At 47.7% G+C, this 71,702-nt stretch overlaps 1 protein-coding gene across 2 annotated transcripts; it reads left to right on the forward strand.

The window, feature by feature from the left end:
• Window positions 1-5,137: 5,137 nt before the first annotated feature.
• Window positions 5,138-32,403, forward strand: NALF2 (NALCN channel auxiliary factor 2). Of its 2 annotated transcripts, XM_047764614.1 has the most exons (4): window positions 5,138-6,149; window positions 15,018-15,056; window positions 28,999-29,170; window positions 29,559-32,403. In XM_047764614.1, exons 1-4 carry the CDS (start codon window positions 5,289-5,291, stop codon window positions 29,942-29,944), a joined length of 1,458 nt encoding a protein of 485 aa, XP_047620570.1. In that variant the 5' UTR covers window positions 5,138-5,288; the 3' UTR covers window positions 29,945-32,403. The 2 variants fall into 2 exon arrangements, with proteins under 2 accessions (XP_047620570.1, XP_047620571.1); XM_047764615.1 differs by lacking the exon at window positions 15,018-15,056.
• Window positions 32,404-71,702: the final 39,299 nt, after the last annotated feature.

Consider the following 71,702-nt stretch of genomic DNA (forward strand, 5'->3'; position numbering starts at 1 on the left):
TTAGCCTTCTTGCCCTGTGGCTGTTTCCCCTTATTTCTGTCTATAATACAGACAGGAGGCCCAGAACTGCAGCAGCAGTCTTGTGGCCATGAGACAAAAAGTAAATAGATGAAAGTTGACCCTAAGGAGAGTGGAGATGAAAAGCCAAGGTATTGATGACATTGTTGAACTGTCCTTCCTGTCAGGGAGTTGTTATTGCATAAGACAAAGAAACTTCTATCTATCTAAGCCGCTGTCGTGGAGTTATTATTTACAGCCCAAAGCATACCTAACTGACATAGGGTTATAATATAGGAAAACTAGGGATCCAAACGGAGGGCAAACACGACTAGAGGCATTTAGACATTTAAAAATATAAGTAGGCAGCTAGGGGGATCAGAGGAGTCCATCAGTAGGGCTTAAGGACTTAGCCACTGGGTCAGGGCCTGTGGTCAGGACTCTCTCTAGATGGTGGACTAAAAGAGCCTGACCGGACATGGGCCTTGACTGGGGCTGGTGGTCAGGCTGGGTCTCTGACTGAGGGACTTAGACACAGGACATGAGACAGAAGGCCAGGGATCAGAGCTGAGCAATGAGCTAGGCTTGGTGGAAAACCTGAGATCACAGACTGGTAACAAAGGAACTACTTGATCCTGAGTTCCAGTGTACAGGGTGGGGTTACTTCAACCCTTTCTGCCTTAGCACAGACGTAGCCTGCAGGTGAGAGGAAAATTACCCCAACTATGGAAGGAGAGGGGGGGATAGAGGGTGTGATCCAGGCAAAGCCTAACAAGCTTCAGTTTAAGCTGTGCTTTAGCCATTCTGACGTTTTTCTTTCGGGTTCTCAGATTCACCTTAATTACAGGCTCTCATTACCATCTTTTACCCACGACCATTTAAGATCTGAGCTGAACAGAAATTTCCCCCTGTAACCATGTTGGTCTCTTTAAATGACTCCCACTTTTTCCTCTGCCTAACTGTCAGAATTTCACCATGGAAAAAAAACCTTTCCCTCCTCCCTCTACTCCAATCTGTCTTCCTCGCTGTCTGATTTGAGGGCACTCTATCACTGGGCAGTCTTGGTCCCCTTAGAAGTGAGCCAGCTGTAGCCTCCAGCTGTAGGCTCTGCTGACCCGGGAGCAGGTGAAGAGAAAGGGCTGGGAAGAAGACTGGCCAGGGTCCGCCAACTCTGGGAAGCACCAGCCCCCTCCCCACCTGGCTATTCTGTTCCAAGGGCTAGATTAGAAGCCAATGCCTTCCCTACCCCCATCCCAATTTCTTGTGTCATCTAGAGCGAGAGAAGAACTTCCTCCGACTGCTGGTGTGCTACCACTTCCCCTTTGTGTGCAGCGGTTACTGTGTGGGTAAGTTATTGTTATATTGTGCTCCTGTGATAAATGGACCTTTGTGAGACACTTTTCACCCTGTATGCGCTGGGGAGAAGGGAGGGAGTCTTGCCTGAGTGACTTCTCACAGAAAGCTCCAGAGGTGCTCAGAGCTGATAGCCTAGGCCTGGCAGGCTGCTCTTTCATTGGCACTCAAGGGTGTCAATCACCATGGCCCTGCCAATCAGCTCTGAACTAGGTATCTGTAAGCGATTAGCCTTCTTTGTTAAACAGAACACTGAACCCTCCAAGGACTAAACAAAGAATGGCTCTGGAAAGACAATTCCTAGGTGGGCAGAGGCAGTAGTGCCTGTGTCACTAACTGGAACCCTTTAGTTTTATCCTCCTTCTTCAGGCCCAGTCTCTACTTGATTCCTTACATCTAGGCCAGTCCTAGTTCTTTCAATTCTGTTATTTCCCTCCCAGGTGCATTTCTCCTCTCCACCCCTGCTGCTGCTGTCCTTGTTCAGCCCTCAACACCCCTTACCTGGACTACTAACCAGTCTCCTAACCAGTTTCCCTGCCTCAAGTCTCCCACCCAACCCAGTCTCCATCCTGCAGTTAAATCAATCTTCTAAAAATACAAATCTGATTGTGTCTCCTCCTGCTGAAAACCTTTCAACCTCTCCCATGGCTTTTAGTACCCTTGGGAGAAAGTCCAAACTACTTAGCATGACACCCAGGGCCCTTCATGATTTGGCTCCTGCCAAATCCTCAGCCTCATTTTTGGCAATGCTCCCATTTCACACCTAGTTACAATGAACTACTTTGCAGGTTTCTGAGCATGCCATTCTTGGCTTTGCTCCTGGGTATTTACACATGACATTCCCTCTGCCTGGGACATCCTTCACACACCACCTTCTCTTCTATTTGTCTAGCCAGTTCTTACTCATCCCTTAAGACTTCGACTAAATTCCCTCAGCCCAAGACACATATTTCACTCCTGTCTTTATCTCTGATGCTTAGTTCAGTGTCTGGAACATAACAGATCCTCAATAGATGTTTGCAGAATAAATGAATGAATGAATGCCCCCAACTCAATTGGCTGTGTGCAAAATCATCTCTGAGGGATGCTGGCAGAATTGATCAGTCTCTTCCTCTACAGGAGGGAGAACGCTTCTCCCTCTCACTCATAGCGCCCTTATTACTCTGGGTTGCAATACGTTCTCTAAAGTATCTGCCTCCCTAATTGACCTGTGAGCATCTGAAGGGCAGGGCCATGTCTGACCCACCTCAGTCTCCTACTTAGTCCCTAGCACAGTGCTTGGAATATAATAAATGAGCGTCCCAAATGCCTGACAGTTTTGTCCCTTGTCTCACATTCCTCTGCTCTCTTCCTCACAAGCTCTCACCACCAGTACAACCAAACTGTCATATTCGTGGCTTCACAACCATACACGGCTCCTCCTCCTCGCTGAAACTTTTCACCTGCATTCCTCTTACCTGAAATGCCCTCCTCACCACTCAGATTCTGAAATGCCACTTACCCACTCAGATTCTGCTACTTCTTTAGGAACCAGCTCAAATTCTCCCTCTTTCAAAAAACTTTCCTGTATCTACCTTAGCCCATCTCTGAGCAGTGCTAACAATGCCCACCCATCTCATTCAGCCCTAGGCAACTCCTTGTTTTTCTCAGGGGAAACCCCAGACTCCAGGAGAGAAAGGACTCTCTCATCGCATGTTCAGTGGTAGAACTATGACCTGAACGCTAGTCTCCAATCCATAAATCCTCCCTCCTCCCATGAGCCAACATGTATGCCTAATCTGTATATTCTTCATGCAGACTATGGCCATCTTCCACCTTTCCAGGGCTTTGACTGGAGTGTTTAAAGTTCTGGAGCCAGACTGCCTGGGTTTCTCTCTTAGCTTCACTGGTTACTGGCAGCATATCTCTAAGCAACCTAACTCTTCTAAACCTCAGCTTCCTCATATGTAAATCAAGATAACAGCCGTGCCTATCTCATTAGATTGTTGTGAAGATTAAATGAATAATGAATGTAAAGTGCCTAGAGCAGTACCTAGCACCTAGTATATGCTCTATAAAGGCTATTTTCTTTATTGTCAGTATTCTTAATAATGAACGAATCCTTACTGTTCATGGTTGATTAAAAATTAGAGGTGGGAGTTACTGGGGTAGGAGGGAATGAGAAAGGAAACAGACGACCAGAACAGTCTGAGATTTGGTGGAATCCAAACAAGGTTAGTGGCGCGGCAGGACGTTTATTCGTCTGAGTTAGTGCCATGTGATTCTGTGAGGGCCCCAAGCACATGGTTCAATCCTGGCGGCGCAGCTTCCCTAACTCTCGCTCAGCTATTCTCAGCGGCCTGTAGGGGGAGCCAGGAAGCTAGGACGGGGGAGAGGCTGCTGAAAATCTTACTAAGGGCAGAAACGACACCCCATCGCTACTACCCATCTTAGCCCACTGTCTTGCCCCCTCCAGGACGCTCTCCAAGCTCTGCCCTCTGCGGCGGCTAAACTGGGAGCTGTCCTTCAGCACCACGGGCCGTCTTGGCCTCGGGCAGGACAGTGAGGGCGACGGCGGAGTTAGGGACACGGGACTGGTCCGATCCGCAGCCGGCTCCAGCGTCGCCTAGTCACGGGGACGGGGGCGGCGACCCAGGGTGGCAGCGAGATGCTACGGAGGTGCCTCCTGCCTTCTGCCTCTAACAATCACCCTCAGAAGTCCCCGAGCCCTCGGGGGGAGTGAGCAGCCACCCCAAGGAAGGAGGCGGGCGCCTGGGTCGGCGGGGGAGGGGGAGCACCGGGGCCTGGGACTCAGCGTGCGGCGTGTGCACGCGGGGAGCGGGCGGATGAACGGAGGCGCTGAAGTGAATGGAGTTGGGGGTGGACTGGAAACATCCCCAAACAGCACAGGCTGCGGCCGGCTGGGGTGGGGGGTGGCGGGGGGAGTCCTGAGGCGCAGGCGCAGTCGGGGCCCTAGTCCCGCTCCCTCCGCCTCTTCGTGCCTCTTTCTCCGCCCTGCTCCCCCCCAAACACACTCGCACACGGGCTCTCAAGGTGTTCTCCGCACAGCGGAAGATGGCGACAGACTGAGGGGGCATGGCCAGCGGGAGCCACGGGGCCATGCCGCTCGGCGGCAGCCACAGCGGTGGAACGAGAGGCGGAAGCGAGAGGCGCACTAAGTAAAGCCCCGCGTCGGCGTCCGGCGCCTGTGGCGCCGCCCGGAGCCAGGTGGCCCGCCCGAGCTGGAACTCCGGGAGCAGCGGGAGCGGAACCGGAGCAGAGCTGACCCGGGACCGGCCCCGGCCCCGGCGAACGGCCAGAGCGCGAGCGAAGCCCGAAGGGCCGGGCAGCGGGCCGGCCGGAGGGCCTAGGAGGGCGCGAGCGAGGCAGGGAGCGGCGCGGAGCGGGCTGCCGGCGGGCAGACGGGCGGGCGGGAGCGGAGCAGCGCGGCGCCGGGCGAGCGAGTGGAGCGGAGCGCGGCGGCCGGGCCCGCACGGCGGCGCTGAGGGGCGCAGAGCTGCGCCGAGCCGAGACGGCCCGAGTGGAGTGCGAGCCGGGCGGCTGCCGGCGCGGAGTGGAGTGGCGCGGAGCCCAGGGCAGCTGAGGGGCCAACACTATGAGGAGTGCGGCGCCGCCGCCGCAGCCGCCACCGCCCCACTGCCCCGCACCGCCCCCCGCCGGGACATCGGGCAGCGCCTAGCGGGCCGGGCGGCCGCGCCCGGGCGGCGTGCGAGGGAGCGCGGGAGGGGCTGGGGGACGGCGCGAGCGCGCCCCGCCACTCCGGCCTGAGCGGGGCCCCGGGCCGGCCGGCCTGCCTCGCCATGCAGCCCCCGAGGTAGAGCCTGGACGGCGCCGAGGAGCGCGGAGCGGCGCGCAGCCCGCTCGCCCGCCCGCCCGCCCGAGACGGCCGTCCGGCCTCGCGCCTGCCTGCTCCCTCCAGCCCGGACCCCCCCTGAAATATGTTCAGGGGCGCTTGGATGTGGCCCGGGAAAGACGCCGCCGCGCTGACTATCTGCTGCTGCTGCTGCTGCTGGGCTCCCAGGCCGAGCGACAAACCTTGCGCCGACTCCGAGCGGGCGCAGCGATGGCGACTATCCCTGGCATCCCTGCTCTTCTTCACCGTGCTGCTCGCTGACCATCTGTGGCTGTGCGCGGGGGCCCGGCCCCGGGGCAGGGAGCTGAGCAGCGCCATGCGGCCGCCGTGGGGGGCCGGCCGGGAGCGGCAGCCGGTGCCTCCTCGTGCGGTGCTGCCACTGCCGCCGCCGCCGCCCGGCCAGCCCAGCGCGCCCCCGGGCACCTGCGGCCCGCGACACAGCAACCTGACCAAAGCAGCCCCCGCCGCCGGTCCCGGGCCGGACTGCGGCGACGTCCCAGAACCCACGGGGCTGGACGCAGCTTGCACCAAATTGCAATCTTTGCAGAGACTTTTCGAGCCGACCACCCCAGCGCCCCCTCTGCGGCCCCCGGACTCCCCCTCCCGTGCCCCGGCCGAGTTCCCCACCGCCAAAAAAAACTTGCTCAAAGGCCACTTTCGGAACTTCACTCTTTCCTTTTGCGACACCTACACGGTCTGGGACTTGCTGCTGGGCATGGACCGCCCCGACAGCCTGGACTGCAGCCTGGATACCCTGCTGGGGGACCTGCTGGCCGTGGTGGCTAGCCCGGGCTCCGGGGCCTGGGAGGTGTGTAGCAACTGTATCGAGGCGTACCAGCGGCTCGACCGACATGCTCAGGAAAAATATGACGAGTTCGACCTCGTGCTGCATAAATACTTACAGGCAGAAGAGTACTCAATCCGGTCCTGCACGAAAGGCTGTAAGGTAGGGACTGGCGTCTGCGGCCACAACGGCTGCTTCGGCGGCGGCGGGAGCGGCGGTGGCTGTGGGACCGGGATTTCCCCCTCATCTCCCCATCACCCCCACCGTTCTCAGGGCTTCACGAGGAGTGCTACCTTGGGACCCTCCCCGGAGAAGGGGCCTCAGGGATTCAGGTCAGGTAATCACCTGACCAGGTTCTATTAATTCTGGGTTTGGGCACCATCAGAACTGGGGCTTCCTGGCGCCCGGCCCCCGCATGAGGAGGGAGGGGTCCCTGGGTCCCAGGGGCTGGCAAAAGGATGGAAAGAGGGATATGGCTCCCCCAGCTCCCATCCTCAGCCGGCCGTGCCCCTTTCCTTTCCTGAACTGAAAAGTCTTGGGACTGGCTGGTGCAGGGGAAAGGCCAATGGGTGGGGGGGATATTTGGCGACCTAACCCTCACCCTTTGGCCCCTGCCAGTGGGCGAAAGGAGTGGGTGCTCCTGGTTATGGGGCACAGCACACTGTTGACCTTATATGACCTGAGGTGGCTGGTCAGAGCCTAGACAGGTGGACGCCTGTTTTCTCCCAAGGAGGGAACCTGCCAGCCCCTCTGCCCTGACAAAAGAAGGAGCTGGGAGCCAGGCACAGCAGCTTGTGGGAGGGCCACTGAAGGCTGGTGCATTACAAAAGTCCCAGTGCCTTCCCTGCGCCCTGGGGTGGCCGTGGAGAGAAAGCTGGCTTTCTGGCTGCTGGGGACATCCAGAGGAGAGGCGAGGCCGCTGCGGAATGGGCCTGCCTAGGGCAGAGCTGAGTGTTGAGAAACTTCTTGACCCTGAGCAGGGTTGTTGTGGACATTGGGTGTGTGGTGACGCGGTGCTACTGCCCTGTTCGAGCAGCTTGGCCAGGTGGCCTGCCTCTGAAAGGAAAGAGAACAGCAAGGTCAAAGGGTCAAGTGAAGAGGAGACCAGGTGGGGTGCTGGCCTCACCCATTCTTGAGCTGGGGGCTGAGAGCTGGAGAAAGAGACACTTGCCTCCCCCTGAGGCTTTGGGGAGGGGCAGAAAGTGCCCTTTTCCATCGAACGTGACCCCTGTGGACTTCTGCATGGTTCCACACTCTTGGTGGGCTCCTTAGGGATTTGGGCAGGGGGTTGGGAAGGCCAGGGGTAGCTCCTTGCTCCTGACTTCACTTTCTCGTTCTCCTTTTTCCTGTTCTCGTAACCTAGCAGTCTCCCTCCCGCCTCCCTCAGCCTCAGCTGACTCACTGCCTCACTCACACTACCAAATGAGATATTCCACTTCTTAAAGGTGTACAGACAGATAGACACACACACACTGCCAAACAGTACCACCACCACCCCAGGCAAAGTCACAAAGAGATAGAGAGAGGTCGTCACACCCAGAAACAGTGCCACAGAAGCTTACATGGTGTCGTACTCACACACATCTCTCCAGGATGCCAGAGACACACAGGCAGAAGTACTGTCACATTAAAAAAGGACACACTTTGTCATATAGACATAGAGACACACATCCTTGATGTCAGCCACAGATACTCAGTGCGAGCAGAGGGATGTGGGCCACTAGCAGATGGAATAAAGGATGTCTGTTTTTTGTGGCCTTCCCTCCAACCCCGTGGCCCCGCCTCCCCCCCCCCCCACACACACACACAATCTCCAGGATGAAAGACAGACTGTGCCACAACTTCCAGTGGGGTTCTCTCCAGGTCATAGTTGGCTTCAAGTTCTGTCTGATCCAGCACTATGTAACAGTTCCTCATGTTGATTATTTTTACCAAAATCAGTTTGGTGGAGGAGAAAGACAACTGATCTCTTGGATTCTGGAGGTCCAATTGACTCTACCACTTGTTCGTAGTGTGACCTTGGGCATGTCACTTCATGTCTCCAAGCTTTTGTTTCCTTGTTCGAAAAACAGGGATAATAATCCTTGCTCTGCCCACATCCTGAATCTTTTGTGAGATTGAAGAGGTAGCTAATAGCATTTTGTAAGAATAATGTAACTCCGGACAGTGATGTCGTGCTTAGGGTTTGCAGCCTTTCTCACTTATATGATGAGATCACTACTGCCTGGGGAGGCTGGTAATGTCAGCACCATTAGCCCCATTTTACAGATGAGGAAACTGAGGTACGGTGTTGGGGGGGGGGGCTCAAGCAGTTTACCCGAAGGCCACTCTGCTAACGAGCAGGAGTGCCAGACCTCCAACCCGCATGGCGTCGGTGCTAAGCCCACGCTTTTGCCATGATCTCTCTCTCATCAGGTTCGCATTGGCCGGGGCCCTCCCTATTCTCCTTTGTCTCCTTGTCGCTGTCATGCTCTCCCTCTCTCTCTCCCTCTCAAGTGAACTCCGCCTGCTCTCTTGCTGCCTGCTGTGCCGGGAGAAGGGCAGTGCCAGCTCCACAGCTTTCTTCCTGTCTTTCCCACCCTCTCCAACTCTGTCTCCCTCCACTGAGGCCTACACCCACAGGCCTCTCGATTCCTGCTATATTACAGGCCCTACAGGAAAAGACAGCCCTGCTCCCCTCCTTCCTGCAGCCCCTTTCTCTTTACCCCAGTGCCCCGCCTCTATCCTAGACCTTTTTTTGCAAATCCCAAGCCTGCCCCTCAGCTCCAAGCCCTCCTGTCCAGCCTTCCCCCGAAATGATCCCTCGGAGGTAAGGCTCCATCATCAAAGTTTCTCGTGGGTAGAGAGCCCACAGCCCCCTACCAGAGCGAGGAGGCTCCCCCTGCTGCTGGAAACCAAACCTGGAGCCTCTGCTCCGGGGCCAGGTGACCCCCATCCCCAGAGACCTGTCCCAGGCATCTCAGTTAGATCTTTCCTGGGCAGCCCCAGAAACCCTTTTCTCTCCCTTTGCAATATCTGCCCCTGTTTTGGGCCACACAGGGCCCCACGCATCATACCTGTCCTCACTGCTGCCTGTGACACCTCCCAATATAGTACCAGCTACCACATTTCCTTAATGTGCGACTGACTTCCTCTCGCACAGCAGAGCGATGATAACTTAGGCAGACCAATGCCCATCCCCATCCTGGCCTCTCCCAACCCTGGGGCCACGCTCCACCCCTCCCTTACCTCCCTGTGCACGCAGCCCCTGAAGTCCTTACCACCCCCTCTGCTTGGCCCTTCTGGCCCTGCGGACGGTTTATTAGACCCCACCTCACTCCCCCAACCCTCTCCATCTCCCAGCCCTGCTCAGCCCCACCTGGTTCTGATGACCTCTGCCCCTCCCCTACTCCAAATTCAGGATAGTTTTATGGGGGCAGTGGTGGAGATGGGGACAAACCCCAGCCTCTTCTCTAATGGCTCTGATCCTAGAGGGGCTACGACTCCCAAGAGAAGGCTAGTTCTCAGCTCTCTCACCAGCCGTAGGGCCACATCCATAAAGGTTTAGTGGCAAGGAAGGAAGTGATAGTTCTGTTCTCTTCTGGACTGGCCCACACCCACCTGTGTATTAGGTTCTGGGTCTCACACAGAGCAAAAACCCAAGTTCTCCCAGACAGAGTGGAAGGAGCTGTTTCATCTGGAGAAGAGGAGACTCAGGCAGCTGTGGTTTCCGACTTCAGACCTCAGAAGAGCTGTCAGGGTGCAAAAGGAGAGGCACGCCCTGCTTTGCCCCAGAGGGACTTTGTGGTTAGAACATCTTGTGTTCAAACCCAGGTCTGTTCTGTATTACTTGTGTGACCTTGAGCCAGGGACTTCAGCTCTCTCAGCCCCACTTTTCTCATCTATAAAATGGAGTTAATTCACCAGAACAGCCCTATGAGCTCATTATTAAGTCTGCCCAGTACCTAGGTGTGGCATATCAGAGCTATTAACAGTTTTTCCCTTCTCAAGAGGAAACTAACAGAGTGCCTTGAGAGGAAGTGAGTTCCTGCTCCCTGGGGAAAGGTCTGGCCTGATTCAGGCCATCCCCTGGAGGAAATGCTGTGGAAATGACTCTGACTCCAGATTATAGGGCAGGTTGGACCAGCTGACCTCTGAGATCTGTGTCAGCTCAGAGTTCAGGCCAGTGAGCAGGGCCTGCTCCCTGAATAGCAGTACTGGAGGGGAAGGGCCAGGGAAGGAGGCCTAACACTCCCACACAGGGGAGGGGGCTGCCAGAGCCAGCACCTCGCCTTCTACCCATACCCGTTGGGGCCCTGCTCTTCCTCCACTCCAGCTGGCAGCTGTTTCTGCCTCGCTGCCTTCCTCTCTCCTCCCACCTGCCACAGCTTTCCTGCCAAGCAGGACTCCCAGGCTAATGCTGGTGCTGAGAGCAGAAAGCTTGGGGCACCAGGCAAAGGGCAGGAGCCCCAAGTTGGCAAGTGGTCCCTGTTGTCACTCAAGCTTGCAGGCGAGGAGCAGCACCCCACAGCCAGCCTCCTTGTCCTAGGATTTTTGTGGGCAGAGAAGGTACCCTGGTCCATGTTTAGGAGTTGGAAGAAGGGGGAGGCAGTCAGGAAGCAGCCTCCCAGGAACCATAGTGAAGCCTCCACTGAGGAGGGGCGTCCAGGTCCACAGAAGCTCATTGCCCAGGATCAGGGTATTGGGCTTCTGGGAAGTGCCAGGGAGCAAGAAGAGGCTGTGTTTGTAGCTCAGACAAGGATAATGGGGATTAAACATGGGAGTGGGTATGTGGCCTCATGCTGCCTCCACCTCTCCAGAACCCCTTCGCCTCCATCCTGGCCCATCCACTCCCAATCCCCATATTCCTCCCAAGTTTTGACCCGCACCCAGCACCCCCCCACCCACATACCAATGACCCCACAACCTTCCTGGTCTTCTACTAGAAGGTCACCCTAGACCCTTGCCACACCACACCCGCCCCTCTCTCTCTAATCCTTACCCCCACACTTAGACTCTTCAACCCCCGCTTCTCTCCACAGTTACCTCCACCTACTCCCACCCCTGCCCTCCCCCCAGCGCCCCTCCTTGCTCCCTTGTAATGGCAAGCCCTTTCTCATCTCCAATCCTGCTCCACTCCCATCATCTTTCACCTCTATCTCACACTCACCCAACCTTTACCCCACATCCTATCCCTCTTCTTGCCTCATCCCCTAACCCTCGCCCCTGCTCCCGCCGCACTGCACCTCTTGCCCTGGTCACCTCTGTCCCCTGACCCTTCACATCCCTCATACCCCATTCACACTTCACCTCTCTGATCCCCATCCCTCCTCCTGCCCCCCGTTTCAGCTTCTGGTCCCCTCTTCTGTCCCGTTTCTCCCTCTCACTCTTTTTCTCCTTCCACCTTCTCTCCTCCCCACTCAGGGTGGACGTGTGCGCGTATGCATGCACACACACTTAGACACATAGACACACACACAGACATACGGTCTTCTTCATGGCGACTTCCCATCCTTCCCACAGGCTGGTGCCTGACTACTATAGTCACCATAGCAACGGGAACCTCCAGGAAGGATAAACTGGTATCTCCTGAAGGTGGGGGCAGGGGGAGTTAGGTGGAGGAAGGGAGCCCAGCAGCCTCCCACCCAGTCTCATGTTCTGGCTGGAAGAGTCTGCTGAACACAGTGGAGGTGATGGTGAGGAAAGGGAAGACGGTGGGTGGGGCTGAGATTAACAGGGTGTCAAGGATCTCTGAACATAGCACAAGTACAAGAGGGTGCCTCTAAGCCACTTGGGTGCATGTCGGTCTCCTCCCCAGGCATCAGCGCCTCAGGGAAATGGCACACCCACCCTTCAGTGTGTGGGTGCGTATGTAGGACGGCACCTCAGGCTCGAGGGTGGGAGTTCGCCCTAGAAAAACTTCTCTCTCAGGGCAGTTCTTTTGTGTTCCCACCCTCTGAGGCTGTTTACCCGCTGCGCGACCAAGCAGACTAGGCATCAGACCTGCCCCTTGCCCCCAGCCCACCTCTCAGCCACGTGTGGATTCCAGCTGCAGGTGTATTCTGGAAAGCCAAGGGCAGCTTCTGAGGGGTCTCTACAACTGTGGGCCTCCAGAAGCACCACCCTCCAATCCCGACCCAGGCGGCCCCTGGGGAATAGGGAGATTGTGTTCCTGTGGATACAGGTGTGCAGAACAGGGAGTGAACAGGGATGCTGGACCAGGCTCTTCTCCCCAGGCATGAGAGAGGGTTCAGAAAAGCCTGAATTTTTGACACCTCAAGCCAGGTAAGTGGTTAGAGGGGAGACCAAGGGCACCAGATGAGCTGCAGCTGGCCCTGGGGAAAGAAGGAGTTACCACAGAGTGACAGGGGCTGCCAGGGCCAAAGCTCCTTTTTGAATGGATTCTGGAGAAAGGAGCTGGAACCCAAGCCACACGTCTCTGGGCCAGAAGGAGAAGGCACGCTGGCGCCAAAGACGAAAGGGAAAGGGGAAAAGAAGACTGCCAGCTTTCAAGTGCCTGGGAGATGCCAGGGGCTTTATGTGCGTCCGTGAACTCATTTAATCCTGGCAGGCAGGTACTCTCATTATCCCCTTTTTACAAATGTGACAACTGAGGTTCAGTGAGGGCAAGTGACCCACCCAGGCCACATAGCTAAAAGGTGGGGGGACAATCATACAAATCCAGGCTACACCTGTATAAAGAAAATTTTAATAAGCTCCCCCAGCCGTCAGAGGCAATGCCCAGCTGGCTACTGAGAGGCTGGAGTGAGAAGCTGACCAGCCACGAGGGAAGGCCAGCAGCACCTACTGACAACCTGTAGGGCCCCCCTGGAGTGTAGGGTGTTCAGTACCCTAGGCTCTTGCCTCTGAGCCTTAGTGGCAACCACCAGTGTCCTCTTGGGACAGTGACAGAGGATGGGCATGTGGACAGGAAACATTTGCTCCCTCCTTTTTCCTTAGGCTCTGCCAAGGAGGTGGAGGGAGCTGGGCTCCTCTTGCCTGGAAGGGAAGGTGTCTGTTATATTCTCAGCCCCAATCTGCTGGAAGGACTAATCAGGGCAGGAAGGGAATAGGTCCCCTAGGCAGGCCTAGTGCAGGCCTGAGCCCCACCCAGCACCTGCTGGGAGAGCCAAAAGAGGAAATGGTGAGACCTTGTCACCCCAGAGCCTGCTGAGGCCTGGCCTGGGCTTTGGACACCCAGTTCCCACGCCACGGTTTTGGTGAGGCTTCTCTTGGGAATAAAAGGAAGTGCCAACTCACCAAGCCCTGCCTGGAGAAGGACAAGTGGTGGTGGAGAGTGTTACCATTGTTTCTTGTCTTTGTTTTTCGTTTGTTTGTTTGTTTTTGTTTTTTTGCTTTTTAGAGCCACACCCACGGCAAGTGGAGGTTCCCAGGCTAGTGGTCTAATCAGAGCTACAGCTACCAGCCTACACCACAGCTCACAGCAACACTGGATCCTTGACCCACTGAGCAAGGCCAGGGATGGAACCCACAACCTCATGGTTCCTAGTCGGATTCGTTTCCACTGTGCCACAATGGGAACTTTTTGCATTTGGCTTTGAGCAGATAACATGGCCACCTGACTGATCTGTGCAAGGTGAGCATATCTGCTCGTTGCTGAACTCAACTGAAACTTCCAACCACATTAATCCTTCAGAGCTATTATAGATACAGAATATTTTTAAAATACTTCTTTTTTCCAATTGCCAAAAAAAAAAAAAAAAAACCCAAAGGTGTAATTTTGAAAAATAGAAATGTATCAGGCAGAAATTCCCAGAGATGCCCTTAATGTTATATTGCATTTCCTCCTAATATGTATTTTTGTGGCATAGTTCTTTACTGTGGTAAAATATACATAACATCAAATTCACCATTTTAACCATTTTTAGGTGTGCAATTCAGTGGCATTAAGTATATTTGCAATGTTGTGCATCCATCTCCTCTGTTCATTTCTAAAACGTTTTTATCGCCTAAACATAAAGTCTTTACCCATTAAACAATAACTCTCCATTCCTTCCTCCCTCCAGTGCTTGGTAACCTCTATTCTACTTTCCATCTCTATGAATTTGACTATTCTAGGTAATTCATTTAAGTGGAATCATACACTCTTTATCCTGTGTCTGGCTTGTTTCATTTAACATAATGTTTCTGAGGTTCATCCATGTCGTTCATTCTTTTTACAGTTGAATAATATTCCATTTTCTGGATATACCACATTTTTTAAATTCATTCATCTCTATGGACACAGGTTTTTCCACCTTTGGGTGATTACAAATAAAGCTGCACCACCAATATGAACATTCTTGGACAAATTTTTATGTGGCCCTATGTTTTTGTTTTTTCTCCACCCTTTGGCTATTGTAAATGCTGTTGTAAACGTTGGTATACAAGTATCTGTTTGAATACCTGCTTTCAATTCTTTGGGGTATACATTCAGATGTGGACTTGCTGAATCGTGTAGTAATTCTGTATTTAACTTTTTGGGGAACCTCCATACTGTTTTCTATAGTGGCTGCACCAATTTATATTCTTAAGAGCAAGGAACAGGGTTCCAGTTTCTCCACATTCTTGTCAACACTTACTCTTTTCCATGTTTTTTTGATAATAGCCATCCTCATAGATGTGACCATATATTTTTATATAGTTGAAATCATACAGTTTTTTACTCTGCTCTTTTTAACTTATTGCTAAAGTTATACTGAGTATCTTTCCATTTAATTAAACATTCACAAACATCATTCTTGATGAGTATACAATATTCCATCGCATGAATATAGTGCAGTTTCTTTAACTAGTCCCTTATTGTTAGGTATCTACTTTCAACTTTTACTATTATAAATAATGCTGTGATGGATATCTTTGTTCATAAATCTTTGTCAGCTCCATGATTCCTTTTTTCTAATAAATGCTATCTCAATCATTTTTTCTTATTTCTCTACTTTGCTGACTCTCTTGAATCACAAAATAATGCACCCTTCTTGTACTGAATCTAACAATACAGAGGTTTATCAAGAAAACATTTAATAATCCTCTTGTTCTCTCCGCTCCCAGTCCAACTGCCCTGAGGTCATTGATGTCACCAACAATTTGGTGAGTATCCTTCTGTCCCTCTCTCTGAGCATAGATCAACATTTGCACACAAAATGACTTTTTCTTTCCCTTGTTTTGCATACAGTGGAAGCATATACAATAATTCTGCAGGATGAATGATGGGGACTATTCTGACAAAATCAAAGAGCATTAACCTAAGGCTTTTGACATATGAATTTCTTTCTTACCAGTTTTTTCCCTTGGTGGTTGTAGTTTATACCCTCACCAAAAGTGTGAGACTAATTTACCACCCTTGTCTAGTACTGCATATCATATTTTTAAAACTTATTTGGAGCTGAAAAATAGTATAGCATTGGCTTATAATTTGCATTACTTAGGACATACATTTGTTTTTCTTGTTTATGGGCCATTTGCATTGTCTGTTTTTATTATTGATTTATATGTACTCTTTTATATGTATTAATGATTTTTTCTGATTACATTTGTGGCAGGATTTTTTTTTTTCATTTATTATTTGAATCTTAGAGCCGAAGGGAGGGCATGGGAAAGAAAGGAACTATCTCAGGCACTTTTTATATAGTTTCTCTCACTTAATACTTACATCCGTCTTGTGAAGTACATGTATATTTATCCCCATTTTACATTAAGAGAAGGCAGGAGTTCCCGTTGTGGCGCAGTGGTTAACGAATCCGAATCCGACTAGGAACCATGAGGTTGCAGGTTCGGTCCCTGCCCTTGCTCAGTGGGTTAACTATCCGTCATTGCCGTGAGCTGTGGTGTAGGTTGCAGACGCGGCTCGGATCCCGCGTTGCTGTGGCTCTGGCGTAGGCCGGTGGCTACAGCTCCGATTTGACCCCTAGCCTGGGAACCTCCATATGCCACAAGAGCGGCCTGAGAAATGGCAAAAAGACAAAACAAATAAATAAATAAATAAATAAAAAAGAGAAGGCAAACTCAGAGAGGTTAGGTAACGAGCTCAAGGTCATCCAGCTAATAAGAGTCGGAGCTGGGATATGAATCCAGGTCAAATCCAGGGATTCATTTGCCAGAAGGCAATGGTACTACCCAATCTGTACCAGTCTGATTATTCTATAGGTAAAGCTTTGTGCACTAGTTACTTTGCAGACATCATTTACAGGTTTAGGATAGGTGCTTTTTTATCTTCATTTTTCAGATGAGGAAAGTATAGATCAGGGAATTTAAGTAAATTGTAAGGTCTCATAACTGGTGACTGTTTGAGGTTAAAGATGTTTGACCCTGTCTTCTCCCCATACGGCTGCCTCCCTAGGGACCATCTTCTTGGATCCAAATTGAGACCTAGAGAGGGAGAGTACTTTGCTTACAGTCACATAGCAAATTAGTCACTGAGTCCCTACCTCTTACAGAGGACCTGTCCAAATTCACATAGCCAGTTAGAGGCAGAGCCAGAATCTGAACCCAGCTCTGACTAACTCTCCACCTAATGCAGCAAAGGCTTATAAATGAAAAACATTTATGGAGCAAGCTGGGGAGAAGGAGCAATTAGGTAGAGTGTGTAGCTGCACTGCAACCTTTCTGGAAGAATGGACTCATATTGGACAGTCTTCTAGCACAAGGCAGTTCCAGAAGCCCTTAAATGACAAGACCTAGGATAGGAGAACTCTTGTCCAAAGGCAAGAAAACCCTTCTACGAAAACTGCCTTCCCATCACCAGTTGCCAAAGATTAGAGTAGGAACAGTTGCCTCTTTTCAACACTGTGTGTGTGTGTGTGTGTGTGTGTGTGTGTGTGTGTGTGTGTTGTGCATGCATGCATGCCTTTAGAGGAAAGAAGAAAGAGGGTGCTTTGATGGGGGAATGGAAATGCTCATTTCTAGCCCCTAGTACCCAAATGTTCTTCCCTCCACACCCTCTTACAAATAAAACCTTACTCACACGGGGAATAAGCTAAATACACTGTAGAAAAATCACTCTCCCTTCCAGTCCTAGAAATCTTTCCCCAGTTTGACCTGAAATTACATCAGAAAGATGTGGTTCACTACTTCAATGGTGGTAGTGAAATGGAGGGACCATCTGAAGGAAATGGTGCCTAAGAGCTTGGGCACTGAGGTCCAGGTAAACCTGGCTTCAAATTCCAGTTTGAAATCTGTCTTCTCCATAAAAATTGTTGAGACCTTGAACATATTCTTTCATCTCTCTTGAAACCTCACTTTCTTTTCATTCAAAACTAAGAAATAGGGTCAATTTGAGGCTTCAGTGACAGACAAGATGTTGATCTCTTAAAAGCACAGTGCCTGTGAGATAAGAAGTACTCAAGAAATGGTAATCACCATTATTATTATGGGCTGTGTGGCCTTGGACAAGCTATTTAAACTCTGGTCTTTCCTGTCCTCACCTGCAAATATGTCTCCATCTCATCAGGTGGTTGTGAGGATTCAATGAGTTGATGTCAGTTGCTTAGAACAGAGCCTGGAGTATAGTAAGCACTTAATAAATGGTAGCTATTATTATTCTCACCTTAATTAGATGTGTTTAATCTAAATGACTGCTTAATGCTCAATTGAGATTGACAACACTTTCCCTTAGGAGAATGGAAAGGTAATTTGGGAGCAGGAGGTGAAGTGTCTGGCATGGGTTGTGGGGGGTGGGGTAGAGTGGAAGGTTAGGAGCCAGAAGGCACCTGGAGAGATTGGAGTGAGTGAGAGCACAAAGATGCACTCAGGTAAGGGGAGGGAAGAGGCAGAGATGGAAGGGAATCCAAAGCCTTGATTAACATCATCCCCAGAGACCAAATACAACTGACAGGTCCTTTTATTAGATCTCTGTTCTCCCCAGGCTCTCATATGTTTAGCAAGGCACTGTGTTTGGGGACGGTAGTAAGGTAGGGGCAAGGAGGTGGTTTCACAGTGATCCCTGCAGGAAGCTGGAGATTTCTGCCTGGGCCAGGGCCCAGGACTAGCAGTGTGTGACAGACAGACGTGCCCAGGAGGAGGCAGTGGAATTTTATGCCACACACGTTTGTGTGCAGTGTCACTGGCACTATTTTTGTCGCGGGTGGCCTGCCCAGCTGTTGGGCACAGAAGCCCCCAAAGTTCCTGTCCTCTCATAGTAATTCTTCTCTTTGGCTGTGGGACCACTTTTAATTCCGTTGGCCTGTTAAGCTTACCTGGCCCAAGCCCATGGCCCAGACAGTGGTGATGGAGTAGACGATCCATGATTACACAGTTCAGGGCCTGGGGCTTTGTAGCTGAGTCTGGAGAGGTTGGTCAGGTCAGGTCTTGGGGATTTTGTTTTGTTATTTTTGAGGTTCATGGATGCATATTACTTTATATTTAAGACATAAAGGCTATACACACACACTCTCTCCAGAGTGAAACACTTGTAGCTTTTTCTTATGATATTTATCATCACATTTTTAATGGTATACCAATACTGCTGCTATTTCTTGACTTTCTGTTTTAAATATCTTCGTGCAAACAAAGATACACAAACACACACATAAACACATGTGTATATCTATCCCATATATAGATATATACCCTTGTAGCTTCTATAGTTTTTTCATTTTTTTATTGTCATTATTTTTTGGATACATCCATGGCATATGGAAGTTCCCAGGCCAGGGATCAAATCCGAGCTGCACCTGTGACCTACGCCACAGCTATGGCAATGTCAGATCCTTAACCAACTACACTGGGACGTGATTGAACCTGCATAGTTGTGGAGACAATGCTGGATTCCTAACCTGCTACACCACATGGGGAAATTCTGTCTTTTAAATTGTATATAATGTAATGTCTTTTCTTTTCGGACTTTTTTTTTTTTTTTTGGCTTTTTAGGGCTGCACTCGCAGCATATGGAAATTACCAGGGTAGGGGTCAAATCAGACCTCTAGCCGCCGGCCTGTGCCACAGCCACAGCAACTCGGGGTCCAAGCCACGTCTGCAGCCTACCCTGCAGCTCATGGCAATGTCAGATCCTTAACCCACTGAGCAAGGCCAGGGATCAAGCCTGCATCCTTATGGATGCAGATTCGTTTCCACTGCGCAATGATGGGAACTCCTAATGTCTTTTAAATGATCTAGATCTTAATGGTTACAAATAAAACAGAAGCCCTCTGCTCCAACCCTAAGACTCACTCTTCAGAGTCAAATACTTCCATACCTCTTAGCAATTTCTTCTGATATTTACCTTTACATCTCTGAATGGTATGCCAATTTTTTAATTTTTTTTTGTCTTTTAGGGCCACACCAGTGGCATATGGAGGTTCCCAGACTAGGAGTGAAATAGGAGCTGTAGCCGCTGGCCTATGCCAGAACCATGGCAACTCAGGATCTGAGCCATGTCTGCGACCTACACCACAGCTCAAGGCAACACCACATCCTTAACCCACTGAGCGAGGCCAGGGATTGAACCCGTGTCCTCATGGATACTGGTTGGGTTCATTAACCACTGAGCCATGACAGGAACTCCATAGACTTTTAATTTTATTAGAGGGGGCTTTAGCTCTCTTACTACCAGTGTACACATACTTCCCCTCCTCTCATATAACCGGTATTGTCATACCACAATTTCTGGTTTTAACAGTATTCCATATTTACACCATTATAAATATTGTTCACAGCTGAGTCATGGAGAATACCATGGTTATACTTTTTTTCCTTGGCCAACTTGTTTTCTTGGAGTTAACAATTGCCTCTTTTTTCTGTTTGCTTAGTTTTCTATGATTTTTTTTTGCTAACGCATCCCCAATTTCTCTTTCAAAGCTGTAAAATTCGTATAACACACTGCATAACACATTACTTCCACCTTTTTCTTGGAGCTATCTACCTTGCTCAAGTTTGGGCTAGTTGCTGGAGGCTTGGTTTTCAAGTGCTCATATTTTAAGTACTTAGTAGGTATCTCTTCGGTCTATCCAGCTCCATGTGAAATCCTGAGGGAAATAAGTTAAAATGCAGTCCCTATCCTCAGGGACCCTAAAGTCTCAAGGATATTTAATTCATTCAGATGTCTCTCTAGAAGGCTTGAGCTCCTTCCAGGGATTTTGATCTAGGCTGTGTCTTTGATCCCACATTCCACGCAGAACTTCCCCTCTCCATCTCCACTGAATTATCAGAAAAATATACTATAGTCTCCTAGAAAACAAAGGTGGTCTTGGGCTGCATTAACAGAAACAGAGCTTCTGGGACAGGAGGGTTAATACTTCCACTTGACCCTGTGTTAATAAACTGTATCTGGGGGTTGTGTTCAGTTGCAGAGGACATAGAAAAATAGGAACTTGTCTGAATGTGAACAACCTGCATCCCCCAAAATAATTGAAAGAACTGTGAATGTCTGGCTTCTTGGAAGAGTAGTCTACACATAGCTCTCTCCATTTTTCTTCTCTCACATTCCCTTTTAAGTCGGCTACAGTTTGGTTTCTGCCCCCAGTGGTCCACTTGAAACTGCTCTCACCATGATGAGACTGCCAATGTGTCCTCTTCTGCTGACCACGCCTATTTGAAACTCTCCTCCCCTAATTTATAGAATGCCACTCTCTTCTGTTTTTTTATTCCCAACTCTTAAACCACTCTCCCATCTTTATCATGTTCCCTTCTTCCACTTGAGCTTTAAATGTTAGTGTTTCCCAGGGATCCACTGTTGGTCCTTTTCTCTCCGTGTTCATTCTCCCTAGATAATATCCTCTACTTCCTTGGCTTCCACTATTGCTTTATCAGAGTGAGCTAGGTTATGCTTTAGTAGCAAACAACTCCCAGGTATCAGAGGCTTAATGCAACAGTTATTTCTTGCCCACAATACATGTCTGAAACAGGTCAGCAGGGAGCATTGGTTCATGATGGTCACCAAGAGACTCAGGCTAGTAAAAGGTCTGTTTCAACCCCACTTCCACAGTCAGCAGCAGAGGGAAGAGAATGTGGCACATCTTACAGCACCTCTTAAAGCTTCTCCCCAGAAGAGATGTATGTCATTTCAACTCACATTTCATTGGCCCAAGTAAGTCATATGGCCGTGCCTAATTTTAAAGGGTGTGGGAAAGTATAGTCCTACTACGTTCCTAGTGATTACTTCCTTAACACTTGAACTCTCAAATCTTTACCTCTAGCCCAGACCCTCCTTCTGATCTCAGACCATTATATCTAACTCCCTCCTTGACATTTCTATAGGTCGACTATACTTCAGAGTCAACATGACCAAAAACTGGATTCATCTTCCTCACCCCCAAATCAACTCCTCCTCCTGGTTTCCCTTCCTTAATGAATGAAATTACTATTCATCCTGCCACCAACACCAGAATCCTGGTAGTCCTCCTGTACCCTTCCCTCTCCCTCATTCTCCACATCCAGAAGTTATTCTGTTGATTCTGCCTCCTTCTCTTCTTGTATCCATCCCCTTCTCTCCATTTCTTAATTCCACTGCCACTGCCTCAGTTGAGATCCCCATCATCTCTCACTCAGTTTGTTGCAGTAATCTCCTAACTGGCCTACGCCCCAGTTTCAGAACAGAACACTGAAAAGTTAATCCCATAAGCAATCTTTTAAAAAGCAGTTATTTAAAACTCACTAAAGGCAGTCCATTGCCTATAGGATAAAGCTTGGCTCCTCCTCAGCATCCAGAACATAATATGGGTGTGGCCTTCCACCACAGCCTCATCTCCCATCATGGCCCCCTTTGGACCCTCTAACTGTACTAAACCACCTACAGTGTCTGAAACCGGCACTGTTTCACACCTTTTGGCCTTGCAACTTGCTCATTCCTTTGCTTTAGTGCACTAATTCCTGCCCTATTCCACCTCATAAACTTCTACTCATTTTTTTCCAAGCCCCAACCCCAGCCTCTCTTACATGGAGATGTTTTCCTGTGCTTCAGCCCTCAAAACACAGTTGATCCCTCCTCCCTCTATGCGATCACTGTGCTAAGTACATACTACTTACCCTAGTGACTTCCAGTGATTGAATCACAAGATTGTCGCTCCTGCTCCTTAAAGATAGCCATCTTGTCTTACCACTCTATCATCTGTAGTTGCCCAGCACAGTGTCAGGCACTCGAACAGGTTCAGAAAATGATCGCTGCAGGAAAAAAATGAATGGGAAGACCTGACCCGATTCCAGGAAGTTTACAAATACCTCCTGCAGAACTGGCACGGGGACAGGAGGTTTATGGCCCCAGAAGAGCTAGAGGGAGCCATGAGTAATGCCACAGAGAGGCATTATCTCAGCTCAAAAGGAGGAAGAATTTCTTAAACTGCTAGAGTTGTCTGAAGACATGGGCTACCCTAGGAGAGAGTCAGTGCCCTGTGACAAGAGGTTTATGATCAGTAGCTGGATAGCTTGTGGTAGTGATGTTGGAGTAGGAATGCCAATGGCAGATAGGGAGGTGGAATTATGATTCTCACAGTCTCTTTCATTCTGTGGTGGTTGTGAACCTGCTTCCTCTGCTCACCTGATTGATGCGAATCATTTAGGCTCCTTAAGAGCTGCTCCTGCACTAGGGACACCACTTCTCCACTAACCAGGCCACCCTTGGCCTTGGAGCAGGTGACCCAAGAGGCTTGGAGGTGACTGGACCCTCTGGAACTGCATTGGCTCTGGGTTCTCATCCATCTCTCCAGCCATCTCTGCCAGGCCAGGCCAGGGCAGGCCACTTTGACTCCTGACTGCTCATTCTCAGCAGCAGCAAAGCTGTTGCTTATTTTTACAGCCACTTAAGTAAAGCCATGTCAGCCACGTGGATTTGCCCTGTAATGCCTCTAATCCCAGTCTGACTCTGCTGGTCCCAAGGAACTGCTCCCAGAGTTATGTCCATGACCTCCTTCCCCTGGGTTGGAGAGATTGACTTTGACCTTACCCTGTTCTGATTCAACTCTTTGAAAGCCCAGAATCAGAAATGGGAGCACACTGCTCTTTTCGGACCTGCCCACAAAGGTCCCTCACGCGATGCTACAGTAAAATTGAGGGGAGGGTGGTTACTTGTGTGCTGTGGACAGTGGGTTTCATCCCCAGGCCCAGCCCAGATTGCCATTCTGCCTCCACAGTCTCTGCAGCTGCAGCTCCTGGCCAAGTGTCCCAGGGGTGCATTAGCAGAACAAGCAGCCATGAAGAGAAGGTCTGTGGGGAGGATTTGGATGGGGAAACAGGCCCTAGGGAGGGAAGCAAGTTGGAATCCAAGAAGGAAACTGCCGACTTCCTGGTTGGCAGGAATTGAAGCTCTCCTCTCTGGAGGGTTTTCCAGGCCCCAAAACAAGGAGTTCTGGACGGCCTCCTCTTTCTAAACCCTCTGGCCCTGAGTCTTGGCTGTGGGCTGTGTATGTACACATGTGCTCGTGTGCATTCCCACAGCACCCTCAGGTCCAAGAGAAGTCACATGCTTCTTCACAGAGGAGCATAGGGATGAGAAGGCCCTGGCCAGGGCTCTAAGCCAGGGAGCAGGAAGGTAAGGCTGTCCAGGGCCTCCCACTCCTCCCTAAACTGGCAGCTGCAGAGCCCAGGATGGGTGGGGATCCCCCTCGTCTTACCCGCACCCATTTCCAGAGTGGTTTAGTAGTCCAGCCGGCAGGAGGGGTAGGATAGCCTTCTCAGCTTCCTTTTTGGGTTAATTGGTGTTCCCTCTAGTTACTCCCTGCTTCCTTCCCCTCCCAGTTCCCATAGCAACTTGGCTGTAGCAGCCAGAACTTGATTGAGCCCAGAGGTGGCCTGCTGGAGGTGGGGAAGGGGGTTCTGTAGGGAAAAGAGGGCACTGCCAGGTCAAGGCTTCCCACCCCACCCATCATCTGCCTCCATCTCGAGGGTCCAGGGTGGTTAAGCTCAGAGGGCAGGGCATGAAGAAGAAGCCTTTTCTGCCAGGGCCGGAGTTTGAACAGCCTGAAAGCCCAGTGCAGGCCTGGTTCTCCTCAGCTCTCCTCTCCTCTCCCCACGCCCCTGAGTTTGGAATGCACAGTCACGGCTAGGGTGGTCCAGTAGGAAGAACCCTGCAGCTGGAACCAGGTTTCAAGTTCCTCCCTCTGCCACTATTTTATGTGACTGTAGACAAGTCCTTACCCTTTTTTCCGGGCCTCGGTTTCCTCAGCTATACAATGAAGTAGGGCTAAGTTCTCGGATGAAAGTTACCTGAGATGTTTTTCAAAAACTCCAGATGTGTGGGCCCCTCCCACAAGGATTCTGACTGGGTCTGGAGTGTGATGTGGGCCAAGAAGGAGCATTGTTAAGAAACTCTCTGAGTGATTCTGTTACGCAGCCAGAACTAGAGCAAAAGATCTCCAAGGGTCCTCCAACTGACTTTTGTCTGGTTCTGGCCATTTCTTCCCTGGCCCTACCTGCCCCGCCTCCAGCCAGCCTCACAGCTCTCCGAACCCTGGCTCTCCTGGCTGTTGCCCATCCTTGTGGATGAGTGCCCAGGCCCCCTGCAACTGCCCAAGCACCCCAGCCCCCTTCAGCTCAGTCCTAACACTGATGAGACAGGGCAAGCAACTTAGGCCTGTCAAGGAAAGAGGGCTGCAGAGACCAAGGCAGACTTGCTGCCCAGGTGGTAGCCCTGAGAGCCAGACTTTTTGCCTGAGAAGGACCCCAGACCCCTCTGAAGACCGTGGGCCAGGAATGGCCCCAGCTGGCCATCTATGGGGCCAAGGAATTGAATTACCTCTCAGCCCCGTGTTGCTCTTCTTACTCCTTTCCCCTCACTAGTTCCTTGCCTATTCCCGCCTCACCACCCACAGGCCTGGTGTCTTCCTCAGACAATCTGCTCGGCCCACTTGTTGCCATGGTGACTCTGGCTGGGGCAGGGGGCAAGGGGGCTTGAGAAAGGGTCCGTCTAATTAAGGCAAAAGGCCGCCCACCCTCCCTCCCGCTGTCAGGCCACCCTTCTCCCTGCCCTGCCTCCCTCAACTCCCTCCCTCTCTCCCAGAACAGAGGAGGGCAGTGCCCAACCACCAGAGCCTGTTATTAGGCTAATCACACTTGCCTGGGAGCAGGGCTGGTACTCCAATGCAGCCTCCTCATGTGGGAGCAGGAATCTTTAACTGGAAGAGCCCATGGAGGTCTTGAACCCCAGCGTGGAGCAGTGGGCTGTTTAGGGTGAGGGTCAAGTTGGACTCTGGGTCCAGGCTGCAGAGATTGGGGCAAAGGCTGTGCACAGAGCCTCCTCTTGGCACTCCAGGGCCCACAAGATGGAGCGGGAACGGTCAGTGGGGTACTGGATCCTTAGCACTAGGGATTTCCTTTTATTTCCTGCCTTACTTTTCTTTCTTTCTCCCCTCCTCCTTCTGCTCTCTTATCCCTCTTTCTTAGCCCTGCTTTCTTCTGCTCCCTTCTTCCTCACCTACCTGTATTCTCCTGCTCCCTCTTAAACCCTCATCTTTCTTACTCCATCTTTCTTACCCCTCCTCTTCACAGCCCTTCTTTCATCTCTTGTTTCCCCCCACTTCTCCCCACACTCTGTCTTACCATTCATCTTCTCTCACCCCCACCACCCCTTTACCTCCCTTACACTCTCCATCTCTTTCTCCCCAACCCTGTTTTTTCCTACCCCAACTATAACCACCATTTCTCACCCTCCAACTCCCTACAATTCCTCACCCTCTCTTTCTTCCTCCCCTCCTCCCTTGTGCCCCCTCCCCTGGGCTCCTCTGCCACTCTCTGTAAAACCCTGAACCCCTCTCCTACCCCTCCAGCTCCCTCTTACCCTGCCTCTTACCTTCACTTGTTCATTTCCACCTCCTCTCACCTACTCCCCTCTCACTCCTTTGCACATACCTTTTGTCCCAATAATTGCACTTTTAAGAGTTTATATAAATAAAATTTAACACAGGTGTGCAAGAGAGATGCATATAGACCTATTCGCTGAAGCATTGAAAACCCAGGACCAACCTAAATGTCCATGCCCAAGAGATTGGTGCCCTTTGCCATTTGTTTATACAAGATCATTCTCTGTCCCTTTAGCACACCATGCATGTGTTCACCTCCATACCTCTGGTTAAGTTGTTATCTCAGCCCGAGTGCCCTTTGTCTCATCTCTGGCCATCCTATCTAAAATCCTACGTTGAGGGGAGTTCCCTGGTTGTCTAATGGTTAGGACTCAGCATTTTTACCACTGTGGCCTGGGTTCAACTGAGATCCCACATCAAGCCATTGTATGCCACAGAGAATTAAAATAAAATAATAAAATAAAATAAATAAAATCATACTTCAAGTCCCAGCTCAACTCTTATCTCCACACTGAAATCTTGTCTGGCTTTTCTACTTGCTTCTCTCCAATAGCCAGTGGTTTAGCTTTTCTTATAGTATAGACCATGTGCCATAGTTTTGAGTTAGACCTATCTATCCATGAAAATAGAATTTCTCTGAGAGAGACTTGGCCTCATTTAAAACTTTTGGCCTCAAAACTTTTTTTACATATATTATGGCAAGTACACAATGGTCAATAAGACAGACTCATGTCTGCTTCCATGCATCTCACATTTTAGTGAGGTTGACAGAGAAAAATGAAAGAAGGATGCAGACAAAGTCATACTTGTGCTGAATAAACAATCAAGAAAATGAGTAATGAGGGGGCATTCTCTAGCTAGAGTGGTCAGGGAGACCCTCTCTGAGGTGATGTTTGAACTGAGGCTTCATAGTTGAGAAGGACCTAGCCAGGCCAAAAGTAGGGGGATGGGAGAGCATTCTGGGCCAAGAGAACAGTGCGTGCCAAGGCCACAAGGTGGGAAGAAGTAGGGCATGTTCAAGGAAAAGAAAGAAAACCTCAGCGTGTGGAGCATGATGAGCTGGAAGGGGGAGGTAGAAAATGAGATTGGGGAGACAGACAGGGGCCAAGTTATGCAGGAGTTTGAAGTCTGTACTTAAAATTTTGGGTTTTATTGTAAATGCATTGACGGATTTGAAGCAAGGGAGTAACATGATCGGATGTCATTTTGAGATCACTCTTACTCCTGTGTAAACAGTGGATTGGAGAGAGCAAGAGTGGAGGTGGGGAGGCCACATAGATTGTTGTCCAGGTGACAGATGACAGTGGCCTGCACAGAGTTATGTAAATGGAGGGAGAATCGGCATGCCTTGCAGATGGACTGCATGCAAGGATGCAGGCAAAGGGAGGAGTGATGGCTGACACCTAAGTTTCTGGCTTGAACACCCAGATGGGTGGTCGTGGCACTTAACAGAAGTGGTCAAGACTCAGGGGTGTGGACAGATTGGAGTAAAAACAGGAAAGAATTGGGGAGTTCCCTGATGGCCTGTCGGGTTAAGGATCCAGCGTTTTCACTGCTATGGTGCAGGTTTAATCCCTGCCCCAGGAACTTCTGCATGCCACAGGCACGGCCAAAACACACACACACACACACACACACACACACACACACAACTGAATTTTAAGATTTAGAGCATGTGAAATTTGAGAGGCCAGTGAGATATGAAAGCTGTGTTCCTCAGGGGGATGATTTGCACCACAGCCTACTAACATCCACCACCACCTCCCATCATCCCTCCCTCAACCCCTTGCTTTGGGAAGGGCCAGTGTGGGATTACATTGCCAAAGTCCATGCTCATGGTAGAGTTAATTTGTATTTTAGTGTAAATGTTTAAAGTCTGTGTAAGAAGCTCCGACCACATTACTCAGAGTGTGGTTGAGAGGCCTCTGGCAGCAAAGTCTCCTGGATCCTTGTTCCAAAGGCAGATTCCTGAGCCAACCTCAGTCCTCTTGAAGCTGAATTGGAGGGGCCCATCTGCCTATTTAACAAGTGTCCCAGGGGATTCTGAAGCACACCGAAGTTGGAGAACCATTGCTAGGAGGAGCAACTATAGGAAACTGCAGCTGTAGATACGAGGATTGGGTACGGGCAGAGCTCTGTCCCCATGTCTGGAAGTTGCCTGGGTATACTATTAAAACACAGGTGTGACTTGGCAGGTCTGGGGCAGAGCTCGGGATTCTGTACTTTTCAAGAGCTCCTAGGTGATAGTGATGCTGCTGGTCCAGGTCCACACTTTCAGTAGCAAGGGGCTGGATCAGTGGTTCTCAATGGGAGATGGTTTTGCCAGTCCTGCCACCATGGGGACATTTGGCAATGGCCACAGACATTCTTGGGTTGTCACAATGAGGTGGGGGAGGACACAACTAGCAACTACTGGGTAGAGGCAAGGGATGCTGCTCAATATTCTACAATGCACAAGACAGCCCCCACTGCAAAGAATCATCTAGTCCAAAGTGTCAGTAGTGTCGCTGTTGAGGGACTCTGGTCTTGATGATAGCCAAAGAGTACAGAGCAGGGAAACTTTCTTACCCAGGACCCAGTGCCTGGTACAGGGGCAGGAAGTATACTCGTGAAGTGAACCAGCAAAGCAAAGTTTCCAGATGAAATGTCGTGTCTGCCCACTCCAGGGCAGAAGCCAACAAGACAGAGTATGGATTAAGTAGAGCTTGAAGGCACATGTGATGCTTGGTAAAGCAGATTCCTGTTTTTATTAAAAAAGAACCCCCCACATTTGTATTGCACTTTAGAGTTTAGAAAACATTTTCATGTGTCATATTATTTCATCTACCACAACACCCTAATGAAGTAGAACAAAGATCTCTTTGCTTGAATTTAGAGACTTAAGACCATCAGCCAAAGAAATGTTTGGTGAATTGAATGGAACTAAAATTTACCTCAACATAGGTGACCTCAGACAAGTCAGGACATCTCTTGGGGCCAACTATAAAATGGTACAGTTGGATGGGATGAGTGGTAAGGCCTCATCCAGCTCTGACCTTGGAGTCATTTTGTTATTTTTACCAATGAACAATTTGAATTCTTGGATGATGGGCAGACTGGGGGACTCAGGAGTCCTATGAAACAGGAGTTCTTAGGGTAGGAGGTAGTGGTCTTGACCCAAACCCTTCTCCACCCCTTGGATCCTGGGGTTGGGTCAGTGAGGACACCTCCCCCTCCCACAGTAGAATACAGGTACGCCCTTCCTCACTCCTCTCCTCTGAGGTGGGAAGGGGCTGGTGCCTGGGCTTACGCTCTTTCCTCTCCCACAGGCTGTCTACAAGGCCTGGCTGTGCTCAGAATACTTCAGCGTGACCCAGCAGGAATGCCAGCGCTGGGTGCCCTGCAAGCAATACTGCCTGGAGGTGCAGACCCGGTGCCCCTTTATCCTCCCCGACAATGAGGAAATGGTATATGGAGGACTCCCGGGCTTTATCTGTACAGGTAAAGGCGGGGGCACTGGAGAGGAGAGGGGAGGCCGTGGTGGGGGGCAGGGCAGGCACCGGGTCGCGAGTGTGGGAACAGGGAGGACAGCAGGGAAGTCAGGTTAGGAGAGGGTTAGTGGCTATAGGAGCGGGAAGCAAGGTCCCAGGCTGGGGTAGGGCTAAGTGGAATAGGGGCAGAGAGCAGAGAAGATACCCGGAGTTTCCCAGAGAAACTATCTGGGGTCCCTGGGAGATCAGTGTCCAGAAAGGGAAGGCGCTAAGGGGCAGGGGGAAGAGTCCTGGGCAGCGCTTCCAGAGCAGCATCAGTTCTGACCATCACCCTTCTGGGAAAGGCTTAGCCAGCAGCCCCCTTAGCACCCCACCCCACCTTCCTTATCCATTGGCAGGGTTGCTGGATACTTCGCCAAAGCAGCCGGAAACCAAGTGCTGTGACGTGCAGTGGGTCTCCTGTGAGTCAGAAAAGAAGAAGTTCAAGGAGACTGAAGCCCCCAAAACCCACCACCAGCAATTCCACCATTCCTATTTCCACCACTACCACCAACAGTACCACCACTACCACCCCCGCCACGACCCCCCAGGCCGCCTCAGCCACAAGCCGTCCCTGCTGCCCGTCTCTGGGAGCTCCCGCCTCAGCCCCAGCAGGATCCGGCTCTATGTCCTTGTTCTCATGCTCCTCCATACCATGGTGTCCTTCTCCAGCAGCCAGGGTGGTGGGGGACCAGGGCTGGAGGCACTGCCTGCCATAGATGAGGGCCTGACTCGGGAAGAGTGACAGTAGGGAGGGAGATCAGACCTCCACCACACACGACATCAGCTCCAGCCCCGCCAGGGGGAGGGGGAGGGGGCTCCTCCCGTGGGAGGTGCAGGACCAGGTGGGGGCGGGGAGAAATGGGGGATCACACATCGCCCCCGACCGACCCCCACCCCCAAAGCAGCTCCAAGAGAGCCGCCAGAGGGCCCTAGGGAGCTGCAAAACTCACCCAGGAGAAAAAGGCAGGAGCAGCAGGTGCCTCCCTCCAGGCCCCCGTCTATGGGGCTTAGCCAAAAAAGCGGGGGTGGGAGCTGGAAATGTCCAGCCCCACAGAGAGCCCTGACCCCAGGGAAGGAGGCTGCTTACCCAGCCTTGGCCCTGCAGGGAATGCTGGGGGGCACAGAGGGGAGAAGCTCTTTCCCCCTTCCGCATTCCTCTTGTTGCCAAGATCCTTAATTCCCTCCTGCCCATACCCCTACAGGCAACGGCAGACGATGCAATGGCCCTCCTCCTGCTCCAGTGTTTCTTGTCCCATGTGGGGCCGCCACCAGGAAGGGTCAGGCGGGGACATGAGGTGTACGCAGTTGCAGCCCAGTCAGGGCCCCAGCACCCTAGACGTTGAGGTATCGGAATGGGGTGCAGACTGAGTGGCGGGAGCGAGTGGAGAGAGGAGAGACGCGGGCGGAGGGCTTGGAGAGACGGCCGAGTGGGCCGTTGCCACTTGGCTTGTGGGAGGCGGCTGATCAGTATTGAGGCAGGCTCGAGGACAGCTTCCCAACTCCGAAAGGGTTAGCCTAAGGAGCCCTCTGGGGAAAGAGCACAGGGACTGGGTTCTTGGGCCTTGAAGCAGAAGGCAGAGGGTACGATGTCAGACTGCCGCTGTCTGCAGGGCCATATCTTACAGAAGGTGCACATATTTCCAAGGGCCGCTCTTGCCCTGGAGATCTTGGCCTTGGGGCCAAAGACGTTTCCATTTCTGATCTCTATGGGGAGGAGGGACTTAAGCCCAAGTGGGTCAGGCCTGGCCTGGGTCCCCATACTCCCCCATCTTGTCCTAGCCCAGGCCTCCATGAAGGAAACCCTGGTGGTGTTGCCCCAAGGCTTTCCAGAGATGAGCCTCCCCGATCCCCAGCCCGTCCCCAGCCTACCAAAGAGTATTCATCCCTTCTGATCCCTGACCCCATGGGTTACTATCCCAATTGTGGAACCACCAGACTGCTCCTCACCCTGCAGCAGGGCCCCTAATCCAGACACCCCTGCCCCTTGCTGGAGAAAGTCCAGAAACTGGCAAGAGGACCCGCTGAATAAAGACAGCGTGCTGTGGTCCCTTGGCTGAGAGACCTGAAGTGTTTCATTAGGCCAAAGGGCTGCACTAGAGAAGAGACTCATGGGCCATTAGCCTTGTGCTGATCTCTGAGGAGTGGGAGGCCACATGACCGGACATCAGCAGATCAATAGGAGCAGACAGGAAAGGGAGCCACAGCTGTGTTTCTGGGACTGGCCAAGGGGCTTTCAATGCCAGAAGGGCCCGTGTCACTGGATGCCATGCCAGTGAGTTAAGGGGAGGGGTGGACCTGGAGCTGCATTAGGCAAAACAAAGATGGGGAGGGGACAGGGACAGCTGACTTGGCTGGCTGGGGGATAAATGGGACACCTCCCTGGCAGAGAAGGAATCACTCTAGGGCCTCAGCTGGGTCCCCAGATAGGCTTTGTGAGACTGGGGAGTCCTTCCCTGCCAGTTTTCTCATCTCTCACAGTGTGTCCCCCTCCTCCCAGCCCTGCCCACATACATACTCCTCGTTTTGGCCTTCAGCATTTCAGGCCTAGCCACATACCCTATCCCTAGAGTGCTCTTTTCAGCTGGGGAGGGGAAGAGGTGCTGGCTCCTTTCCAGAGATGACATGAGAGACCCTAGGTACTGCCTTCTCACTCCTGTATCCTCAGGAGGGGAAAAGGGACCAGGAAGTAAAGGGGGAACCTTAGGACCCCAGGGAATGGACCCTTAGAGACTCCCATTCCCTCTTCCCCCTCACCAAGTGCCCAGGAGACCCCTGGCTCAGTCCAGCCCAGGGCCTTGCCCAGTGGCAGGGGAAAGGGGCACCTCACTCCACCTCGAAGTCATTTGACTGTCCCCATCCACCCCACGGCCCAGATCTTCCACCACCCCTCCGGCTGCCCCTGTCCTCCGTCACAGGCAGCAGAGCCGGGCAGCTTTCTTATGCCATTTTCTACACTGTGCTTCATGAGTAGGACTTTCTTGCACTAGTTCCTATGACTGAGTCTCCAAGCTGGATTCCTAGTAGTCCCCATCCCTTCCTCCCTCACCTGGCTATGATTCAGTTGTCGCCCTTTCCTTGCCTCTGTGTTTCGGTGAGAGTCTCTGTATGTGTACTGCTTTCTGTTTTGTTGCATTGTGGGGCAGAGGCCTCTCTGCTCTTGTTTAACCCCATAAAGAAATAAATGGTAAGACTTGATGATAACCCTCTCTTCATGGTTTTGTTCTGTGGTGTCAAGAGCTGCCGGAGGAAAAAGTCTATGGCTTGGGGAGGAGGTGGGGCCAGAGGATGCCGACCCTCGGACCTGCCCTTAGTTGGCTCAAGCCTGGTGGGGGGTGGGGGGCGGAACTCTGTGGTAGGCCAGCCTAGAGGAGGAGGAAGCCCCAACTCAGAACCCCCTGCAAGGATCAAGCAGACAAGTGTTTGTGAAGGAAGTGGGCTAGGCAGGCTGAAGTGCAGGCACCAGGGCCATAAGTGGTGACTAGTGCGGGGCACACACGGGTGTCTACATGGGCATCTCAAACCCAGGGTCGACGTGTGGGAATGTGGACCCAACTTAGCCAGGCTTTCTCTCTCTTCAAGGGCCATCAGAAGGTGGGATTTTTACTTGAAGCCTCTAATGTGTCAGTGCCATCTCAAATCTTAAAAAACAAAAAGACCTCTGTGTAGCCTAAACAGGTCTGCAGTTAGGCCTGGGGGTTCGCAGTTTTCCACCTCTGTTTCAGCCTTTACTTCTAGTCTCCCCTCGTCCTCTCACCTCACTGCCTCCCCAGGCCAATCTTTCCACCCGAGGCGTGAAGGTGCTCAGGGAGAGCTGGGAGGCGGCAGACAGAGCCCTCCACCGCTGCCACCTTCTCACATACACGGGGGAGGGGAGAATGTGGGTTTGGAGGGAATCTGGTATCCTCTCTGAGCTGCTGAATTCCTCCGCAGAGAAAACCCAAGTCCCCCAACTCCCCCAGAAAGCAGCGGGAGTGCAGAGGGCTCTGGAGCCGAAGTGTATGAGCTCCAAGTCCAGCACCACCATCTTCTACTTGTGTGACTCAGCGCAAGTTCCTTGACTTCTTTGAGCCTGAGTGTCCTCATCCAGCAAAAGGGTTATTGTGAGAGCTAGATGATGGACAGCAAGCCCTCTGCACACCAGCTGGCATGAAAGAGCCACTCAAATATTGATCGTTATTATTGCCATCGGTCACCCGGTCTTTCTTCTCTTTCCTTCACCTCTACCTAAAACAGTCACCAAGTTCTGTCAATTCTCCCTGTCAAATATGTGTTAAGTCCTTTCCCTCCTTCCCACCCCCTCCCACTCAGCCACTTCCGCCCTGAGCAGCTCTTGCCTGAGCTACTATGATACCTGCCAACTAATCTCTTGTTCAATACTATGATTCCGATCCGTCTTCCCCGGCACAGCGCACTTCGGCACTTAGGAGGCACTCCATAAATATTCTGTGAAAGAACTGCTGCAGTTAAGCACATATCTAATCTTCCCGAAGGGAACATATTACACCCATGATCAAAAACATCAGATGGCTCCACAGTGCCTGTAGAATCGAATGTAAACTTCTTAGCGTGACTTTCAAGGCTCTTTGGATTCTGATCTCATCCTACCAGTCTGATGCTATCGAGCACTCGTGTCCCGGCCAACTCTCACTGAATGAGCTCTGCCCTCTCTCACCTCCTACCCTTTGCTCGCATGCTTTCTTCTTCCCCGGGATGTCCTGTCTTCATCTCTGCCCATCACTGCCTTAGCTAGCTTGCAAAGTCCAGCTCAAATGCCATCTCTGCTATAAAGACTTCCACATTCCCCCTCTCCCAAGCTGAAAACGCTCTCGTCCTCTTCTGTACTTCGGGAACACTTTGTACCTCATTCATGGTACTTATCACATCCTGCCTATATTGGACTTCTTCATTCACTCAAAACATAGCTATGAGCAATGACTCTAAGTCTAGCACCATGCCAAGTGCTGGCAATACAGCAGTAAAAGATAGACATGTTATTGGAGTTCTCTTATGGCACAGTGGGTTAAGGATCTGGCATTGTCATTGCAGCAACCTGGGTTACTGCCGTGGCGTGGGTTTGATCCCTGGCCCAGGAACTTCCACATGCCACGAGTTCCACCAAAAAAACCAAAGAACAACAACAAAAATAAACCCATGATATCATGGGTTTGGAAACCATAATATGCTTACTATAACATTCAAGTTTTTCTGTCACCACATGTTCATGAGGGAGCCAGGCTGTCTTGGACTTGAGCATAGGAAAGAGAGGCAAGGGAAGCTATACACCCACAGTGCTAACTAAGCGAGTGAAAGGCACAAATGGCTTTGTCACCCTAGGAAGTGACCCTACCAGCCACACCAGTGAAAGGGCAGGGGAAGTTGCCCTTTGACTCCTGGATTTTGCCTTGCAGCTACTCCTCTGAGTGACCCCCTTTCCCTGGACCCAGGCCCTGGTGTTCTCCCTTCAGGGCAGTCCGACTGCAGCCAGCCTGTTTCTGCCAGCTTCAGCATGTGCAGGAGGGGTGGCGCCAGTGTCTCACACCCTTAGCCCATGTCACCAAATCACCTGGAGAGTTTTTGCTCTGGTCCCACCAGCAGAGATTCAGATTAAATTAGTCTAGGTTGGGGTCCCAGATCAGTATTGTTTAACAAACTCCACAGGAGGTTCTAATGCGCAGCCAGGCTTGCCAATCGCAGGATGAAGAGATGGCTAGGGCTACATGAAGTCCTTGTTATTCTCCAATATGTAATACTAGAAAAGGCCACTTACAATGAGTCCATTTGTAGTGGGGACCAACGTTTCACAGGAGAGTGGGGGAAAAGAGGGAAAGGGCTTAACTGGGGCTTCATCTTGGAAAATAAATTTGAAAATGTGGAAAATATTTTTGTTTAAATTGAAAATGTGTAAATAATTGCAAATATGCACTAATTCTTAGCATGAACAAAGAATGAGTCAAGCATGTGGTGATAACGATTTTCCTAACTCAAGTGCATGACAACACAATATTGACTTTTGCCACATGATCATACACAGAGTTTTGTTTTGTTTTTCCAAAATTAGAGAGCTTCTTCAATTATCCCAAGGACCTCCTGTAATCCTTTGAGAGTCGAGAGTCAGTCGAATCATTCTCTTTGAAACCTTGATCCTGTCATTACCCAGGTCAATTTTCTCTTTTGCCAGTGGTAACTGGTCTATCTCTGCCAAATCCCATTTATCAAGGACTTTACATCACATTAGAGATAGTCTTCTACATCACTTTCATTAACTTCATGAAACCCTGAATCCTTTTCAAGACCTGCAGTTTCACTCTGAAATTTATTTGTATTGCATAATAACATAAAACTAGCAATCAACAAAAGGCTGGAAAAGACCTTAGCATAATGAGTATGGATCAACAGTATTAGGGTGTGAAATGGAGGGGGAGGGACTTATATGTAGAACTCAAAATAGTGAATATTTTGTGCTATGACAACTTTGCCTTTCATAAAGTCTCTTTTCCTTTTTGGGTTTTTAATCTGCTTACCTCTAAAATGAAGGGATAGGGAGTTCCCTTGCGGCACAGCAGATTAAGGACCAGTGTTGTCACTGCAGCGGCTTGAGTCGCTGCTGTGGCCTGGGTTTGATCCCCGGCCTGGAAACTTCCACAAGCATCAGGGGTGGCCAAACCAATAAAATAAAATAAAATTTAAATTAAATAAAGGGATAGGGTTAGATGTTGTTATAAAGATTAAAGAAACAAAACAAAGTATATATACGTGGTAGCATTGAGCACAATTCCTGGCAGAGAGGAGGAACTCATAATTCTTGCTTTTCCTTCCTTTTAAAAACATTCTTAGCTTCTTTTAGAAGATGCTGAGAGAAAAAGAAGTTGAAAAGGAGAAACATGTCAGAATAACTAGAAAGGAGACCCAGAACTCCTGCCCCAGGCCAAAGTTTCTATCTTATTCTCATTCCCTCCTGTCACATTCTCTGCAGAGGGTCACAGAGATCTAGTCACCATACACTGAGCACCTCTTAGACTAGCTGTTTAAGGCAATAGTGTAGGACTCCAAAGATCATCTAGGCAGGGAATCTTCCCTCAACAAGCTCCTGGGTTTGTGGGGAAGAAAACACATGAAGAGAAATCACTCAAAAATACCACTAGAAAAAAAGAATAGTATGTTTATTGGTACTCCCTGGTGGCTCAGCGGGTCAATGATATGGCATTGTCATGGCTGTGGCTCAGGTCACTGCTGTGGTGTGGGTTCAATCCCTAGCCTTGGAACTTCCACATGCCACAGGTGTGGTCCAAAAATTTTAAAAATAAGGTACTGAACAATAAAAGGACTACAGAAAAAAAAAAAACAACAACTCTAGAATCTGATAATTTCTCCCACCTCCTTTGTCAATACTTAGACCAAGCCACCATCAACTCTCTTCTGAACCATTGCAATGGCTTTCTAACTGGCCTCCCTACTTCCAATTCTGCACCACACACACACACACACACACACACACACAGAGTCCACTCGAAATGATCTTTTAAATATGCAAATCAGATCATGTCTTTCCCCTGCTAAAACCTTCCAATAGCTTCCCATCTTAACTGGAATAAAATCCGAACTCCTTACTGTGGCCCACAGGGCCCTACATGACCTGTCACTTGCCTACCTCCAATCACCCAGTACACTCCCTTCACTATCCTTGAGCCACTCTGCCTTATTTCTTCTCCTCTAATCCACTCAGCTTGTTCCTGTTTCAAGACTTTTCTATGCGCCTTTCCTTGGCCTGAAATGTTCCTCCCCTAGATTTTTGCAAGGCTGACTCCTTATTACCAGATCTCAGCTCACTGGTCACTTTCTCAGAAAGTCCTTTCCTGACTCTTCTAGGTATGGTAGTGCCCTTCTTACCCCCAGATACTCTATCATACCATCTTGCTTTAATATGATCTAGTTCCAGTAACTATTTGAAATGATCTTGTTTATACACCGGCTCATTGCCTCTCTCTTCATTTGAATGGAAGCTCTGAGTAGACAAGGATCTTGTCGGCTCCCTATCTCTCCAGTGCCTTAGTAAAGGTTCATTAAGTGAATGGAGGTAGATGCCAGTGAGTGGTCCATTTGGGCAGGGCTGGGTGGTGGTAGGTTGTGTAGAGTGGGTGGCAAGAGATGGAGCGTGAAAGACAGCCTGAGGTCAAAACATGGACGGTCTTAAAGATCAAGCTAGGCAATTTGAGCTTTATACCGAGGCCCATGGAGAGCAAAGGAAGATTGTTGAGCTTAAGAGAAATATTATCAGGAGTTCCCCTCGTGGCGCAGTGGTTAACGAATCCGACTAGGAACCATGAGGTTGCGGGTTCGGTCCCTGCCCTTGCTCAGTGGGTTAACGATCCGGCGTTGCCGTGAGCTGTGGTGTAGGTTGCAGACGCGGCTCGGATCCCGCGTTGCTGTGGCTCTGGCGTAGGCTGGTGGCTACAGCTCCGATTCAACCCCTAACCTGGGAACCTCCATATGCCGCGGGAGCGGCCCAAGAAACAGCAACAACAACAACAACAACAAAAAGAGAAATATTATCAGCTGACCAGGAGGAAGATTCATCTACTGCCACGTGCCGGCTGGATTGGTGGGCAAAGTGAACAGACGATGTGGTTTGAGTCCATCAACCACTAGGCACCCCACCTTGGCGCTCGCTCCCCTCCAGGGCCTCCTCCGGGGCCCTGGTCCACTCAGCGCCCCCACTCTTCTGGGGCCACGCAAGAGCCCTGACTGACGTTCCCCGTCACCGGCCGCTGGGTGGCGCTGTGGCTCCTCCTACCCGGGCGGGAGGCTCCAGGGAGGCGGAGGCGCAACAGCCGAACCGGGCCTGGCGCTGGGGTCCGCAGGCGCCTGCCGAGCGGACTTTGCCTAGTCCGCCTCGTTCTCCCTCCTCCGCGCTGCCCCGCGTCCAGGCCCGTCCCGCCCCCCAGCCCCACCCCCACCCCCACCCCCACTCCAGCCCGCCAGCCCGCTTTCCTCCGCCTCTGAAGCTCCTTGGCTTTCCGACCCGCCAGGCCAAAGTGGGGCCACAGACGGGGGCTCAGGCGGGGCACAGGGGCGGCTGGAACCCGGGGCCCCCCTCCCTTTTAAGCCCATTCGGGCTTCTGGCCTTCCCGGACCCCAGGGACAAGACAGACAGCTCCTGCGGCCGCCGCCTTGAGCCGCCTGGCCACCCGGTCCAGCCAGGCCTGAAGTAAAGACATGTCAGGGATGCAGGGACTTTTGATGGAAAGGGGCCCGAGCCAATAAGAGGCCAATTCCCCGTTTGTGTTAACAGCCCTGCTTTTCCTCTAGGCTCCTGGTTTGGTCCCTTCAACACCCTACTGTTGGCCCAGATATCCTTTATCTATCTCTGTGTATATTTTATTTCCTAAACGGATCTCCATCCTCACTGCTATTGTCTGCCCAGTTCTTCACTACCTCCCAGCAGGCCCCTCGGCCTCCAGCCTCCTGCCCTTGCAGCCCTTGCACAGGCCCAGGAGGCTCCTGGAGCACGGGCCTGGCATCCTGCCCCTGTAATGGCTCCCATTGCTTGGAAAAATTGAAAGCTGGCGTTCAAGACCCTCCACGCTGACCTCACTATCTTGGCCTCTCCTCAACCCACCCCTGGTAGGCTGCCCTGTGTAGGAAAGGAGCTAGAAGGGGAACTGAACACAGTGGGAGGTTCTGTGGGCCTCTGTACAGGGCTCCAGGCATCTGTTTGAATAGCTTTTAACTTATGATCACACTGTCACAACTGGAGAGATGCAGAGAACACAGCACCTGCCACACCTAGAGCATGGGAGCACATCCATGTTTATTCCTTTGTCTCCCCTGTCCCCTGGATCTTTTCTGCTCTCCTGCCATGGCCCCATCCCCCTTCCCATCCATGCTGCTCACTCCCTTCTGACCCTTCTACTGGTCCATGAGGCTTTTTCTCAACAAGGACACACCATCCTCTCACAAAGTGGTTGATGAAATGCATGACTGGTTTCTCAGTGATGTTGAGTCTCACTTTCAGCAGTTTCTTTCTTGATATTCCCAGACGCTAAGATTATAGGTAGCTCTTCCCAGGGAAAGGTTGGAGACTCCTATATTGAATTTAGCCTACTTGAACCTGGCACATAAACCTGGGAATTAACACAGAAAAGCACACAAGTGAACAGGAAAATTGGCAAAGGCAGATGTGTTGGCAAACAAAGCACTGATGGTTAATTTCAGGCTTCCCTGCACCCTGGAAATCTGTGCCCAGAGTTAGATATGGCTCATTCATGATCTTAGAAGTGGCCTAAGAGACCAAAGAGCTTGGGATCAAAAAAATGACCCTGAGAAGTGTGGGATGACAGGATACAACTCATCTTCCCTGGCTCCATCTCAGGGTAGCTTTCCTAGGGAAATGACAGCTTCCTGTCCCCCCAACAAGCTCTACTGCTAAGAATATCCTCTTGCATTTGTACTGCACATGTACACACAGGGTCTTGTGCTCCTCACAATAACCCTGTGCAATTGAGATTATCAGTTTGCATTTACAAATGAAGAAACCGAGGCTCAGAGGGGCTGAAAGTCCCTGGCCTCGCTCAGTGGGTTAAAGATCCAGTGTTGCTGTGAGCTGTGGTGTAGGGCATAGATGCCGCTCAGATCCAGCACTGCTGTGGCTGTGCTCTAAGCTGGCAGTTGTAGCTCTGATTTGACCCTAGCCTGGGAACCTCCCTAGTGCCACAGGTGTGGCCCTAAAAAGAAAAACAAAAAGCTGAGGTCTCCATCCAGAGGCTTCCAAAGCCATTTTGTTTGACTTGGCGGTGTTGGTCTGTGCAGTGCTTAAACTTGACTTCAGTTTCCTCAATAAGAGGTTTTTTAAGAGTGTTGAGGAGTTCCCATTGTGGCGCAGTGGAAACGAATCCGACTAGGAACTATGAGGTTACGGGTTCGATCCCTGGCCTCGCTCAGTGGGTTAAGGATCCGGCGTTGCTGTTATCTGTGCTGTAGGTCGAAGACACAGCTCGGATCTGGCATTTCTGTGGCTCTGGTGTAGGCTGGCAGCAACAGCTCTGATTAGACCCCTAGCCTGGGATCCTCCATATGCCATGGGTGTGGCCCTAAAAAAAGAGAGAAGACTAATAATAATAAAAGAGTGCTGAAAGTTCAGTAAGAGTATAGTCATGAAGAACATGGCCCAGGTTTACATCCTGACTCTGCCACTTGTTCTGTATTACTCTGGGAAGGTTACTTAAACTCTCTGTGCCTCGCTTTGCTCATCTGTGAAATGGAGATAAACAACAGTCTTCTACCTCACAGCATCAGCGAATTTTGAGTTAGGATGTCTAAAGCACTTTGAACAGTGCCTGGCATCTAGTAAGCACTGTATGCATCCTTGCTATTGCTATTACTATTTTATTGTATATAAATTGGGGAGAGTTCAGATAAAATTCATATTTCTATCTTCTTAAAAATTCAGCAGTTCTCCCCATAGACGTAGAAAACACATTTACCAATGGGGAAAGCAGGGGGAGGGGTAAATTAGGACTTTGAGCTTAACATACACACACCGTAATATATAAAATAGATAACCAGCAAGGACCTACTGTAAAACACAGGGAACTCTACTGCATATCTTATAATAACCTATGAGGGAAGGGAATCCGAAAAAGAGTACATATATATATATATTTTTTTTTAACTGAATTACATTGCTGTACACCTGAAACTAACACAACACTGTAAATCAATTATACTTCAATTTAAAAAAAGAAATTCAGCAGTTCTGATAGTACTGGGCCCCCATTGCCTGCTGAAACTGGAATCTTCCCTTCTTACATGGAAGGCACTTGCTCCTGCTTAGCCCCAGCTCAGCCCCACCCCCACAATTCCCCCTTTGGTCTGTGACACTGAAGGTAGGTGTCTATTGCCATTTATCCTTCATTGTCTGCCCAGTTTCTAAAACAAATCCAGGCCTTTGCCCACCATCTTTTTTTTTTTTTTTTTTTTTAGCTTTTTAGGGCCACACCCACAGCATATGGAGGTTCCTAGGCTAAGGGTCGAATCAGGGCTGTAGCCTATCACACAGCCACAGCAACTAGGGATCCGAGCCGCACCTGCAACCCACACCACAGCTCACAGCAACACTGGATGCTTAACTCATTGAGCGAGGCCAGGAATCGAACCCACATCCTCATGGATACTAGTGGGATTCGTTTCCACTGAGCCACGACAGGAACTCCCATGCCCACCGTCTTCTTGATGTCCCACATTGGCAATTAGTGGCACTGGTTTGTAGGTCAAGAAAAGCAGCAAAGTGGTAGAAGGAGATTTGTGTAGGCCACGACATTCTAGAGCATTCGCTCCTGCGGCCTCACAGTTGGGTTTAAAATCTGGCTCTGTGGAGTTCCCATCGTGGCACAGCAGAAACAAATCTGACAATGAACCATGAGATTTCAGGTTTGATCCCTGGCCTTGCTCAGTGGGTCAAGGATCCAGCATTGCCATGAGCTGTGGTGTAGGTTGCAGATGCGGCTCAGATCCCATGTTGCTGTGGCTCTGGTGTAGGCTGGAAGCTATAGCTCTGATTTGACTCCTAGCCTGGGAACTTCCATATGCCATGGGTGCAGCCCTAAAAAGCAAAAAAAAAATAAAATAAAATCTGGCTCTAGGACTCTGCTATAAGATGTACCCACACCTCTGCCAAATTAGGTATATTCAAAAATAGTTACTGCAGCATTGTGAATAATAGAAATGATTATAAGGAGCCCACCTGTCATCAAAGAATTGGTTAAATAAGTTTCGATGAGTACATACAGTAGAATACTATGGAGCCATTAAAAAGAACATGAAGAGTAGTATGGACTGAATGCTTCTGTTTCTGTGGGAGGGGTATGCAAAATAGAAAGATATGTATTTGCTTGCATTTGTATAGGATGGCTCTGGAAGGATATATGCATATGGTCTAGGCATAAAATATCCCTGGAATATTTTATCCAGATCAAGAAACTGGTGACCATGGTTGTCTTTGGGGAAAGGAATTTGGGAACTGGGCAAGGAGAGAGACACAATTTTTTTCACTATACACCTTTGTATTCCTTTTGAATATACACCATGAAGCTAATAAAAATATATATATCTCATTCTAAGAAATTCTGCAGTAGATACAGAAGGAAAAACAACAACAGACAAACAATAACTCCAAAGTCTCTCAAAAGACAACCTGAAATCAAGGACAGCTGCATAAGAAACAATCTGGCACCTCTAGTTCCCAAACCCTTGCTTAGTAAACTGCTTGACCACTTCACTACCATAGTCACCATTCCACCTCCAAGTGTACTTAAGTCGGTTTCTTTTCTTTTTATGGCCACACATGCGGCATATGGAAGTTCCCAGGCTAGGGGTCAAAATGGAGCAGCAGCTGCCGGCCTGCACCACAGCCACAGCAACTCCAGATCCAAGCTGCATCTGCAAACTAGGCCACAGCTTGCAGCAACACCAGATCCTTAACCAATTGAGCAAGGCCAGGGATCAAACCCACATCCTCAGGGAGACAATGTCAGGTTCTTAACCCAGTGAGCCACAGTGGGAACTCCCTTGTTTCACTCTGCTCCTTCCTGCCCAGGCCACCTCTTCTACACTGGTTGGCTTGGCTTTACTCAACCTCTCCATAGTCCAGGTTTGGGTGGCCTCCTTGGCACCTAGAAGTGCAGCTTTCTGGGGATTTGGGCTAAAGTGGAAAGGGCTTGGCAAGAGCCATGCACCAGAAGACCAGAACTTAAATACTCCTCCTCCAAAAGTGCTTCTCCCAAAGTGCTTCTCCCAGTCATCTGGGAGGGCAGTCCAAACTGGACAGAGCACCTGCATCTGAGTAGGGCAGTCTCCCAACCGAAGCCCCCCTCCTTTACCTAACCAAACTTCCCCAATTCAATCCAACAGACTTCTTTCTTTTACCTTTTTGTTTTTTAAAATTCAGTGTGAAGCCTGGGCCGGGTATAAAAATCTAAAGGTACTAGGGACACAGGGTAAAGGCAACAGCATTTGCCTTTTAGAGACTCACAGTCTAGATTCTGAAAAAAGTCTGAGTTGGAAGGCATCTGAGGAGATAACTGAAGTGATGGATTTCGCCCAGAGTTGTGTGGGGACCTAAGGCTTTACAGAGAAGCTTCAGGTGTTCTGCAAACATTGGATGTGTTGGCAGAATCAGACAGCAACCAAGAACCATAAGCCTTTGCCACAGCTGTGACATAGGTTGCAGCTGCAGCTTGGATTTGATCCCTGGTCCCAGGAACTTCCATGTGCCATGGGTACAGCTGAAAAAAAAAACCATTAATTTGATCAAAATCGCCCATTATTCCAGTTTGATTCACTTTATGCTAAGGTAAATTATGTAAATTTGAATTCAATAAACACTTTTCTATTTAAAAGCACTGCTTTTATCTGTTTTATATAGTAGGGTGCTGTGCAAAAGTTCATGAAAAGAGGGAGGGTTCAGCTGCTTTATTATTTTATTTTATTTTTGTATTATTATTTTTCTTTTTGGTCACACACATGGCATGTGGTAGTTCCCAGGCCAGGGATCAAACCCACACCACGGCAGTGACCCAAGCCACACTAGTGATGACACTGGATCCTTAACCCACTAGGCCACCGGGGAACACCCCAGCTGCTTTAAAAAGTTCTCCTTGTTTGACAGAAAAGGAAACAGACCCAAAGAAAGGAAAAGACACACAGTCACACAGTCTGGTCCAGAAGCAAGGCCCCCTGCCTGCTAGGCTGTGCCAACTATACCTCTAAAATATTGAATATAGAATATGAATTAAGAAATGAGGTGGTTAGAGGCATCCTTCCCTGTGGAATCTTTTTTGGCAGGGGGCGGGGGGAGGCGCCCAGAGGCATATGGAATTCCCAGTCCAAGGATCAGATCCAAGCTGCAGTTGTGCCCTATGCCACAGATGCAACACCAGATCCCTTAAACCACTGTGCCAGGCCAGGGATCAAACCTGTGTCCTGGTGCTGCAGAAATGCCACTGATCCTGGTTGCACCATAGCAGGAACTCCTCCCTATGGGATCTTAACATGTCTGGAACAAGTATCCCTGAATATTTTGGAGCTTAACCAGCCCAGCAAACCACCATTTCTCCATCATATGACTTTCTTATGGGGTCTGAGGGTTCAGCAGGCTACATACAGGTCTAGGCTTTTTTCTGTCAGAGGCACCACCTTCTTGCTTGCTCTGTTTTCTGGGGCTTTCTGAGATTCCATCAAGCCAGGGCCTGGGCTAGGAAAGCTGAAAATTATTACTTGCTCAACATGGCTTGACTCCCAAAGGCTGGATCTGAGCTCTGAGCCTCTTGCCTACCATTCCTGGGGGCTCCCAGCCCTTGCCTTGTTCCTGCTCATTCCACCCCCTTCCTCCCAGGTACTGGACCCCTTCAATGCTCACTTGCTGGCAGATGTTCCTGTGGGCCCTCCCCCTTAGTCACCACTCCCCCTGAAACCACTATTGCTGCCCCAGACCTCCTGCCTTTTATCTTGCCCCAGAAGCTGAGCCCTCCGCTCCCTTAATTGTTGAGGTTGCTCTTTTCTGAACTCACTCCAATTGAGCTCCATAAATTGAAGATAATTGGACTGTCTCGCTCAGGTTATGAGCCCCTGGGGCAGTGTCTTCTGGGTCTGGTACAACCCTGCCCAGAAAGGGTGGGGGTCGAGGGAAGGGGCACAGAGGAGACCAGCCTATGGGTCTGCTCAGACCCCTGGGAAGAAGACAGAGGGTCATGGTACAGACATTCCTCCACCTGTTAAGCTTTGCAGCCTAGATCCCAGGTGCCCGCCCTAGTCCTCCCAGGCCAGTGACTGTTTGAGGGGTCAACCCTTCTCCACCAGTGATGCTGGCAGCAGCTGTCTGGTATATACAGTGGTTTTTCAAATACAATCCACTAAGTTCTAGGATTCTACATAAAGGACCCTCTTTTGGGGACACTTCAGTGAGTCACCAGTGAAGAGCTAGAAGCTTATAGGAGGAAACTCAGTCTGAGGAGAATTCTGGGCAACTTGCCCCTCTGTAGACATGCTCCATTCCATACAATAACATCATTCCAGGGAAGTTTATACTGCCACCTATCTTGGGCAGTGCTAGGACGGTTGACTTGGCCACATCCAAGGAATCCAGGGATATGGGGATTATTGTTGCTCTAAGAGGTGGTTATAGCAAAGATTGAGGGACTAAAACAATTATGTTTTGCTCCACACTCTGGACTCCCTCCCTACCCACCATCTCATGATATCTTCTTGTCATGGTACTATAGTGAGCCAAGACACATCCTGGAGCAGCTCTTTGGCTGTTCTTCCTGGACATTGGAGATGCTCTCTCTCCATCACCACCAGGGTCATTCACCACTGGCTCATCCCATTATTCTTGCTTCCCATTGTGTCAAAAGCTTCCATCACTGTCCACTAATAGAGCTGAAGACAGTAGACCCCCACCCACCCATCATACCCTCGGAGCCTGGCACAAAGCTAATGTCTGTTGAGTTAATGAATGTGAATGAATGAATTAATGCAGTGATTATGGTCTGAATTCTTCCATGCTTTATGCCTCACAGAATCTATCTCCTTCCTTTCCTTGTAGGTATAACATCATAGCATTCCCTCACGGGAAGGGACAGGGGAAGGTCATATTGTCTGTCCTCTTGCCTCCAGTTTGTATTTCATCCAAATGCTGTCAAGTGGAAGGTTTTCAGGACTTCCATAAAATGAGGCTGAAAGGGAAGCAGCTGGGCCGCAGTTGAAAGAGCACTCAAACTTGGAATCAGAAATCCTGTTGTGAGAACTCTTCTTGAACTTGCTAGCTAGAACCTAAATTGCAAGAGAGGAAATGAGGCTGGAAAGGAGGAATAGGCTTTGTATGTCACTTCAGAGAGAATTCGGATTTCCATCCATTCAACAAAACTTCACTGAATATCTGTTATGTCCCAGATACTATTATAAACGTTTTCCATTACTCCGTTAGGAGAAACTATCATCGAAGAGAAGACAGTAGACCAGGGGATACATTAGGAGGCTGTATCACTAGTTATGGTGAGATCTAAAGACCTGAATGATGAAGGTGGTAGCAATGGAGAGAATTAGATACATTGGAAAGCTATTTAGGAAGTAGATTTGATAGGACTTGATGATTAATTGGATGTAAGCACTGAGGGAGAGAGGACACTCTTGATAGTTACACTCAGGTTTCTTTTGTGAGAGACTTAGTGGGTAACAGTGTCACCAATAAAGGTGAGGAATTGTGGGCTATGGTTTGATGGTGTGATGGAAGAGAGGATTCAGGAGCTTGTTTGGGACATGTAGAATTCTAGAAGGAGGAAGAAGAGAGATCCAATAGACAGTTGGATATATAAGTCTAGAACTCAGCCAAGACACATGACTGGACTGAGAGTTTGGTCCTTGGTATGAAGCTATCTAGGGAGAAAGTATAAAGAGAGAAGCAATGAGGATTAAGGACAAGACCTTCAAATCTGCCAACTCCTTTTTTTAATGGTCACACCCACAGCATATGGGAGTTCCTGGGCCAGAAATTGAATCCTGGCTGCAGTTGTGACCTACACTGCAGCAGCAGCAATGCCATGTCCTTTAACACACTGCACGGCTGAAGATCGAACTTGTGGCCTCTAGCAACCCAAGCTGCTGCAGTCAGATTCCTAACCCACTGCATCACATCATGAACTCCCAAATCTGCCAACTTTTAAAATACATACCCAACACTATATATGGGGGGGGGGCAGGAATAAATTAGGAATTTAGGATTAACAGATACACACTACTGTATATAAAATAAGCAACAAGAACCTACTGCATATATCGCACAGGGAACTGTATTCAATATCTTGTAATAGCCTATGCTGGAAAGAATCCTAAAACGAAGATAGATACCTGATAGATAGATAGATAGATAGATAGATAGATAGATAGATAGATTATAGATTAAAAAGAGGGTAGATATATAGATAACTGAATCACTTTGCTGTACACCTGAAATTAACACAACATTGTAAATCAACTATACTTGAAAAAATAAAGACTAAGGATGATGCTGCAATGAAGTCTGAGAAGTGGTCAGAGAAGTAGGAGGTGAGCCATGTAGTGGAGAGTCATGAAAGCCAAGGTAGGTTTTCAAAAGGCAGAAATGGTTAGCACAGATGGTACAGAAAAGAGTTCCAGTCACAGAAAGATTGCATGTGTCTCTGAGGCTTCTGCCCTGACTGTTTCCCATGCAGTTAGTGGAGTAGCAGAAGCATGGTAGCTATGGTTTGAGTAGTAACTAAAAGGTGAGGAAATGTAGACAATGGGTGAGACCACACTTTCAAGAAGCTTAGCTGAGATCAAACACATGCAGATGGTAGCTGAAGGAAAAGACAAGCTCAAGAAAGAGTTTTTAGAAGATGAAATAGACTTGATTGTGTTGGGGGGGGTGTATGGTGTGTGTGTGTGTGTGTGTGTGTGTGTGTGTGGCAATTATCATGCCTCCTTCCTTATTGAAGGAAGGAGGCATGGTAATTGGATCCAGAACACAGAAAAAAGAATCAGCCTTGTGCAGGAAAAGGAACACCCCTCTCAGAGAGAAAGGAAGGAGAAAAGGACATCAGGAGATACAAACAAGCTTGTAGTTCTGAAAGGGGAGCTCTATTCAAAAAAAGGGGCAAAGGTTTCAAATTGTGGCCAAGAGAAATGGAAGAGAGAGATGAACAGAAATCGTGTAATCAACATTGTCCAGAAAACAAATAAAATTAAAATTCACACATTTGACTGACATTCAGTTTTTTTTCCTGAAATTTGGCAGAACAGAGGAGGCAGATTTTCTAATAGAATCAGGATTTGGGCTTTGTAAGGTAAGTGTAATAGATAGGTAAGAGAGTTTGGGTAGGGAAATTACAATGGTAAGGATGGTCAACCATAGAAGCCAAGATGTGTAGGCAAAGAACCAAGGATGGAGGATGGCTAACAAATTAGGAGAAAATGGTGGGGTCAAGGGTCTGAAGTTGTAATGAGATGGAAGAGGTACCAGAGCAAGGAAGTGTGAGAGCCAGAAGATTGTAATGGGACTCTTGGGATGACAGGATTCAGAGGTAACAAGATTCTAGGTGATACCAAGGTCAGGATATAAACCATGAAGTTGGTTTTCTGAAGTTCAGTGACAATGAAAGCCATTGGAACTGTGGATGTCGGGAGTGCCCACTGTGGCTCATCAGAAAGGAACCCGACTAGTATCCATGAGAATACGAGCTCAATTCCTGGCCTTGCTCAGTGGGTTAAGGATCCGGCATTGCCGTGAGCTGTGGTGTAGGTCGCAGATGTGGCTCAGATCTGGTGTTGCTGTGGCTCTGGCATAGGCCGGTGGCTACAGCTCCATTTCAACCCCTAGCCTGGGAACCTCCATATGCCATGGGTGCAGCCCTAGAAAAGACAAAAAAGAAAAAAAAGAAAAAAAATTATCTATGTGAAAGCCACATGCACAGACATTCAGATTCAATTGGTTTGAGTTGGTCCCAAGCATCAGTATTTTTTAAGTTTTCCAAGCAATTACAGATTGAGAACCACTAGGTTACAGAAATGGGTGGAACCATCAGCACGGATGTTGAAATCAGCCAGTGTGACAAGAGGAGTTGGAATGGGGAAGAAATATATAAGCCAGAGGGAATCACAATCCTATAAGAGCGTGGGAGAATGGATGACAGTAATGGTGGAGGGAGCAGAAGGTGATAATATCAGATGGGAAGAGTGTCGAAGGAGGAAGAGGTTTTACACAATAGTGGGGAGCAGTGGTCTGGAAGCAGCTGCAGGGATTTAGGCGATGCTGGCCCTACTTTGAGGCAATGTGCTGGTGGAATGTGAGAGAAGGCGCTGAGTTGTAGAGAAAGTACTGTGCCCACAAAGAGCCTGGTTTCAGGAGTTAGTGCAGGAGGTTCGGATGCACTCTGAGAAGAGGCTGAGAATGTAGGGAGTGGGTTGCTTACTTACTGTCTTTTTTTCTTTTTAGGGCTGCACCCACGGCCTATGGAAGTTCCCAGGCTAGGGGTCGAATCAGAGCTGTAGCTGCTGGCCTAAACCACAGTCACAGCAACACGGGATCTGGGTCACATCTGCAACCTACACCATAGCTCACGGCAACACCAGATCCCAACCCAATGATCAAGGCCAGGGATCGAACCCGTGTCCTCATGGATACTAGTCGAGTTTGTTAACCACTGAGCCATGACGGGCACTCCTGGTTGCTTAGAGTGGCACTTCCAGAGCACACGTTGAAATCGGAGCTTCCACACTGCTTAGCTCCAGGGATGCCATTCACACTGGGAATGTTGGACCTGGTAAGGAACAAAGTCCGGAGCAGTATGGAAGTAAGAGAATAAAATAATATTTGTGACCAGATGAGACTTCTGTGCTTCCTTCTCACTCTTCTTGCTTTAACTTTGTTTGTTTGTTGTTTTTGCTTCATGAAGGACCAATTAACAAAGAGGTTTTGGAAGCCACTCATTTCAGGGGAGGGGGCTCTTCTAATGGCCTTCCCCTTACATTTCTCAATTCACTTTTTTCCTGTATTTTTCTCAACCTCCTTGACTGCCATTTACTCCTTACAATTTCCTGGTGGGCCTTAGCTTGAAAGAACACCACTGTGATCTGATTTCACCATGTCACCTTCCATTCAAAGGTCGGAGAGTCAAATCAGTTGCTCTATGGTGCTGGCTGGCTTGCAGTTTGAGAGGCTATTGGAGTCTTTTACTGCAAGGCTCCAATGGGGCATTCTCTTCTGCGAATATGATTTTTTCAGGCAGAAGAGATGTGGCATATGTCTCCAAGGGAAGTGCAGAGGGACAAAGGAGTTCCATGGCTAAAAGAAGTCACAGCTAAAAGAAGTTTCACCTTTGGGCCCCAAACACTGCTTATTAGCTGAAAAGAACACTTATTAGCTGAGACACAGAATACTGACTCTAGTAAAGGATAGAAAATAGATTACAAGAGAGAGGGAATTTCCTACATTAATTGGACCTAGGAAAAGCTTCTGCTCTGATCTGACTAATCTGGGCTCTATTTTCAAAGAAAAGGCTCACATAATAGTGGTCCTCCCCCCACCCCATGCTTCACGCCACTCTGTCATTAGCTGTTTAGTACAGAGCGAAAGCACCCGGTCCTAACTCTGTGAAGGAACAGCCAGATCATATTTTGCTTGGGGCTTGGCATTCACACATGCACCCATATCTACCTTCAGTTCCCTATAGAATTTTTCCAAACCAGCCAATTGTCACCTAGACAAGACATTAAAGCTAGGTAGTCTTTATCAAACTCAGAGAATGAAAAAAATGGGTGTGAATGGATGTTCCCAGCATGTGACAGATAGAATTCTAGGATGCCCCCACCCCAATAATCCACACCCTCATATAACCCACCTCTCCTTGAGTGTGGGTGGGAACATTAAATATGATAGGATGTACTATTATATTTTAAAAATTATGTTTCATATGTAATTAAGATCCATAATCAACTCAAAGTTGACTTTAGGTTAAACAAAAAGGAGATTATTCTCCTCTTGGTGACTGAAATGAGTAAGCCCTTAAAAGAGACAAGAAGTGTTTTCAACAAATGGCATTGCTGCATTTCGATGTCCACGGGCAAAAAAATTAAACTTGACATAAACTTCGTACCTTATATAAAAATTAACTCAGGTCTTTTGCCCATTTTTCCATTGATTGATTGGCTTTTTTGCTGTTGGGTTGTATAAGTTGTTTACATATTCTAGAGATTAAGCCCTTGTCCGTTGCATCATTCGAAACTATTTTCTCCCATTCTGGAAGTTGTCTTTTTGTTTTCTTTTGGGTTTCCTTTGCTGTGCAAAAGCTTTTCAGTTTGATGAGGTCCCATGTGTTTATTTTTGCTCTAATTTCTATTGCTTTGGGAGACTGACCTGAGAAAATATTCGTGATGTTGATGTCAGAGAGTGTTTTGCCTATGTTTTCTTCTAGGAGTTTGATGGTGTCCTGTCGTATATTTAAGTCTTTCAGCCATTTGGAGTTTATTTTGGTGCATGGTGTGAGGGTGTGTTCTAGTTTCATTGCTTTGCATGCAGCTGTCCAGCTTTCCCAGCAATGCTTGCTGAATAGACTTTCATTTTCCCATTTTATGTTCTTGCCTCCCTTGTCAAAGATTGATGGACCATGGGTGTCTGGGTTTATTTCCAGGTTCTCTATTCTGTTCCATTGGTCTGCCTGTCTGTTTTGATACCAGTACCACACTGTTTTGATGACTGTGGCTTTGTAGTATTTCTTGAAGTCTGAGAGATTTATGCCTCCTGCTTGGTTTTTGTTTCTCAGGATTGCTTTGGTGATTCTGGGTCTTTTGTGGTTCCATCTAAATGTTTGGATTGTTTGTTCTAGTTCTGTGAAAAATGTCCTGGGTAATCTGATAGGGATTGCATTGAATCTGTAGATTGCTTTGGGTAGTATGGCCATTTTTACAATATTGATTTTTCCAATCCAGGGACATGGAATATCTTTCCATTTCTTTACATCTTCTTTGATTTCTTTGATGAAAGTTTTATAGTTCTCGGCATATAGGTCCTTTATCTCCTTGGTCAGGTGTAATCCGAGGTATTTGATTTTGTGAGGTGCAATTTTAAAAGGTATCGTATTTTGGTATTCCTTTTCTAATATTTCATTGCTGGTATACAGAAATGCAACTGACTTCTGAATGTTAATCTTATATCCTGCTACTTTGCTGAATTTATTAATCAGTTCAAGTAGTTTTGGGGTTGAGTCCTTAGGGTTTTCTATGTATAGTATCATGTCATCTGCATACAGTGACAGTTTGATCTCTTCTCTCCCTATATGGATGCCTTTTATTTCATTTGTTTGTCTAATTGCTGTGGCTAGGACTTCCAAAACTATGTTTAAGAGCAGTGGTGAGAGTGGGAAAAATGGGCAAAAGACCTGAATAGACATTTCTCCAAAGAAGATATACAGATGGCCAACAAACACATGAAAAAATGCTCAACATCGTTGATTATAAGAGAAATGCAAATCAAAACTACCATGAGATACCACCTCACACCATTCAGAATGGCCATCAATAATAAATCCACAAATAACAAGTGCTGGAGGGGGTGTGGAGAAAAGGGAACCCTCCTGCACTGTTGGTCGGACTGTAAACTGGTACAGCCACTATGGAAAACACTTTGGAGATATCTTAGAAATCTATACATAGAACTTCCATATGACCCCGCAATCCCACTCTTGGGCATCTATCCGGACAAAACTCTACTTAAAAGAGACACGTGCACCCGCATGTTCATTGCAGCACTATTCACAATAGCCAGGACATGGAAACAACCCAAATGTCCATCGACAGATGATTGGATTCGGAAGAGGTGGTATATATACACAATGGAATACTACTCAGCCATAAAAAAGAATGACATCATGCCATTTGTAGCAACATGAATGGAACTGGAGACTCTCATACTGAGTGAAATGAGCCAGAAAGACAAAGACAAATACCATATGATATCACTTATAACTGGAAATCTAATATCCAGCACAAATGAACATCTCCTCAGAAAAGAAAATCATGGACTTGGAAAAGAGACTTGTGGCTGCCTGATGGGAGGGGGAGGGGGAGGGAGGGGGAGGGATCGGGAGCTTGGGCTTATCAGACACAACTTAGAATAGATTTACAAGGAGATCCTGCTGAATAGCATTGAGAACTTTGTCTAGATACTCATGTTGCAACAGAAGAAAGGGTGGGGGGAAAAAATGTAATTGTAATGTATACATGTAAGGATAACCTGACCCCCTTGCTGTACAGTGGGAAAATAAAAAAATTTTTTAAAAAAAAGTGTAACCATTCCAGGCAGGAAGGAAAGATAGGTCATCCCTACTGGTTCCCTGACTTAACAAATAAAGTCCATTCAAAATGTGAAAAAAAAAAAATTAACCCAAAGTGGATTTAAATATAAAATGTCAAACTATAAAACTTTTAGAAGAAAACATAGGAGAAAATCTCTGCTAGCTAGGACGTGGTGAAGAGTTCTTAGATTTGACATGAAAAAACTGATCCTTAAGAGAAAAAAATTAATAAATTTGACCTCTTCAAAATTGAGAACTTTTTGTCTGTGAAAGATCTTGTTAAGAGAAAGAAAAGAAAACTACAGACTGGGAGAAAATATTTGCAACCACATATCTGATAAAGGATAAGTATCTAGAATGTGTAAAGAATTCTCAGAACCTTGTGGTAAAAAGCAATCCATTAGAAAATAAGCAAAAGTTATGAAAAGATATTTCACTGCAGAGAATACACAGATAGTAAAGAAGCGTATGAAAAAATGTACAACATCATTAGCCATAGGGAATTGCTAATTAAAGCCACCTATCCAAGAGGCTAAAATAAGCAACAATAATAATAATAAAAATAGTGCCAACACCAAATTGTGGTGAGGAGGTGAGAAACTAGAACACTCATACATTGCTGGTAGAAATGTAAGAAACTAAGCCACTTTGGAAAAGAGTATGATAGTTTCTTCAGACTCACAGACATAGAAAACAGACTTGTGGTTGCCAAGGGGGTGAGGGAGGGAAGGATTGAGAGTTTGGGATTAGTAGATGCAATATTCTTTTCAGATATATATACATATATATACATATACATATGTATATATATCTGAATCACTTTGCTGTATAGCGGAAATTAACACAACATTGTAAATCAACTATACTTATATAAAATAAAGAATATGTTAGTTTCTTTAAAAACTATACATGCACTTACCAAACTTGCATAACTCAGCAATTGTATTCTTATATTTATTCCAGAAAAATGAAAACCTATATCAACACAAAAATCTGCCCACAATTGTTCATAACACCTGTATTTGCAATAACAAATAAAAGATGTAACCACTGAGGATACAGGGGCACAGAAAAGGAAAGCATTAAAAAAACAAAAAGACAACCCATAGAATGGGAGAACATTTTTTCAAATGACTCAACCGACAAAGGTTTAATCTCCAAAATATACAAACAACTCACACAACTCAATAGCAAAAAACAAACAAACAAACAGCCCAATTGAAAAATGGGCAGAAGACCTGAAGAGACATTTCTCCAAAGAAGACATACAGATGGGCAGCAGGCATATGAAAAAATGCTCAACATCACTAATTATTAGAGAAACAAAAATCAAAACCACAATGAGGTACCACCTCACACCAGTCAGAATGGCCATCATTAACAAGTCAACAAATAACAAATGCTAGAGAGGATGTGGAGAAAAGGGAACCCTCCTGCACTGTTCGTGGGAGTGTAAATTGGTACAACCACTATGGAAAACAGTATGGAGGTACCTCAGAAAACTAAATATAGAACTACCATATGACCCACCAATCCCACTCCTGAGCACATATCCAGACAAAACTTTCATTGAAAAAGATACATGCACCCCTATGTTCATTGCAGCCAAGACACGGAAATAACCTAAATGTCCATCAACAGATGAATGGATTAAGAAGACTTGGTACATATATACACAGTGGAATACTACTCAGCCATTAAAAAGGACAAAATAATGCCATTTGCAGCAACACGGATGGAACTAGAGACTCTCATACTGAGTGAAGTAAGTCAGAAAGAGGACAGACACCATATGATATCACTTATATGTAGAGTCTAAAATATGCCACAAATGATCTATCTGCAAAACAGAAAAGATCATGGATATGGAGGACTGACTTTTGTTTGCCCTTGGGGAGAGGGAGGGAGTGGGATGGACTGGGAGTCTGGGGTTGGTAAATGCAAACTATTGCATTTGGAGTGGATAAGCAAGGAGATCCTCCTGTATAACACAGGGAACTATATCCAATCACTTGTGATGGAACGGGATGGAAGATAATGTGAGAAAAATAATGTATATTTTGGGTCATAATAATGTATATAATGGGTCATTTTGCTATATAGCAGAAATTGACAGAACATTGTAAATCAACTATAATAAAAAAAATTTTAATGTAAAAAAAAGCATACTGGGGCATCTGGAAGGAAAGCTCCCAGTTGCTCAATACTATACTATATTTGTATATATAATATATACCATACTATATTTATATATATTTGTATATTTGTAAATATGTTCTGTACTATACTTTTAACTTATGACCTCCTGCCATTTTATAATTATTTTAAAATAAAAAGTTAAAAATGAGAGAGAAAGAGAGAGAAAGAACCAAGCAGATGCTCTCTTTTTGGCCTTATAGAAATAAAAAACCAGAGTTCCCGTCGTGGCGCAGTGGTTAACGAATCCGACTAGGAACCATGAGGTTGCGGGTTCGGTCCCTGGCCTTGCTCAGTGGGTTAAGGATCCGGCGTTGCCGTGAGCTGTGATGTAGGTTGCAGACTCGGCTCAGATCCCGAGTTGCTGTGGCTCTGGCGTAGGCCGGTGGCTACAGCTCCGATTCAACCCCTAGCCTGGGAACCTCCATATGCCGCGGGAGCGGCCCAAGAAATAGCAACAACAACAACAACAACAACAACAAAGACAAAAGACAAAAAAAAAAGAAATAAAAAACCATGTTATGAACTACCTATGAAAAAGGCCCATGTGGCAAGGGCCTGAGGGTGGCCTCTAGAAGCTGAGAGTAATCCCCGACCAACAGCCAGCAGGAAAATGGAGATTTAAGTTCTACAATCACAAGGAACTAAATTTTGCTAACAACCAGTGAGTTTGGTGGAGAACCCCAACTTCCAATGGATGACCTTGCAGCCCTGTGGATTTCAACCTACTGAAGCCCTGAGCAGATGACTCAGCTAAGCTGTGCCCAGACTTTTAATGCATGGAAACCATGAGCTAATAAATTTGTGTTGTTTTAAGCCACTAAGTTTGTGGTAATTTGTTACCCAGTAAAAGATAACTAAGGTGTGAGATGCCATTGAACGACTGGGAGCTTTCCTTCCAGCAGTCACAGTGGGGACCTATACCCTCTGACAAAAGAAACCAGCAACATCAGTGGGGGAGGGGCCAGTCTTGGCGCTTAAACAGATGCTCGTGGTCTTTCCCCAAAAATACGGTTTTTCAGTTTAGAATCTTGAACTGCCTCCAAACCAGCACAGCTCTGCTGGCTGCTTGACCCTACAGTTGGCTGTCACATCCCAAATATGCTGTTCACAGTCACAAATGAATTGCACATTGATGGCACTATGCACTTGCCCTGCTTCTTACTGCAGAGTTTTAGCTGGATCTAATTCCTCTTGCAGCCTTCCTGGCCCCTCGTGGGGAGGTGGCCTTGCACCCGGGGCCCCAGCTGCTAGAGCAGCCCTATCTAGTTCACAGGCAGCTGCAGCAAGCCAGCTTGAGCCTCAGAAACTGGCTCCTTTCCCCTTCCTTCTAGGCCCCAGAGCCAGGGCCGGCAGGACACCCAGGCTGGCTCTCAGTGAACACCAGAAAGGTCAAAGACAGAGCGGGATTGCAAAAGTGGGCTGGGAGCTTTCTTTCGATCTTGCTTTCTGCTGCTGGATATCATGCCACTGTCTCAGACTACTTGGGTGGAATGGTTTAAACAGGAATTTGTTTTCCCACATTTGGAGGCTGCAAAGTCCAAGATCAAAGTGCCAGCAGGAGTTCCCTGGTGGCCTGACAGATTAAGGATCTGGTGTTGTCACTGTTAGGCCTCGGGTCCCGGCTGTGGCGTAGTTTCGATCTCTGGCCTGGGAATTTCCACATGCTGCAGACTGGCAGATTTCATTCCTGGAAGGACAGTTCTCTTTCTGGCTTGTAGACAGCTGTCTTCTTACTAATGCCTCACATGGCAGAGAGAGAGAGAGAGAGAGAGAGAAAGGAAAGTGTCCTCTTCTTATAAGGACACCAGCCATGGAATTAGGGCCCTACCTATATGACCTCATTTAACCTCCATTACCTCTACACAGACCCTATCTCCAAATACAGTTGTATTGGTGGTTAAGGCTTCAATATGTGAATTTCAGGGAGACACAGTCAGTCCCTAAGAGTCATCTTCTACTGTGCTGCCAGTATTCACAAATACTGTTCCACTACAAGTGGGCAGTATTGAGGAGGGGTGGGGACAAGAGCCATCTGATCATGACCTCATAGGCTTGACCAATCTCACTTCGAGTATTGGAAGGAGTGATGTAGAGTGGAAAGAGCATGGGCTTTGATGTCAGGCACAGGTTTCCTCTTATTGGTTGTGAGACTTTGGGAGAATCATTTCAATGCTCTGAGCCTGTTTCCTCATCTGTCAAATGGAGACTATAATATATATTTCTCATGGGTGTTGTGAGGGTTAAATGAAATAAAGCATGAAAGCACCTATCGGCATCTAGTGCACAGTGGGTATTCAATAAATATTAGATCTCTGGATCTCTCAGCCCATTCCCCACACCATCTACCTTCACCAGGTCCAATGCCTGCTCTGACACATTCATCTCCTTTGCTCTGGGTAGAAAACAGCAATACTCAATATCCCTGAATTGGAGGCTGTGGTAGCTGGAATTTCTAGGATTAGCTCCCAGGATTCCACATCCTCATTCCCATAACCTGTAAATGTGATAGAGATATCACTCTCAGGTTGTGTTATGTTATATAGCTTAGTTGACCTTAAAAAAAGGGGATTCAGTGGAAAATTATTCAGCTGTATAAAGGAAGGAAATTCTGACACATGGTACGACGTGGATGACTTTGAAGACATTATGCTACGTGAAATAAGCCAGTCACACACAAAAAAGTAGTGTATAATTTCATGTATAAGAAGTGCCTAGGATAGTCAAGTCCATAGAGAAAGAAAGTAGATTTGTGGTTTCCAGGGGCAGGGAGAAGAAAAAATGGTGAGTTATAGTTTAATGCAGACAGAGTTTCAGTTTGGGATGATGAAAATGTTTTACAGATGAAGAGTAGTGATGGTTGCACAATACAAATGGATTCAGTGACAGTGAACTGTATACTTAAAAATGGTTAAAATGGCACATTGTACGTTATGTATATTTAGATCATAATAAAGATGTTTCTGGGAGCTCCTACTATAGGGCAGGAAGTTGATGATCCGGCTTGTCTCTGTGGAGGCGCATGTTCAATCTGCAGCCAATGCAGTGGGTTAAGGATCTGGCATTGCCACAGCTGTGTGGTAGGCCACAGCTACGGCTCAGATTCTGTCCCTAGCCTAAGGAACTTCCTTTTGCCATGGGTGTCGCCAAAAAGAAAAAAAAAAAAAGATTTTTCTCAATGGGCCTAATCTAATCACAGGAACCCTTAAAAGAAGAGAACTTTCTCCAGAGGGTAGCAGAAGAGAAGGCAGAAGGAAAAGTTCAGATTTGATGCACACTCTTGCTAGTTTGAAGGTGGAGGGGGACATGTAAGAAGCAATGCCTGTGACCCCTGACAGAGCAGTGAGGGGCCCCAGCTGGTAGCCAGCAAGGAAAAGGAGCCTTAGACGTATAGCCACAAGGAAGTGGATTCTGCCAACAATCTAAATCAACATGGCAATGGACTCTTATTCAGAGCCTTCAGATAAGAGCCTAGGCCACCCAAAACCTTGGAAACCTTGATTTTGGTTTTATGAGACTCTCAGCAGAGAACTCAGTGGAGCCCATTCAAACTTCTGACCTTCAGAGCTGTGAGTTAATAAATAGATATTGGGGAGTTCCCATCGTGGCGCAGTGGTTAACGAATCCGACTAGGAACCATGAGGTTGTGGGTTTGGTCCCTGGCCTTGCTCAGTGGATTAACGATCCGGCGTTGCCGTGAGCTGTGGTGTAGGTTGCAGACGCGGCTCGGATCCCGCGTTGCTGTGGCTCTGGCGTAGGCCGGTGGCTATAGCTCCGATTCAACCCCTAGCCTGGGAACCTCCATATGCCGCAGGAGCGGCCCAAGAAATAGTAACAACAACAACAACAACAACAACAACAAAAAAGACAAAAAAAGACCAAAAAAAATAGATATTGGGGGTTTTGGGGTTTGGGGGTTTTTTTGTTTTAATTATTGGGTTTTTTTGGCCATGCCCACAGCATGCAGAAGTTCCCAGGCCAGGGTCTGAACTAACCAGAGCCACAGGAGTGACAACACCAGATCCTTAACCCACTGAGTCACCAGAGAACTCCTAGATATTGTTTGAATCTCTAAAGCTTGTATTAAGATATGACAGCAGCCATAGAAAACTAACACAGAGGCCTTGGGGTTTTAGTCCATGAGGAAGCATCATCCATGCCTTGGAAATCTGTTGCTACATGCTTTATTCTTTTATTTATTTACTTTTATTTTTGGCTGCACCCATGGCATGTGGAAGTTCCCAGGCCAGGAATTGAAAACCCATGCCACAGTAGTGACAAACCATGCTGGATCCTTAACTGTGGGGCCACCAGGGGACTCCTGCTTTATTCTTTTAGACATGTGTGCATATGCACTGTCTCACCTATTTGTTGGGTGCTCCCAAAGCGCTAGGCCTTGAGGACACAGTAATTACAGCATAGATAGAGCTATGGAACTTCCAGCCTAACCCAAGGGCAGTATTCCCTCCCTCTGGCCAAATGCAGGCAGGCTTTCTGACCTGCTGTCACTGTCTACTTGGGCCCTCCAGCACCTGAAAGCTTGGTACCATTCCCTAATGGTTGTGATGCAGAAAGGGGCATTGACAGAAAAGGCCAGGCTGGGAAAATCTCTCTGAGCCTCAGACCCCAGGCACTGAAATTCTGCACCGTAGCATGTCGACACCCCTCAAGTATGCTTGTGGGGGCTGGGCAAGGCTGTCAGCATCTCTAGATAGGCTGAGGCCCAAACCATTGAAATTGAACATTCTGCCTGGGCTTCTGAAAGAGTAAGTGTAGGGAGGGGAGGTGAAGTGAGTGTTATCTGTGGCCATTTTTAAAGTTCTTAGTGGGTATTTGGCAAGGAGACCCGGACAGGGAGGCCCAGGGTGGTAAATGTGCTTGAGAAAATCGGGAAAGCAGCTGGGAGCCTAGGAAGACTGGCAAGAGATGGCAGAAGGGCACGCCCAAGGGAGATGGGCAGGAGCGCAGTCTTGAGAAGCAAAAAGAGTTGGAGTGGGATCCTGGGAGGAGAAGGCAGGGAGAAAGGGGCAACAGTGAAGAGAGGCCCGGGCCTGGCCAAGCTCAGGGTTTCCCTCAGCAACCGAGAGGCTGGGTGGAGGTTACTTTTCAGAGACCCAACTCCTTTCCCAGGCCCTGGGCAAAGCTGGGGCCTGAGCTTAAGGGGAAGTGCCGGGGTGGGGTTGGGGACAGCTCAACTCTCCAAGCCTTTAGCGGCCTTTACTGACTCACTGGTAATCTGTTTATGTGTTTATTTGCAAATTGGTCTCTGCTTCAGTGAGGGGAAGCTTGGCTCCCTTCCCTCAGGCCCCCAGTTCTGAGTTAAACTCATCTACAAGGCGAGCTGCCTGCTGCCTACTGCCTGCTCCCTGCCCCATTTGGCTGACTTTCTCCTGCCCTCTCTGTTCCTTTGGCCCCTGGCTGGTGGACAAGGAAGTTGGGGCGGTGGAGGAGGAGGGGAGCTGGTCCTCTGGGACTGGCCAGGGCTCTGGTTCCCTACAGACCCAGACATCTGGGGCGGGGGTGGGGTGGGGTCTGGGCAGAAACTCAGGCTCCATAGGAACCTTGAGAAAATCGAACTGAAATCCTGCCCAGGGAAATCTGTAGTTGTCCAACAAGAGCTTCACTTTAATACATGTGGTAATTTTTTTTTGTTGTTGTGCTTATTCAGACTGCAGCAGCTGCAGAAGGAGAGGCCCTGAAGGGGGAGGAAGGGGACGGGTGAGACTAGAGCAGGGTGGCAGGGTGGGAAGAAGATATCTGGATTGCCACCAAACGCCAGAGCCCAGTGTGAGGAAAGGAGAGACGGGCTGGCAGTTGGGGTATAAGAGAAGAAATCCTCAGGAATGCAGGACCTTGTCTGGAGAGAGAGAGGAAGGGGAGGTGCAGTGACAGCGGAGGGGTAGGGTGCAGGCCTGATGAGGGTGGCACTTGGTGTGGATGGTGGAGGCAGGGCAGAGAAGGGAGGGCTTGACAGAGCCACCCTCTTACTGTTGATAAAGATTGTCGATTACCATAACTCAGCATGTGAAGCATTTTTCTACTGCAAAACTGGAGAGATAAAATTCTGGAAGGTCATTCCCAAGGATAGGAGAGAGGCACCTGAATGAATCATTGGAGAAACCCTGGGGAAGTAGGTGGAGTCTGTAACCTGAACCTGGAAAGACCTGATGATTCATTGGACTCAAGACCTATCAATCCCCTGTCTTCTGCCAATGGCCTGAGACCTGGAGGCTTTTCTCAGAGGAGACACTGAAACTCATTGAGTGCTGTAATAGGGGGAGGGGAGTAAGTTTGAGATGGGAAGAGACAGAGTCTGCTGCTGACATTTGAAGGGGCCTGACCTGAGTCATAGGACCAGTTCATCTGATCCAACATCTTAATTTTACACTTAGGGAACTGGAGCTCAGAGAAGGAAAGTGATTTGGCCAAGGTCACAATGTTGTGTTAGTGAACTGGGCAGATGGACAGGCTTCAGAAAGAGGCCACATAGGCCACTAGAGAGAACAGCCCCAGGTGTTAGCCTAGATAAGGTCTGCAAATACTTGGTGCCACTTAACCACTGCAAATACAGTTGGCTCTACATATTGGCAGATTCTGCATCCAGGGATTCAACAAAGCATGGATCGGAAATACAGTTTTTAAATTTTTCAGAAAGTTCCAAAAAGCAAAGCTTGAATTTGCCTTGCTCTGGCGACTATTTCCATAGCATTTACATTGTATTTACAACTATTTTCATAGCATTTATATTGTATTAGGTATTATAAATAATCTAGAGATGATTTAAAATATATGGGAAGATGTATATAGGTTATATGCAAATACTACACCATTTTATATAAGGAACTTGAGCATACACGGATTTTGGTATTCACGTCCTCAAACCAATTCCTTGTGGATTCTGAGGGATGACTATATATAGCGCCATATAACCATTCCCATGCCTATGTTGGACATTGCTAATTGGTCACCGCATCCCAACTTTGGTGCTGACTCAACCTCAAAGTCCTTCTTAAATTGAACACTCTAGGCAGCACTGACATGGAAGTGAAAGCAATTTGTAATTTCAGGCCTAGAATAACAGCTGTATCACAAAAGGGCAGAAGTAGTCCTAATTAATGTCTAATAGGTTAGATGTCATTATCTAAGTCTCTTTCAGTTGCAAGCAACCGAAGGAAGAGTTGCCCTCAGGAAGAGAAGAAAAAAACCAGAACATCTCTGTAGACACAAACATAGAAGTTTATGACCCTACCTCACGAGAGCCCTGCCACTCGTGAGACTCAGCTCCAATAGCTGGCTCCCATGATTTGTTGCTCTGGGTCCCCCTTTATCAAATTCCCCAGAGGATGAAGTTGATTGTACCAACACAGAACACAGTTTTAAAGTCTGGAAGAATAAATGATGGAGGGAGGTCAGGGTCATACAGCATAGGGCAGACTTGACCACTAGGCCCGTGAATTGGGTCACACCCAGAAGATGCTTTCAGCTGCAATTAATAGAAAACACATCAAAAGTGACTTAAGTTATGATGAAATTTATTGTCTTACCAACACGATGGCTAGGAAAATGGAGTTCTGGGATTGGTTAATTCACCCAGCATATTTCCATCTGTGAGCCAAAAAAGTGGGGAAATAGCTACTGGCTAGACAATTTGCTGTGACTGTCAGAGGTGTGTTGTTGTAAGCCAAACCACCATCCCAGATATGTTTCAGGAAAACCAAAAAGGACCAAGACTAACAGGCTGGGGCTTTTCAGAGACCAGAACCATAGAGGTCTCTAAGAGGAGTTACAGAAACACCTGCAAGACCTCCTCAAGTGCAAGGAAGGCCTCTCAAGGGCTAGATGAGTGAGTGCCTTCCTTACTCATGGGACCGGAAATGAGGGTAGTTCTCTCAGGGGCCAGAAAAGCTACTTAGGACAAGTATGAAGTTTCCCAGAACCAGGAAGTAATATGAACATATACCCCACATCACCCCCCCCATCCAAAGCTAAATGAACGAAGCAGATTTTGGAAAGGACAGAGAATCCCATCAACCCTAATGGTGGCACCAACCCAAACTTTCCAGGCAATGAGTCTGAGCAGCCTAGTTGAGACAGAATTGAGGCCAGGAGTATGAACAGGGATTGAGTGGCCTACAAACTGTGCTAGCCAAACTCATCAGTGGAAAGATCTGCCTTCCATTAGGAAAAGAAATCAGTCTCCTATAAACATTTATTTCTTGGGTTTTCTAATTTAAAAAAAAATTGTTGCATTCCCCTGAGTTTCTGAGAAGAAGTTCTTTTGAAAACTCCCATCTGGTCTCAGATCACTTCAAGAGCAAAGGCCACAGATAGGTCAAGGTAGTTAGGAAGATGGTCAAGCTCCCAAAGGAGAGGGATAGAGGTGGCTGAGATGGGCCACTTGAGGTCTTAGGATGAGAAGATGGAACAGAGGTAGATTGAAAGGCAATATTTCTAAGCATCTAAGGTCCTTCTCAGACTTTTTCCTCATGGAGAGGTGATGTAGATGACTGTGGTCTTTAGATATGACAGGGTTTGAGAGCTTTGCACATGAAGGCAGGTTGGAGCTGATAAGGATTCAGGTTGGGGCCTTTTTTTTTCTTGTAGGGCTGCACCCACAGCATATGGAAATTCCCAGGCTAAGGGTTAAATCAGAGCTATAGCTGCCAGCCTACACCACAGCCACAGCAATGGGGGATCTAAGCCACATCTGCAACCCACACCACAGCTCACTGTAATGCCAGATCCCTGACATGTTGGGGCCCTTTTGAGTAAAGACTTTCCCAAGGAGTTTCAATTCTTTTCTCTCTCTCACCTTTGCCTCTGCCTTGATTACATATATGTGAATGTGTATGTTACCAAGTCTCGCAGAACCCCAATTTCCTCATTTTTTAAATTTTTTTTATTTTATTTTTTAATTTTTAACTTTATTTTATTTTCCCAATACATTATTTTTCTCTACCGTACATCATGGCGACCCAGTTACACATACATGCATACATTCTTTTTTCTCACATTATCATACTCCATCATAAGTGACTAGACATAGTTCCCAGTGCTACAGTATGGAGGCACCTTAGAAAACTATACATAGAACAACCATATGACCCAGCAATCCCACTTTTGGGCATATATCCAGATAAAACTTTCCTTAAAAAAGACACATGCACCACATGTTCATTGTACCACTATTCACAATAGCCAAGACATGGAAATAACCCAATTTACTCATTTTAAAGGTAGAGATATCAAGTACGGATGCTGTGAGGATTAAATGAGATTATATGCCAATGATTTAACATTCTTGGCCCAGAGCAAGTGGTCAGAGTCAATAAAATCAACAAAAAAATACTTTCTTTTTTCCTTCTGTGTGTGTGCATGTGCACATGTGTGCATGCATCTTTGTGCCAGACACTAGATACTCAGCTAGGGGCTGGGTATTCAGAGATGAAATCATACTGTACACCCGCCCTTGAGTGTCTTGCAGTCTAGAAAAGAAGAGAGTTCATTTACAATGAAGTCTCTAGCAAAGATCTATATGCATGGGCTCAGGGGTAATATGGAGAAAGGGAAACCAAAGCCTACCTGAGGAACTCAGGGAGGGCTTCACAGAGGAGGTAGCATTTAATCTGGGCTCTGAAGGATGAGTAGGAATTTGGTCAGTGGACAAGAGTGGGGAGAGTCTTCAAGGCAGAAGAAATAGCACATGCAAAACACAGAGGTATGGGGAGGCCATACCTAATTCAGTGTTGCTGGAGCGTTACCTATTACTATATCAGGCAAAAAAAAAAAGGTAAATTTAATCCTACAGTCTGGGACATGTTACGAAATAATTTTGAGCAGGAAAGTGGCTCATCATATAAACAATGATATTTTAGGGTGATTTGGACGGATAGTGAAATTAGAGGTTAGATGAAAGATTACTATTTGGGAGCAAGATGGGTCCTGAATTGGAGCATTGGCAAATGGAGATAAAGAGGAGGAGGTGAATTGAACAAGTTGTCAAGAAAACAGAATCTGGAGTTCCCGTGTGGTGCGGCAGAAACGAATCTGACTAGGAACCATGAGCTTGCAGGAACCATGGCCTCACTCAGTGGGTTAAGGAGCCAGTGTTGCCATGAACTGTGGTGTAGGTTGCAGATGCAGCTTGATCTGGCGTTGCTGTGGCTGTGGTGTAGGCCGGCAGCAACAGCTCTGATTAGACCCCTAGCCTGGGAACCTCCATATGCTACGGATGTGGCCCTAAAAGGCAAAAAAAGAAAGAAAGAACGAAAAGAAAACAGAATCTTTAGAGCTTGGTGATGAATGGGTTGTGGAGGATGAGGGAGGAGAGGCATCTAGTATATGCCAGGTGTTTCAACAGCTGGGTAGGTGATGGTTATACGCACTGGGATAAGCAACATAAGAGGAGGAGGGAACACAGCATGGGGCAGGGAGGAGATGATGAGTTCCATTTTGAAATGTTAGGTTGAAGAGTCCATGGGATGTTTAAATGGAGATGATCAATCACAGCGCAGGAGTAAAATCGGAGCTGGAGATGGACATTTAGAAAATATCAATGGTTGGAGTTCCCTGGTGGCTCGGTGGGTTAAGGATCTGTCATTGTCACTACTGTGTCTCAGGTCACTGCTGCAGGTTTGATTCCCTGGCTCTGGAACTTCCACATACCATGGGCATGGCCCCCCACCCCCCAAAATAAAAAAATAGCAATAGTTAAGAGGAGAGAAGGAATAGCAACACTAAAAAGTAGATAGAGGCCCTTTGGAAGATAGTCTGGCATTTCTTCAAAAGGCTAAGTACAGAGTTGCTATTTGACCCAGCAATTCTGTTCCTAGTCATGTAATCAAGAGAAATGAAAACATATCCACACAAAAATTTGTAGCATTCCCATTGTGCCACAATGGTAATGAACCCGACTATTATCCATGAGGATGCGGGTTCTATCCCTGGCCTCGCTCAGTGGGTTAAGGATCCAACATTGCCATGAGCTGTGGTGTAGGTCACAGATGTGGCTTGGATCTGGCATTGCTGTAGCTCTGGCGTAGGATCCTGCGTTGCTGTGGCTGTGGTGTAGGCCAGCAGCTATAGCTCTGATTCAACCCCTAACCTGGGAACTTCCATATGCCACAGGTGTGGCCCCAAAAGGCAAAAAAAAAAAAAAATGTTTACAAGTGTTCATAGAATCACTATTCACAACAATCAAAAGTTGGAAAAAATGCCCATCAATGGATGAATGGATAAACCAGTTGTGGACACAATGGAAAATTATTCAGTCAGAAAAAGGAATAAAGTACTCACATATACAACAACATGGATAGATTTTGACAATTCTGCTGAGGGTAAGAAGCCAGACACAAAAAGTCACACACTGCCTTTGATATAATTCCCTTTATATGAAATGTCTGGAATAGGCAAACCCAGAGAGACAAAGAATATTCGTGGTTTCCTAGGGCTGGTAAGGATTGAGAAATTGGGGGGAGGGTGGCTAAGAGGTGTGGGGATTCTTTTGAGGACAATGAAAATGTTCTAGAATTATGGTGGTGAAGTTTGCACAATTTGATGTTTACACTAAAATCCACTGAATGGCATACTTTAAATGGGTGAACTGTATGGTGTGTGAATTATATATTAATAATTTTTTTAAGAGTTTTCCTTTTCTCCACACCCTCTCAAGCCTTTATTGTTTGTAGACCTTTTTTTGTTTTGTTTTGTTTTGTTTTTTGCTATTTCTTGGGCCGCCCCCGCGGCATATGGAGATTCCCAGGCTAGGGGTTGAATCGGAGCTGTAGCCACCGGCCTACGCCAGAGCCACAGCAACGCGGGATCCGAGCCGCGTCTGCAACCTACACCACAGCTCACGGCAGCGCCGGATCCTTAACCCACTGAGCAAGGGCAGGGACCGAACCCGCAACCTCATGGTTCCTAGTCGGATTCGTTAACCACTGCGCCACGATGGGAACTCCTATCTTAATAATTTTTAAAAATATGGGCAGAGAAGAGCCAGGGTCATATGTCATGGACAAGCCATGTAAGAGCACAACCACCTTTCTCATTTCCCCCCTTTTTTCCTCCTGTATGGATAAAGCGATATCTTCACTGTGATCCCTAGAAAGCAGGAAGGTCTGGGTCCTCTCATATTCAGGTCCTTGGACCCATACCTAGGCAAAAATCTGGAGGCGTATGAACAAAATAGAAGATTGTTTAGACAAAGGCATGGAGCACATGAGAGGAAAGATTAAAATGATTACTAATAAAAAAAATCTTAGGACAATCATCCAGTCTCTTCCAGGTGATCATTTTTTTTTCCTGGAAGGAATATGAATTGTGTCAGTGGCTGGCCCTACAAAGCTAAATGCCAATGGGGCATGGTAGGATGAAGTAGAATGGCCCTCGAATACCCTTCACTTTGACAAAGTCATCATCAAAGAACACTAATTCATCATTTCCCATGCAAGACCTTACATCAAATATCTTAACCAACTGGATCTTTTGTTCCTTGAATGGAGGTTACAATCCAAATCCATGAAGGACCTGTTCATACTGGACCACGAGTCCCACTCATGAAAAGATCAGTTGTCATTCTTTTCTGTATATCCCACAGGGGACCTGACACAATATAGATGTTCTGGATTGTGTGTGTGTGTGTACATTAAGAATTGCTTAATGACTGACTGAATAAATGAATGAAGCAAATGAACATTCATTAACAAAAGAGCAACACGTTGTAAAGTTTGGAGAACAAGAGGAAATTCATTCCTATGGTAGAGAGGCATGGAAACAAGGGAAGATATTGACAGTCCCAGGTTTAATTGAGGGGAGCCTAGTTCGCCTCACTTGTTCAGATCAGGCAGGGAAAGTTCCTGAATGGAGCTGACCTAATGTGAGACATTAGGAAGTGATGGACCCTCAGTGAAGCAGAAAGGCATGCTGAGATCCTAAACTTTGAAAACACTGCTTCCAACAGACACAACAAAACCACAGGCCTGATTGGGCCTAAGGGACATACTTGGTAACTTTTGGAAAGGCTTCTTAAGAGGAGGTGGCTGTCAGAAAACTTGAATGAAGGAAGAGAAATTGTGTGCAGGGGGAGTTCTTGTTGTGGCTCAGAGGTAACAAGACTGACTAGTATCCATGAGGACTCAGGTTTGATCCCTGGCCTCCCTCAGTGGGTCAAAGCTGGCATTACCACAAGCTGCAGCATAGGTCATGGATGCAGCTGGGATCTGGCGTGGCTGTGGTTGTGTGTAGGTCAGCAGCTGCAGCTCTGATTTGACCCCTAGCCTGGGAACTTCCATATGCTGCAGGTGTGGCCCTAAAAAACAAAACAAAAAAAAAACAAAAAAACAAAAAAAAAAAAGAAAAGGAAAGGGAAGAGAAGAGAAGAAAAGGAAAGAAAAGAAAAAGAAAAGAGTGTGTGCTTTCCAGGGTTGAGTTGGAACAGATAGCTCAGAGGATGGGGACTTTGAGTTAGAGACACTGAGAAGTCAGCCAAGGAAGAAAGAAGAGGTTAGAGAAATGAGATCAGCTGGAAATGCCAAGAAGGAGACAAAATCCCAGTAAGAGAACAATGGAGATGCCACCCCAGGAGAAAGAGCTGGAATTTGGACCACTCATAGCATAATTTTAGCATAAGATCACACATATTTGCTGAGGGGCTTTTCTTACCACCAGACTGAGCACAGGACCCTCATCTGATTGCTCTGAGCATGTGCCCTCATGCCCTGACAATGCTTACAGTCTGAATGAACGGTTAGATGAATGGATGACTGAATGAGAAGAAGAGGTGTATTTAATGTGGGAGACAGCTTAGGAAACCACCCAAAAGAAGAAAAAATCTCTATGTGTGGAGCTGTTTATTGCAGCATTATCTGTAATAGTGAAAAATTGGAAATACTTAAATAAATGATGGTGCATCCACTCAACGGAATATTATGTGGCCATTAAAATAATTATAAACACATTGTAGCAACACAACAAATGATTATGATATAACGCTAAGTGATACACACAGAATATGAAATTGCCTCTATGCCATGATTACAAGTATGTAAAAATAATGTATGCATATGGCCAAGCCCTGGAGAGGGGAGCATAAAAAACAAAAACAGAGGCCCCATTGGAGTAGCAGGACTACCAGTGAATTATTTTTCTTTTTTTTTTTTTCAGGCCACATCCATGGCATATTGAAGTTCCCAGGCTAGGGGTCAAACAGGAGCTATAGCCATGCGCCTACACCACAGCTCATGGCAACACCAGATCCTAAACCCACTGAGTGAGGCCAGGGATTGAAACCGTGTCCTCATCGTTACTAGTCGGGTTCGTCACTGCTGAGCCACAATGGGAACTCCCTATTTTTTCTTTTCTTTTGATTTGTATTGATTTTTTTTTTTTTTTTTTTTTGGCTGCACTCACAGACTGTGGAAATTCCCAGGTCAGGGATCGAGCCCACACAGCAGTTTCAGCTTGTGCCACAGCTGAAACTCTGGATCCTTAACCTGCTGCACCACAAGGGAACTTCCATGTGTTGACATCATGTATGCCATTACAAAGGTAAAAATTGAGAGGTGACAAACTGAACCATGACCTTGAAAACTGGACAGAGAGGGCTGGTGCCAGAAATGGGAATCCCTGCAAAATGATGTTGCTGAGGTGAAAGAAGGCTGAGTCTGATGTTAAGGCTGCTGGCTTGGAAAGGAAGGGGTAAGTTTGGGAGATACATGCTGTTATTGTCTGCAAATCTGTCACCTGGGCAGGTTGTATCCTGTGCTAGAATCAAGAGAGCTGGGGAATTTTTTTTCACATTCAATTTTGTTTCCTTTTTGGCCACATTTTCCACACACATTTTCCACATGTGGAAATTCCCAGGCCAGGAAATGAACCTGCACCACAGCAGCAACCCGAGCTGCAGCAGTAATACTATAAGATCTTTAACCCACTGAGCCACAAGGAAACTCCTTTCATTACTTTAAAAAAATTATTTCATTGAAGTATAGTTGATTTACAAGAGAGCAGGAAATCTGGAGTTCGCACTGTGGTGCAGTGGAAACAAATCTGACGAGGAACCATGAGGTTGCAGGTTCGATCCCTGGCCTCGCTCAGGGGGTTAAAGATATGGCGTTGCCATGAGCTGTGGTGTAGGTCGCAGATGCAGCTCAGATCTGGCGTTGCTGTGGCTCTGGTGTAGGCTGGCAGCTATAGCTCCGGTTATACTCCTAGCCTGGGAACCTCCATATGCTGCGGATGTGGCCCTAAAAAGCAAAAAGATAAAAAAAAAAAACCCACAAGAGAGCAGGGAATTTGAAATAAAGCTAAAGTTCTGCAACTTACTAACTGTGTGATCTTTTGGGCAAGTTTATGAACCTCTCGTAGCCTCAGTTTGATAATCTGTAAAATGGAGCTAAAAAATGTGACCTCAGGGATTTTGGTGAGGATTTAGTGGAAGAGAATGCTTATGAAAGCCCTTTGTAAATGACAAAGCCCATACAGCTATAATGAGTTATTATTACCATTCTCATCATCATTACAGTTATTATGTTTCCCAACTTGGCTTGAAATTCCATCCATAAGAAATTTATTTCAATAACAAGCAAGTGCTTCTGTAATAACTGGAAGGGGGAGCTGTATCAGTCATTCAACAGTCAATAGAGCCTAGTTCAGTGATTCTCAACTCTGGCTGCTATTAGAATCACATGGAGAGATTTTTTAAATTGATTCCCCGGCCCCACCCTAACCAATTAAGGCAGGATCTCTGGAGGTGGAACTTCGGAGTATTGGGGTGGGGGGGGCAGGGTGTGCCTGCAGCATGCAGGAGTTCCTGGGCCAGGGTTTGGACCTACACCAGAGCAGTGACCTGAACCATAGCAGTGACAATGCTGGCTCTTTAACCCACTGGGCCACCAGGGAACTCCAAGGCAGGGATATTTTTAAAGCTTCAAATTCGCAGCTGGGATTGAGAACCGCTGGCAAATAGGCCCTGAAGTCAGGCAGCCCTGACTTCAAATTCCAGATTAAATTTTGTCTCGTCTACTTACTGTGTGACCTTGTTACATAATCTCTCTATGCCTCACTTACCTTATCTTCGAAATAGAAACAATGATGTCCTACTTCATAGGACAGTGCTGAGGATTAATGGAGTTGATATATGTGAACAACTTCAGCACAGTGCTGGGCATGCAGTAAGTACTATGTGGTATGTTAGCCAGTTTTGTTGTTGTTTGTAGGCTCTGCTCTAACCTCATCGTGAGAGACCAATCTTGACCTTAGCTTAGGGAAAAGAAAGTGCTTTATTACCAGTCTTGCTCTAACTTCAATCCCCCAGTAGCTGGTCTCTTTGCTCAGATGTTCTAATACCTTGAGCTTGAATCTTTGACACATGACTTTTACAGCTGGGGGTCTTTCATAAAAATTGGCTGGGGAGGCGTTCCCATTGTGGTGCAGTGGAAACGAATC

Source organism: Phacochoerus africanus, chromosome X, assembly GCF_016906955.1.
Source record: "Phacochoerus africanus isolate WHEZ1 chromosome X, ROS_Pafr_v1, whole genome shotgun sequence".
NCBI lineage: Eukaryota > Metazoa > Chordata > Mammalia > Artiodactyla > Suidae > Phacochoerus > Phacochoerus africanus.

Bases quoted from the DNA above. Each gene is read 5' to 3' on its own strand.
- NALF2 (XM_047764614.1), top strand. From the start codon at position 5,289: ATGTTCAGGGGCGCTTGGATGTGGCCCGGGAAAGACGCCGCCGCGCTG. The intron at 6,150-15,017 runs GTAGGGACTGGC...CTCCGCTCCCAG, and splicing joins CCTGCACGAAAGGCTGTAAG to TCCAACTGCCCTGAGGTCAT. The intron at 29,171-29,558 runs GTAAAGGCGGGG...ATCCATTGGCAG, and splicing joins CCCGGGCTTTATCTGTACAG to GGTTGCTGGATACTTCGCCA.